This window comes from Barbatula barbatula (assembly GCF_947034865.1).
Source record: "Barbatula barbatula genome assembly, chromosome: 2".
In the NCBI taxonomy this organism is placed as follows: Eukaryota; Metazoa; Chordata; class Actinopteri; order Cypriniformes; family Nemacheilidae; genus Barbatula; species Barbatula barbatula.
Genome location: NC_136767.1, coordinates 29,851,072 through 29,923,160, shown reverse-complemented (window position 1 = coordinate 29,923,160; position 72,089 = coordinate 29,851,072). Strand labels below are relative to the sequence as shown.

Sequence of the window (72,089 nt, the reverse complement as noted above, 5' to 3'; positions counted from 1 at the left end):
ACATTCAGAGGATTCAGATGCATCTCTGTCTTCTCATCTGCTTTGGCTCTGAGATAAACAAATAGGCAGCGAGATGAAACTAAAGGGAGGTTTACACATTCAGTCTCCTGAGACAAAGCTGACATGCAAGCAAGAATAGAAAAGGTGGGGAAAGTTCACCTGTTAGTTTTCTCTTTGACGTAATCTCCTTCTTTCAGACTTTGAGGCCATTCCTCTGGGCATCTGTGTCCCTTGAGGGCTTTAGAGAGACGCAGGAGGAAAGAGCCAGCATCGCCTGAAACATTTGGAAAATAAATTGTCAGTGTAGAACCCCTTTTTTAGTAGTGTATATGTACTGTATGTATACACAGGTTATAACTTAAGTTATACAAATATGATGTAGCTGTAATCCGCTGAGCGGCTAAACTGGGAGTGCTGTATTTGTGACGCATCAAAAAGGACATCATACATACAAAAAACAGAAAGCTTTCCAATACTCCAATTATTACTCCACAAACATGTTGCAAAAATAAATTGCTGGTCAACAAAGAGTACACTTACTCCCCATTCACCCCCTCCTGACCCACAACAGGTGAGCAGGTGCCCGATAACCACTTCCTACATATCTCACGACCCCTCCCAAATCATGTGACGCATTTACCATTTCATGTCCACTACAGATGGATTTTGATTCTAGTTTATTTAGTGCAGAGCTTTTTAAACTTCAAAAGGTCCCAAAAGATATACATATTTTATATACATATAATATACACAATAAAGTACAGTCTCTTTACAAAACATTGATCACAAGATTGTAAGTGTGTAATGTAAATGATGTGCCCAAATGATAAAATACTGTAGTAGAGTATACTATAATATTTACTATAGTAAACTGTAGTAAAATGTCAAGATACTCCGGTATAGGGTGTTCAATTAAGTATAGGCCTATTACAGTTAATGAATTAAAACTAGTTAGATACTATAGTTAATACTATAGTACAGAGAATTTTATTTTCATTAATGTATTATACATTATGTATTCAGGAAAGAAATTAAACTGCACTTCTTCACCTTGAATGGCCACTGTTGGTTTCCAGAACATGTCCGAGTTCTTCAATAGCTGACTTCTGTCTCTGTTAACTGCAATGATTTTACTCCGTCGGTTCAGCACCCTTCCATAACCCAATCTGAAGTCACACACTGTGCCTACAAACCAAAACAAATCATGTATTGACATCTAGAAAAAGAATAGCTTAGTTTTCTAAGCATTCCGAACAGTATAAAACCATAGAAAATAAAAAGACACTAGATGGCGCTGTTACTCACCTGCCAGCAGCACAAGATCAGCATCTTTCAAGGCATCTCTCCTGTTCTGTCTGATGTGCAGTAGACTGTTCTTTCCCAGCATGCCCCGAGACATCCCACCCAGGAAGCAAGGAATGCCTAAAGACTCTAGGGCCTTTCTGTAAGACACACATCCAAAAAGAGAGTTCAAACTTCAACCATGAGTTACATGTCCGGGTGCTATAAATCAATAATTGTTGCCGTTTTTGGCTCATGCTTACACAACTAAAGCATTATTCTATATGATCAATTTATTCAATACATACAGTAACTGTGTTGGTTGCATATGGAGCATAAAAACCCTTTGGACCTAAAGCAGTGGTTCTCGAACTGGGGGCCCCAAGATTGATCCAGGGGGACACGGAATTTGTATCATACTTTTCACGCAATCAAACACTAGAAAAATAACCAAAATTATTTATGTTTCAGCATTGTATAACTGAATATGTTTTTGGTTTCTTAAAATTCTAGTTTAGGATTATGCGACTTTATTTTGGGGAGGGTCGAAAATGCACTGTACAACAAGGAAAACGTTCGAGAACTACGGACCTAAAGGGATAGTTCACACCAAGATTTAAACTCTTTTTTTGTAAGAAAAATAAATATTTGTTCTGCAGAATACAAAAGAAGATATTTGTTGGTAGCCAAACAACACCGCCCCATTGACTTGGCCCCAAAATGATTTCTCAACATATTTTCTTTTCCACATAAAAATGAACCAGAAGTTTTGAACCACATGAGAATATAATTTTTTGAGAGGATTTTTTTTGAGTGTTATTTTATACTTCTAATGCCCTTTATTGCAAAGAAAAATAAATAGTAAGCAGGTCTAAAGTAGCAGAACGGGTTTTTTCACGATATGATTTAAAAAAATGTAAAGGTGTCAACCAGTATATGTCAATATTAAATGTTTAATGTTTACTGTTTAATGAAGGAGGGGTGTCTTTAAATATCTAGACTGGCACCACAAAGACAATAGGTTTAATATCCAGAAGGGGATTGATGAACTACTCCATGAACGAGTATGACACAAACTGGGTAAAGACAGAATGGCTAAATGACCTGACATCATCTGCAGGTGTAGGCGGCAAGGTTGCTTGGCTGCCCAACAGTATGACGGGTTTCTTGGCTCGGCTCACCAGTTCCACACATCTTTGAATCTGGAAATGAATGAAACAACTTGAATACCGAGTCATGCAAATAAGATCTAATCTGCCGTGTCTGAAGTAAAAGTCACAGCTTTCTAGATCATTTCATTCTGCCCTGTTATGGTTCAATTCAAAGATGATGAGAATCAAATGAGATCTAATGTGACGCAACCATAAAAGCAATTAATAATACATCTCAAATGGCCATTAAATGATTGACAGGTCTCACCTCATCCTCTGTGGCCTGCGGGATGTGAACGGGAAGTGGGGAGGGATCACGGTTTTCCCAAGCTCCAGCAAATAAGTTAGATAAGTGATTTTTAAGATACCTGGCGGATAACAAACAAAAACACTTTCAACGTAAAAGTGATTGCCTTTCCTTTAATAATGAAATAAAGCGTAAGAAAATTGGAGGAAATAAAAAGTGAGAAATGTTTTACCGTGCAGTGATTTTGCCCATAAGACCTTTGGGAGTGTTTTTAGGGGCAAACTCTTTTTCCACCACATGGAAAGGGTACAGCGTGTCTATGGGAAGCTCGATAAACACTGGGCCTGTGAAATTGTTATACACATCAAACTGTACTTATGCACACAGAGTCAGGTCATGTATTCTCTAAAAAGTGTGATTCACTATATCTTAACTTGTCTGAAAAGTGACATGTTTCAATCACTCACAAAAATGATAAATGATTAAATGAAAAAATGGTAATTCGCAGCATAACCTGGTGTGCCAGACTGTGCCACGGCCAATGCTTTTCTCACAGTAGGAACGATTTCTCTCACTGTTCTCTCTGAAGCACAGAACTTACAGAGGGGTTTAAAGAGAGACATCTGGTCAATATCCTGCAGGGCTCCTCTACCCTAAAAAACACAAAAATCGAATGTCAAGAGGAAGAGTGGTGGGTTATTCTTGTACAAATTGTAGATTTTCATATTTATAACAGATCACAAAACCATCACATATGACACACACTTAAAATATTACTGTTCGCTGTATTAACATAAACAATTAATGTCTTAAGCTAGGATCTCTTCTACGTTACACACACGACTCAACAGAATGTTCATATCAAATGTATTTTACAGTAAGATATACTATGTCTGCAACTTTTCAGCACCAATGAGAATTTATGGGATCAGATTGACAACACATTCTTAGGAGGACAATACTCACATATTTATATCCACATCCTAATTTTATTTAAAAAAAGGAGTTTTATGTTCTTGCCATAAAGATCAACAGAAGTTAGAATAGCTTCACAGATGTTTTATACATGGGTCGACATAAATTGATAAAGTGATTTTGTGTCCATAGAAAGCACATTAAATGCAAGTAAAATGTCTTTTTACTTACAACGTAAAGTTTCTTGGACAATAAAGTCACAATTTGGTTGAAATACTGTTACATTGTCATTCAGCGTAACACAATATGTACAAATTCAGAATTTTACTTATTAAAATATATAAAATAATTAGGGGAGCATTTACATTTTATTGTGCTTTAAATATGTAAAAAAGATTATTGACCATTGGCCGAATTTTTTTTTTTACAAATCATTAGCATTTAGTGTGAAAGTAACTATTCTCTTTTTATATGTGATAAATAGATTTTTGTGATAAATAGACTTATTTATTTTATGCTTAAACCCTTTTTCGTCAAAAATAAAAATTATTTTAGCAGTGCGGAATTTCATTTGAATATAATGATGATGAAATAATGACATTCTTGTTCAGAGCAAGTCGAAACATTGAATGTCACAAGTATTCCGACAAATATAAAGTAACGACTTTATAATACAAGAATAAGTGTTCACAACATCATAATGCTAGCTAACAGTTTACTTTTAATAGCTTATTGTTTGGCATCATACGTCTTCCAGAAGGAAATATTATGCGCAAACAATGGTGTCAGAGACTCCTCTATATTAAATTATGAGCGAAAGAATCCCTCCACAATAATTGATCATTAATGTCACTCAACACATCGTGTTAATATATACATGAGAATGCGATGTGCTTGTTACACTGAAAGGTTTGATAGATAAGTATACTGTAAGCTCTTGACCGGGCAAGTAGAAACAAAGCATGTCATTTTATTCTTAAGAAAAAATGAAGCAAACATTGAAGTTTCTTCTTTAGCTCCGTTCCTGAAGCTTCATCCCTGTACACCTGTTCTTCTGTTCATACTGAAATGAGATCATTTGCTTTGTTATTTTCTTTCTAGTGCGTTTCTTCTCTTCAACATGCTTCGTAAGATCCCGGGTAGAGCGGTTCAATAATAATATAAAAGTAATTGCTGACTTATTTGCTCTCTGTGTGTACACTTGTACTGGGCGGGAGGAACCAGGAGAGTTAAGATAAGCCTTGAGGTGAGGTGATGAATACACATCCAGTTTACTGTGTCAGAGATACATGGAGATAAAACCCTGTAATTTCATCACTACCACAATCTCATGAGTGCAGAGAAAGCATGTTAAGCATTCTTATACACACAGTTGTTGACAGACTCAATATTAAACTCACAACTTGCGCATGAAATGTTATATTCAAGTTTTAGAATTAAATTCATAAAATGATTTCTACTTTCAGAGCCTCACTGTTGCGGTCAGGGGGTTACCTCTGTGACGGACAGTTACCTGATATAATCTCACACCAATAGCGATATGAGGAACAGATAAGGCAGAGGTGTTCCAGCACGCCAGGCTGAGCAGAGAGTATGTAAAGTGCACCTTGAAGTAACTTTCTGACCTGCAGTAGAGTAGCAGCTGCACCACCGATGAGAAGCAGAGGAGATTCGGCCATCTGAGCGTTCTTCACCGCAGTGACAGTGTTGGTCAGTCCAGGTCCGGCCGTGACTGCAGCCACACCCACTGTGCCTACAGGGGCAAAACACTAGATTATCACCATCTAACATCCTCATGCAACACGAAGGACTCTCTTGCTTTCTTAGATTTGTTCTTACCGGAAAGTCTCGCCACGGCATCGACGATGCGGATGCCCAGTTTCTCACAGGCCACCAGGATGGGCGAGATGTGTCCTCCCACCAACGTAAAGACGAATTTGACCCCGTGAGCCCGCAGGACCTCCGCCACGCTCTCTCCTCCATGCCGGGGACTCTTACTTTCTGTCTGGGTGTCACAGACGTTGACAGTTAGAATAACATTCCCTGGTGTATAATGCAACAATCTTTGTCACTGCGAGGGGAGGAGAATACGCCTCAAGAGAATAGAATAATAGACACATTGTCGGATTGTGGGAGTGGTGTTTCCCTGTCCTGATTTATGGATATCTGCCAAAACAGGTGTTCTGCACGAACGTGTTTACATGCAATGTTGCAGTAAAAACTTGCATTTTTGGCAATACAACAAGAATGCTTAAGTGTCAAATAGGCGCATGAGATCAAAGACAGCAAGGCTTGTGATGCAGTGAGCTGCGCGTGCACACCTGTCACCAGTGGCGGCTGGTGAAAAATATTTTAGGTGGGGCTGTTTGTGTGTGTGTGTGGGCATCTGGGGGGATCCTCCCCCAGAATTTTTTTTATTTCATAGATGTGATTTCCTGCATTCTGGTGCATTTTAGTCCATGTCCCTTGCCTATACCAATAAAAGAACTCAAACCAGTCAATACCAATGGTCTAAAAAGACAATATTAATTGAACTGCCATGTAGAAATCAAGTCTCACAGGTAATGATAATGAACAAGTTACATCGCTCAGTGTCCAGATAGGAAAAAGTGAACAAAAAAAAACAAAGCAAGCATAGTTACATTACTATTAAGATCAATATTTTAATGGCAAATGTGTGTGAAATGTGGTGTGGTGAGTGAGAGAGAGACTGAGTGAGTAAGAGAACGATAGCGTGTGTGTGTGTGTGTCTTTCAAAGTGAGTGAGTTGGAGAGATAGATGGAGGGTGAGTGTGTGTGTGTGTGTGTGTGTGTGTGTGTGAGAGAGAGAGAGAAAAAGAGAGAGTAAAGAGTAGAGAGAGACTAAGATATGGTGTCTGTGACAGATTTGTGTATGAGAGAGGTAGATGGAGTGAATGCGGGAGGATGTGTGTGTGTGTGTGTGAGAGAGAGAGGTAGATGGAGTGAATGCGGGAGGGTGTGTGTGTGTGTGTGTGAGAGAGAGAGAGAGAGAGAGAGAGGTAGATGGAGTGAATGCGGGAGGGTGTGTGTGTGTGTGTGAGAGAGAGAGAGGTAGATGGAGTGAATGCGGGAGGGTGTGTGTGTGTGTGTGAGAGAGAGAGAGAGAGAGAGAGAGAGAGAGAGAGGTAGATGGAGTGAATGCGGGAGGGTGTGTGTGTGTGTGTGAGAGAGAGAGGTAGATGGAGTGAATGCGGGAGGGTGTGTGTGTGTGTGTGTGTGAGAGAGAGAGAGAGAGAGAGAGAGAGAGAGGTAGATGGAGTGAATGCGGGAGGGTGTGTGTGTGTGTGTGAGAGAGAGAGAGGTAGATGGAGTGAATGCGGGAGGGTGTGTGTGTGTGTGAGAGAGAGAGAGGTAGATGGAGTGAATGCGGGAGGGTGTGTGTGTGTGTGTGTGTGAGAGAGAGAGAGAGAGAGAGAGAGAGAGAGGTAGATGGAGTGAATGCGGGAGGGTGTGTGTGTGTGTGTGAGAGAGAGAGAGGTAGATGGAGTGAATGCGGGAGGGTGTGTGTGTGTGTGAGAGAGAGAGAGGTAGATGGAGTGAATGCGGGAGGGTGTGTGTGTGTGTGTGTGTGAGAGAGAGAGAGAGAGAGAGAGAGAGAGAGGTAGATGGAGTGAATGCGGGAGGGTGTGTGTGTGTGTGTGTGTGAGAGAGAGAGAGGTAGATGGAGTGAATGCGGGAGGGTGTGTGTGTGTGTGTGTGAGAGAGAGAGAGGTAGATGGAGTGAATGCGGGGGGGTGTGTGTGTGTGTGTGAGAGAGAGAGAGGTAGATGGAGTGAATGCGGGAGGGTGTGTGTGTGTGTGTGTGTGAGAGAGAGAGAGGTAGATTGAGTGAATGCGGGGGGTGTGTGTGTGTGTGTGTGTGAGAGAGAGAGAGGTAGATGGAGTGAATGCGGGGGGGGTGTGTGTGTGTGTGTGAGAGAGAGAGAGGTAGATGGAGTGAATGCGGGAGGGTGTGTGTGTGTGTGTGTGTGAGAGAGAGAGAGGTAGATTGAGTGAATGCGGGGGGTGTGTGTGTGTGTGTGTGTGTGTGTGAGAGAGAGAGGTAGATGGAGTGAATGCGGGGGGTGTGTGTGTGTGTGTGTGTGTGTGAGAGAGAGGTAGATGGAGTGAATGCGGGGGGTGTGTGTGTGTGTGTGTGTGTGTGAGAGAGAGGTAGATGGAGTGAATGCGGGGGGGGGGTGAGTGAGTGAAGGGGATGGAGAACTCTTATTTGTACAGGAACTTTGCTCGTCTATCTTTCTGAGTGGCAAATCTCTCAATGACCCTTGTGTTGAAATCTGGAATGTCCCGTGTGAGTTTCTTCTCTATAGAGAGTATAGCCAGAGCGTTGAGGCGATCTTGTGCCATAGTGTTCCTAAGGAACGTTTTGATCCTCTTTAAAGTAGAGAAGCACCTCTCTGATTCTGCTGTTGTCATTGGTGTGGTGATGAGGATCTTGAGAAGACTTACAGTTTCAGTGAATGTGTCTTGAAGGTAATATTTTCCATTACAACCTGAAAGAGAGCCAGTGCACCACTGCAACCCTGGAAGTCCTCATTTTCATAGATAAGGGACAGTTCTGTTTTAAGTCTGGCTTTGTCCAACATGGGATAGGCTTCCACCGTGGTTCCTAGTGCTGAATCTGGGAACTTTCTGCTGTGTTGTGGGAACAAGTCTCCTTGCAACAGAGTGGCACTGATGAGATGATTGGTGAAAGAAAACCTCTCCTTGGCATGGCTCATAATGGTATCACACACCTATGAAATTAGACATAATTGTAGAAGAGTAAGCACAGAAAACATTAAGTTTTCACATTTCTCAGTTCAACAATACAATAAAATCAGCATATTCATAGCAGTTACAATTTTGTTATGAGCAAGTAAGTTTTATTAATTACAATACAGACACTAGCTCTCACTCACTCACTCGCTCGCTCTATTGGCGGTCTCTATCACTCTCTCTCTCGCTTACTCACACATACACACCATATAGCACTAATTAATAAAATCACAAATGTGAAAAAAAAGTAGATAAATATGTCTAATAATGACAATTCAGAATACAAAAATGTGCAAACAAACACAAATACATATAGGCTATAGAATACAGAAACAGAATTTCTGTTACTGCTTACCTCTATTGCCAGATGCTGTTGCGTTTCTTCTCCCATTGCCCTCCTTCTCTTCGGGGGTGGTTCCTGTACGGGTCCCCTATACTCCTCATCCTCAACTAGAGAAGGAACGGAGTCCCTGATCCAAAATAAGTTTCACAAGTCACTGTCCACCCTGAAATTACTGTATCAGAAACCAACTTGCTGGAGATATAAACATAATTTTAATAAAACTGTATTAAAATATGTGCTATTGCTGTGTTGGGCCTAGTCAATGTTATCTAGATTCATCACAAATAAATTCACTAGTCTAACATGGTGGCGAAATTGTAATATTTATGATAGGTTCTGTTGTGCTAAGCCATGTGGATTTATGTTTTTATTGTTTAGGCTGCATAAGCATGTTTTTAGCCAATATGCAAAATCATAGCCTACCTGATCACCTGTATGCTGTGAGTGAACCTCTGGGTGATCCCTGCGATGAAGACAGAGTCTATGTTCCTCTTCTGCAGATGGTTAAACAGCATGTCTACATGTGGCATGATTTTGTGGAATAACGCCAGGATGAAACAGAAAACCTCATCTTCCAACATTCTCATACAACCCCCGGCCTCTCTCTTCGATATGGCATCAAAGTCTCCTCTGTCTCGAATGGTTTGGAAGCACTTAACCAGTTTATCTTTGTGCTCGTAAACTGTGTTAACAGCACGACTGTGGAAGTTCCATCGCATTGTTGAAGCACCTGGAAGTCTGTGTGCCACCACTTCATCCAGCACTGCCGTTCGTTTGAATGACTTGGAAAAAAATGTAGAAAACCCCCCAATGTCTGAAAAAAACTGCCCGATCTTTGGGATGTTGCCTGCTGCATAATGAGGTTCAACTGATGCGCATAACAGTGAACGTAGTATGCACTCCCGTAGACGTCTTGCACTATACGCTGCACTCCACCTGTAGCACCCCTCATCACTGCGGCACCATCATAGGCCTGGGCAATTAATTTTCTCTCTTGTCCCGCAGGAAGGATGGTGCTCAGCCTTTCCAATAATGCAGTGGCAATCGTATCAGCGGTCGCATTTGGAAGCGCGATAAACTCAAAAAAACGTTGTTGAATGTTGTTGTGGCCATCTATGTACCGTAGCACAAGCACAAGCTGACAATGAGTGCAGATGTCGGTTGTCTCGTCTGCCTGAATGGCAATATAGTCCGACTGTTTCACCTCTTCCAGAATGCGGTCTCTGAGAACTGACAACACGCAGTCTAACAGTTCATTTTGCACGGTCTTCGAAGTGCCTTTAAAAACAGTGGCGTTCTCCAGGTGCACCTCCAACTCACGGTCGATTGAGGCCATAAGATCAATTAGACCCAGGAAAATGCCAGGGTTTTCTGATGCGTCACTCTCATCGTGACCACGCAAAGCAAGTTCAAAGGCACCACAAAATTTCACGGCATCAATGATCTTTGACAAAATATGCCGATTCCTGTCCACCTCCTCGTTGTGCCTTCTTATGGCAATGCGGTGTCCCTCATCTAGCTGTGTGGCTATACTAATTCGGCCTAGCATGGCTAGCTTCACAGAGTTGTCCATATGCACTCTTGCCCGTTCATGTTTCTTAATGCGTTCTGACATATGTTCAGGTCTGTCACCCCTGTCTGTGTCCACGAGCTATCACAAGCACTTGTTTTAAACAGTAAGCAAGGGAAGCAAAAGATTGCATTGGCGTAACCACAGCTAGTAAGCCAAACCTTTCGATCGAACCAACCTCGGGAAAAGGTTCTCTTGTAGGTTTTCTCCTTTTCTCGCGCCTTTTGCGTTATATTCACTTCTGGCTTGTCTGGTCCGAGTTCTTTTACAATTAGTTTTTCCGCTAATGTTCTTCTTTCGAATGGATACAGGTGTAGAGATTTTACTGAATTTGGGGCAAGATTAACTCCCACGACTACATTATTGATATTCAACGTCGCCGGCGCCGCCATACTGCACTCGCACTCCGCTCTGAGGTAAAAGGTAAAAAGTGGTGCACTGCTCTAATCTTGGTTAGGGATGTGCACATCGATGCTATAGTATCGATATATCGATACTCGAAAGCTACTGTTTAGGTATCGATATTTCATATAAAGTATCGATATCTTAATTAAGGCATGACTAAATGTTATCAAAGCTGTGCAGTGTTTATGTCAATCGGTGGCGGTGTTTATAATGTTAAAACTTTCCAGCCGGCTGTGCGTGCGTGCGTGCAGTCTGTAGCGCGATGACGTAGTACGCATTCATTTTAAACAGAGCGGCACGATGGCAGAGAGGAAAAGTAGCGTGGTGTGGTGCTATTTTTCTACAATATTGCACGATGCAATATATGTGATAAAAAAGTGGCACACAGCAATAATACTAGCAACCTTTTTAAACATTTACAAACGACACACCCTGAAACTTATAAAGAGGTTGAACGAAACCAAGCTGCCCGTGCCCAGTCTTCCTCTGCCCAGTCTTCATCTGTCCGACAAAAGACGTTACAGGAGACTTTCCAGGGAGGCAAAAAGTATCCAGGTACAAAGAGCTGGTCATTAGTTAACCTATTACGTGTAATCCCTTGTCACTTGGTACAAATAGGCAAATAAAAATAAGTGTGTTTGTGCGCGCACACAAATGAAAGTTTGCGATAGGAAACTTCAGTACAGTTCAGTAATAGTTCTGTACAGTAAGTGTAACAGTTTGTCATGAAACTGCTCCGAGACTTAGAGGTGAGATCCACTTGCAGCTTTATTAGGGGGTAATCCGAAGGCGTAATCCAAATAACGGGCAGGGGTCATACACAGGCAGGCAGTTCAAACAAAGCAACAAACCAAACAAAGAGACAAACCAAAACAAGCAGGGACCAGAGGCAAAAGGGTAATCAGGGAACAAGGCACAAATCCAGAAGACAGGGAATAGACACAGGTAACGCTCAGAAATGCAGACAGGCTAACAAGACTTCGCAGTGAGTGAATAAGTGCACATGGTATATATAGAGTGAATGTGAATGATATGCAGGTGTGTGTGAAATCAGTGCTGATGAGTCCGGGTAGTGCGTTATGGGAAATGTAGTCTGTGAGTGAATGATAAGTTTGATGTGGAGTGCCCTCTGGTGGTTTTCAAGGGCACTCCAGCTGGTGACCGTTACACAGTTCAAGAAAAATGGCCTGTTTAAAATGACAGTGAAAAAATGCACAGTTAATGTTTTTAGGATTTACGTTATTTCATCATAATTTTTGGAAGAATGTGGTTTAAACGTTTAAATTTTTTGTTAAATTAACCTTTTATAATAAATATGTTATTAATGGCCAGTACAAGTCGTAATTTGTCTTTAATTGTAATTATATTCTATTATAAAAATGAAAAATTCTCATACACTTTAAAAATGATAGCAGTATCGGTATCGGTATCAGTATCGCTTAAATTTAAAGAAAAAATATCGGTATCGTATCGCATCAAAAAAATGTGGTATCGCCCATCACTAATCTTGGTACTACAGGCGATATTTTCAGAGCCCCTAAACCTTAAAATTACACGACGATGATTGGCGAAATATAAACTTTTTTGCGTAGCAACCGGGGAACCATTGGCTTAAATTCCAGCACTGTAGGGCTGAGCGAACTGGAGCCCAGGGAAGACAGCCTATTGGCTACTACTACTACACCAACATCCAAATATCATTCTGGAGAGTTCTAAACACATTCTAGAGTAAAACCATTAATATCATGTAATTAACACAGATTATTTTTCAAAATGAGAGATTATTAAAAGATTTTTTTTTTTAAATACAAATAAAAAACTGTAAGGGAGGTCGGCACCCCAGCGCCCTCTATGGGCGAGCCGCTGCTGGTGGAGCGGCATGAATATGACGATGATCTGCATCATTCAAATTCACTCGATGCAATTTAAAAAACAACGGAAGTAACGGTCAACTGTACACTTCGCTTCACGACCAGCATCAGAAGAGATCGTCTTTCACCTTTCGCTGAAACTTGTTTACAGGAAGGATGCCATTGAAATGCAAAGAACCGTCTGACAAAGAGACTTGTATAATACATCCGCGGAGTCGGGCCAGGTAACCGGAAAAATCTCATTTTATTAATAATGCACCACCACATTTAACCAAAATCTTGTGTTTTTTGGGGTCGGGGTACAAATCATTTGTATTAATGCTTATTTGAGGAGGTTAAATCATGAAAGGCATTCATTCCTTCCACTGGAAAAGGGCCCTGGACTTTTTGTTACTAGAAATATCTTTGCATATGAAGGAAAATGTGAAAACAAAATCATAAAGGAATTTAATTTGAGTTAAACTCCCTCTTTTGAACAATCGATTAATTGATAATCGTGTTTTTATATACGCTTTAAGATAAACCGTGTGCAATTTCAATACTTGAATCCATTGTAGAGTATTTTCTCCATATATTTACCAAAGACGGTTTAAAAAAATGCTGTTTGAAACTACCTCTGTTTACAACTTCATGTGAGGCATAGATGTGGATGGTGCATATACTACATACAGTATATAACCATCACTGATGTTTCAGCTCTGCTTCTGCAACACCAGCACACGCTGCTCACAAGTCAAATGAAGCATCTATGTATACAGTACAAATGTTACATTTCAGCCTTTTTAAGGCATGAATAAATCATAATCACAGCAAAAAACCTTTTACAGATGCTATTTCAGTGCTAAAAGATGAGTGACACAACGACACATTATTGAATGCGGTGGGACTTTGAGTGAATTAGCTAACCAAGCAACATACAATAGATTTTGTGTTTCAAAGCCTTTTTTTTTTCCGCAGAAATGTATACCTGCTGTTCATGATCATCCTTACATCTTTCAACTTGTTTGCCATCCCTTTGGACATGGCCTTTTCTGAGGATATCCACAAAAGCTCACACAAGATTTGGTTATCTTTAAATGTCATCTCAGACATAGTGTTCTGTTTTGACATCTTGATAAACTTTCGAATGGGATTCTTCAAGGAACATGGTCAGGTAGGAAACCAGCCGTAACAGCGTTCTGGGTGAAAAACAAGAAACGAAATGAAAACTAAACCTTTGCATTAGCCAGATTACTGATGAACGCCTTAATAATGCCAATCACACATTTTTAGAAATAGTCCAGTTTAACTGATGACAACAACGTAAATATGATTATCTTACTTAGCTGCACCTGTCTATGTTTTTATATTCAAAACAGATTTTCAGTCCGCACTTTTTTGTTCCGTCTAGGTGCTCGTTCTTGATCCTCAGCTGATAAAGAAAGACTATCTAAGCTCGTGGTTTGTTCCAGACCTGCTGGCTGCGTTTCCGGCGGATGTCTTCATCATAATTTTGGTGAGTTTGCTTATTCTGCCTTATTAATATCAGTCACATTGATGATATCAGCTATTCGACGTCTTACTATAAAACCATATTTGATTTGTTTCAGGAAAACTATCACGTTGACACGAGCTCGCTGATGGCCTCAAAGATCATGAGGATCCTCATGTTTGTGAGGATTCTGAGCATGATACGTCTGCTCCGTGTCCCGAAACTCACCAGGTTTTTCTTGGAACTTGAAGAAGTAAGGAATAGCCAGTTTCTTGCATACAAAAGTAGACATTTTTGTTGTTGTATGGAGTGTGATTGTAATGGTTGCATGGTGTTTTCGTACGTGCTTGTAGGATTTACACATCCAGCTTGTAGCAGTGAGAAGACTCTTTAGAACCTTGTTTGTTGCAGTGGTGCTGTTTCTTATTATGCACTGGAACGCCTGCATCCAGTTTTTCCTCTCCGGGCTGGGTGAATTTCCACCTGATAGCTGGGTCACACAAGAACACCTCCTGGTAAATGGTACATGGTTTTTAATATGGTGAGAAGTCACGTGAATTGAATGCCTGTTTTATTCTTTTTTTGACACATTACGTAGAATGCCTCAATTGGAGAGAAGTACTCATCTTCTTTCTTTCGTGCATTCTGCCAAATGACCGGGACACTATGTGGAGCTTCTGACCCTCCGACACGTACGTCACACTTCCAACATGCATTCGAAATACTTAAATTCAGCGATGCTTGCATTTAGACGAACTCAGGGCTTTGACCAAATCCTTAACAATAAAACTTACCACAACCTAGTAAAAAGCAAGCAGCACTCAAAAAGGATGTAAAAAGATGCAATAATGGCGTTTGCATGGATGTGGTTCTCTGATTTGTAGGTATTGAAGAACAATGGGCCGCCATCATAAGTATTGTGATTGGCCGATCGATGTTTATTGCACTTGTTGCATGGCAGATAGCAACATTTGCAGCTAGCAATGCGAACGTAAAAGAGGTGCTCTTTTGTAACATTTGCTCATTTTTATTAAATGAACTGAAGGTACGTCAGATAATATAATGGCATATTTGATATGTTACATCTGTAGCTGAAAAACTTCGAACATCTGCCCAAGGCATTGCGCAAGCGTGCCATTGCAGGCTACAGATGGCAACAGAAAAGGAGCTGTCTTGGCCTCCTGCAAGAATCGCTAAAAAAGGTTTGTCAAATTGAGAAAGTTAGATTTTTTAAAATATGAACTGATGTGTGCAGTTATACCATTTTGTCAAATGTTGTCACTGACCGATCAAAAGAGTGTAAATGTGTATACCTTCTAAACGTTTATTTTGTTCATGTGTAGGAGCAAATTAGCATATTCATGAGCTCAAAGCTAAAAGACATTCATGTTTCGTACTGTAGGATGTTATGAAAGTCATGTGCCCAAACTTGATGAAGGGATGGCTGTTTGCTAGTGGCGATGTCACGCTGATCGAGGCCGTTCTGATGAAGCTGGAGTGCGAAATCTTCCAGACAGGCGACATCATCATCCAACGGAACGGTCCTGCTGACAGGATGTTCTTCATCGAGCGTGGACGGGTACACGAGGAGATCAAGTCTTTCCAGCAGGAGCTCTTGTCTGGAGAGTACTTTGGAGGTGGTGTATGAGAAACTTGCTTTAATTCAGTTTGAACTTTACAGAGACACACATCATATCATTTTTACCAAGAACTTCCTACTTTTGACAGGAAGCTGGTAGAATGTGTGAAAGAATTCAGACATAATTCGGACAACTTGGAAAACGACCGAAAAACCTTTAAGTGTGCCATTGGTATATTTAAAAGAAAATATACATACAGTATATACTGTACCGCCAGTCTACTTTTTATGTTGACTTACTGTAGATCTACTTGTTTTCATCATTTGATGGAGAAATGCCGTACTCTATAAAAGTGTTATGACGTATTTGGCTTGTAGTTAAGTTTCTTGCTTATATATTGAATGTTTTTTCTATTTGGATTTCTCTGTTATGTCTTTGCAGAGATCAGTTTGCTCTTGGGAGGACAGCAGCCTGCTCAACTTCGTGCCTTAAGTTCCTGCACACTTTTTTCCTTGTCTGTGGACAAGCTGCAGGAACTTGAGAGGAGCTTTCCTGATGTGATCGCTGATCTGCGGGAAGCGGCTCATCAGCACCTTTCAGATATCGAGCGTACGAAGCCTTTTCAAAGCAGTCAGACTGGGTGTAGTGGCTTTAAAAAAAGTCTTTATGTTGAAAAAACAATGCGAGTGACGTTACAGTCCATTTAGCAATGCTCAAAACAAAGCTCAGAAGTTCAGCTTATGTTGGTGTATTATGTGTGCATTAACTCTCTGCTAAAGTGTTTTGTTTGTGTGCTTTACAGAAGGTGCTGCGGAGGATGAAAATGAAGATCAAGTGTGAAGAAGACGGAGTGCTTATTAATTAAAACTAAGAAACGTTCACACACTTGTCTCTGATTTTTTGGGCTTCGTTGGTTCTTGTCAATACTAGTGTTAACATATGGAAACATTTAGTGGTTTGCCCTTTAGTGCTCAAGTCACAGTTTTGGCCATCTTATCTTTTAATTTGACATTATTTGAAGATGAAAATACCTTTGCAGTAGTGTAATGCTATGGAGGAAGGAGAAAGTAAGCGGGATTATAAATCCACATTTGGTGGTTATGACCTAAATCAGCTTTAAAGAGATCCTGGTTAAGGCCTTTGGTCCTAAAGCGGCTTCTTCAAATGCTCCAGAGACTCAGCTTGAGGCCGGACCAAGGAGACCAGGTTGTCCAGCAACCTTTACCAGAATCATCTTCTCCACTGGGAGCCCACTCACAAGCCCCAGAAGCTTCTGAATATCAGAAGGCGTGAAATAAGATGCTGTTCTCAATGATGTTTATGAGTCTTTCGTGATTTTATTGCAATCAAAACATCTTGATGAATTATATGACAATACCTAAATGATTCTGTGAATCACAAACCTGAGGAAAAGAACTGTGATATAGAAAGGTCTCAGATTGAAAAAATACAGACTACTTATTTCCAGAGGTTCTTATAAATATATTTGACGGTAATACTTAGATTAAAACTAACATGTTTCTAAACTTCAATTTGATGATCCACTGATTCCGTCATACAGTAAGCATGCACAATAACTGTAACTGCAAAGTCATGGTCTTCAGTTTCAGGCACACCGTTGAATGAAAAAGATTCAACACTATTGCATATATCACACAAGCAGCCACACTAACACACAGATCAGTCCTTCATTGTCATATATTAATGTGCTTGGAAAACATGAAATAAATATTGAAAGGACCACAACATTTCTGATCTTCCAAAGCGACACACTAAGGCACTGCTGCTCCTTAAGGAAATGGGTGAACTTCAAGAAAAAAAACATGTCCAGGCCACCGTATACAACTTATATTTTTCTTAAATAAATAATTTTTGCGATTGTGACATTGTGACCTACTTTAAGTACATTAATCAAAAAAACTCATTGTTATGGGTCCTGTATAGGAGGTTTCAATAATTCTCATTATTCTAAATGGTGATTCTCATACTGTAATACAGTACGTAATATAAATAAAATAAGCATAAATTAAAGCCAGTACAACAAATTCTACAACATGGTACTTGTCAAATTAAGTATTACAAGAAAAAAATAAGCCTTATTTCCCCAATACAACACTGAGACATTGGGTAAATGTATGTGCTTACTTATAAAATAATGTCACAATGTAAAAATGTATTAAACATCAGCTCTCTTTGAGCGAAATATTGTCTTATTTCTGGTAGAGAGAAAGATGACCACAACATGTCCTTTTTCTGAGTTTCACCCAATTTAACTTTAAAAACTGTCCTAGTTACAACACCGCTGCAATCTGGTATGTTGTTGCACACATTTGATACTCTGCTTCCATTCCAATAACTTAACTTCTTTTTGTTTTAACAAGTCAGTCTGTAAATGTACTGAAATGTGCACCGCATATAAATTAATTAGGCTTTAAAATTAAAACATAAAATTGAAATGTAAAACATAAAAGAGAACTTTGGGTTTCTAGGCAGGATCGTGCACAGTGTCGCTGTTTAGACGGAGATAGAGCCCTCCCTGAAGTTGGTTTTCCCAATCAGAACGTTTAACAGAATGGCTTTTCGCTCTCTTCTTTCCTTCTGTGCCTTTTTAATGATGTCATCAAGTTGTGACTCATCCTGTCGCCCAACCAGGTAACCCTTGCCCCCATAGCCATCAGCTACGATGTGATAATCTGCAAGCAGAAAACAAGAAAAAAACGAATTCATACTTTTGTATCCAAATACAGTATAGAAGAAAGTCAAATGTCAGTGCTGCTGTATTCCTTGAGTGTACAACTGCTGGACACTATGCAATCCTATAATGTCACAGGTGCTACGGAAGACTCAACAATAAATTACTAAATAACAAAAATGGTAAATAACTGTGACCTAGACTTCTCTTTTAAAGCGATTTTACACGTAGTTGAACTGTACGGTACAACAACATTCAAGTAAATAATTTCCCTGGTTAGTAATATGACATCACAGGTCAAAGAACATACATGCAACAATATCCTTTTTCTGAAAAACATCTTGATCCACATATTTTTTTGAAGACTCGGGAGGTGTACTGTAAACTTCAAACTCGTGCTAAATCCTACATTTATGACAACATTTTGAAAATATTATTAGAGTAAACCATCTCACCTGTGAAGGCGAGACCACAGGCTACATTGCTCCCGAGCAAAGGCACTTGTTCTCTGGAGATCTGACTCCAGCAGGCATCATTTCCGACCAGAGCGATCACTGGTGTCTGACATGACGTGAAAAAACAGCTCATTTACAATCGTTCTGGCTTATATACTGCATTTATGCATTATGCACTTACAATATAAGTCTATGGGGACAATCACATAACATGCTTCATCTGCTGTTGATCGCATATGGAAAGGGTTAAAAATGTTATGATTTTTTAATTCATTTGTAAATAAATCAAATGTAATCCAAAACCCTATTACGCCCTGTCCTGTCTTTTAAATAGATATGTAAACTATTTATATGTGAGGTTTGGCCGTGTTTTCCCCACCTTGTGGCGTGTAAAGGTATCAAATTCAGCTACACTGTATCCAAGGGAACCATCACCGTAAATGATCCAAACCTGTAACACACACATCGCACCACGTGGGAAAAGCTGTTTCAATAACTGGGGCAAATGTCACTACAGTCAGGTCAGCTAGGTCCTCTGGTCAAACAGAGATCAATATCAAAGCATTCAATACAATTTAACTTCTTTACAGTCTTACCTCAGAGTCAGGTCGACAGAGCTTGGCCCCCAGAGCAAAACCTCCTCCAACACCCAGAGTCCCAAAAGCTCCTGGAGTGAATAGCAGAAAACAGAATCATCAATTCCTTCAAAACGGTGCTTTAGATGTTCACAAACAGGTCAAAAAATATCGATAGTCCTGCTAATCTGGGTCTAGCCAGCGCAGCGGGCCCCGCGGCCTCATGATATAAGCAGCACTGCCGACAAAATCTCCCCCGGCGGCCACTATGATGCTGTCCTCATTCAAAAGCTCATCCACCCGGTGCAGAACATTCAGAGGATTCAGATGCATCTCTGTCTTCTCATCTGCTTTGGCTCTGAGATAAACAAATAGGCAGCGAGATGAAACTAAAGGGAGTTATAGGTCATAGGTTTACACATTCAGTCTCCTGAGACAAAGCTGACATGCAAGCAAGAATAGAAAAGGTGGGGAAAGTTCACCTGTTAGTTTTCTCTTTGACGTAATCTCCTTCTTTCAGACTTTGAGGCCATTCCTCTGGGCATCTGTGTCCCTTGAGGGCTTTAGAGAGACGCAGGAGGAAAGAGCCAGCATCGCCTGAAACATTTGGAAAATAAATTGTCAGTGTAGAACCCCTTTTTTAGTAGTGTATATGTACTGTATGTATACACAGGTTATAACTTAAGTTATACAAATATGATGTAGCTGTAATCCGCTGAGCGGCTAAACTGGGAGTGCTGTATTTGTGACGCATCAAAAAGGACATCATACATACAAAAAACAGAAAGCTTTCCAATACTCCAATTATTACTCCACAAACATGTTGCAAAAATAAATTGCTGGTCAACAAAGAGTACACTTACTCCCCATTCACCCCCTCCTGACCCACAACAGGTGAGCAGGTGCCCGATAACCACTTCCTACATATCTCACGACCCCTCCCAAATCATGTGACGCATTTACCATTTCATGTCCACTACAGATGGATTTTGATTCTAGTTTATTTAGTGCAGAGCTTTTTAAACTTCAAAAGGTCCCAAAAGATGTCCCATGTGCTTTAAGACCACACATTTTATATACATATAATATACACAATAAAGTACAGTCTCTTTACAAAACATTGATCACAAGATTGTAAGTGTGTAATGTAAATGATGTGCCCAAATGATAAAATACTGTAGTAGAGTATACTATAATATTTACTATAGTAAACTGTAGTAAAATGTCAAGATACTCCGGTATAGGGTGTTCAATTAAGTATAGGCCTATTACAGTTAATGAATTAAAACTAGTTAGATACTATAGTTAATACTATAGTACAGAGAATTTTATTTTCATTAATGTATTATACATTATGTATTCAGGAAAGAAATTAAACTGCACTTCTTCACCTTGAATGGCCACTGTTGGTTTCCAGAACATGTCCGAGTTCTTCAATAGCTGACTTCTGTCTCTGTTAACTGCAATGATTTTACTCCGTCGGTTCAGCACCCTTCCATAACCCAATCTGAAGTCACACACTGTGCCTACAAACCAAAACAAATCATGTATTGACATCTAGAAAAAGAATAGCTTAGTTTTCTAAGCATTCCGAACAGTATAAAACCATAGAAAATAAAAAGACACTAGATGGCGCTGTTACTCACCTGCCAGCAGCACAAGATCAGCATCTTTCAAGGCATCTCTCCTGTTCTGTCTGATGTGCAGTAGACTGTTCTTTCCCAGCATGCCCCGAGACATCCCACCCAGGAAGCAAGGAATGCCTAAAGACTCTAGGGCCTTTCTGTAAGACACACATCCAAAAAGAGAGTTCAAACTTCAACCATGAGTTAAATGTCCGGGTGCTATAAATCAATAATTGTTGCCGTTTTTGGCTCATGCTTACACAACTAAAGCATTATTCTATATGATCAATTTATTCAATACATACAGTAACTGTGTTGGTTGCATATGGAGCATAAAAACCCTTTGGACCTAAAGCAGTGGTTCTCGAACTGGGGGCCCCAAGATTGATCCAGGGGGACACGGAATTTGTATCATACTTTTCACGCAATCAAACACTAGAAAAATAACCAAAATTATTTATGTTTCAGCATTGTATAACTGAATATGTTTTTGGTTTCTTAAAATTCTAGTTTAGGATTATGCGACTTTATTTTGGGGAGGGTCGAAAATGCACTGTACAACAAGGAAAACGTTCGAGAACTACGGACCTAAAGGGATAGTTCACACCAAGATTTAAACTCTTTTTTTGTAAGAAAAATAAATATTTGTTCTGCAGAATACAAAAGAAGATATTTGTTGGTAGCCAAACAACACCGCCCCATTGACTTGGCCCCAAAATGATTTCTCAACATATTTTCTTTTCCACATAAAAATGAACCAGAAGTTTTGAACCACATGAGAATATAATTTTTTGAGAAATTTTTTTTTGAGTGTTATTTTATACTTCTAATGCCCTTTATTGCAAAGAAAAATAAATAGTAAGCAGGTCTAAAGTAGCAGAACGGGTTTTTTCACGATATGATTTAAAAAAATGTAAAGGTGTCAACCAGTATATGTCAATATTAAATGTTTAATGTTTACTGTTTAATGAAGGAGGGTTGTCTTTAAATATCTAGACTGGCACCACAAAGACAATAGGTTTAATATCCAGAAGGGGATTGATGAACTACTCCATGAACGAGTATGACACAAACTGGGTAAAGACAGAATGGCTAAATGACCTGACATCATCTGCAGGTGTAGGCGGCAAGGTTGCTTGGCTGCCCAACAGTATGACGGGTTTCTTGGCTCGGCTCACCAGTTCCACACATCTTTGAATCTGGAAATGAATGAAACAACTTGAATACCGAGTCATGTAAATAAGATCTAATCTGCCGTGTCTGAAGTAAAAGTCACAGCTTTCTAGATCATTTCATTCTGCCCTGTTATGGTTCATGTTAAAGATGATGAGAATCAAATGAGATCTAATGTGACGCAACCATAAAAGCAATTAATAATACATCTCAAATGGCCATTAAATGATTGACAGGTCTCACCTCATCCTCTGTGGCCTGCGGGATGTGAACGGGAAGTGGGGAGGGATCACGGTTTTCCCAAGCTCCAGCAAATAAGTTAGATAAGTGATTTTTAAGATACCTGGCGGATAACAAACAAAAACACTTTCAACGTAAAAGTGATTGCCTTTCCTTTAATAATGAAATAAAGCGTAAGAAAATTGGAGGAAATAAAAAGTGAGAAATGTTTTACCGTGCAGTGATTTTGCCCATAAGACCTTTGGGAGTGTTTTTAGGGGCAAACTCTTTTTCCACCACATGGAAAGGGTACAGCGTGTCTATGGGAAGCTCGATAAACACTGGGCCTGTGAAATTGTTATACACATCAAACTGTACTTATGCACACAGAGTCAGGTCATGTACTCTCTAAAAAGTGTGATTCACTATATCTTAACTTAAAAGTGACATGTTTCAATCACTCACAAAAATGATAAATGATTAAATGAAAAAATGGTCATTCGCAGCATTACCTGGTGTGCCAGACTGTGCCACGGCCAATGCTTTTCTCACAGTAGGAACGATTTCTCTCACTGTTCTCACTGAAGCACAGAACTTACAGAGGGGTTTAAAGAGAGACATCTGGTCAATATCCTTCAGGGCTCCTCTACCCTAAAAAACACAAAAATCGAATGTCAAGAGGAAGAGTGGTGGGTTATTCTTGTACAAATTGTAGATTTTCATATTTATAACAGATCACAAAACCATCACATATGACACACACTTAAAATATTACTGTTCGCTGTATTAACATAAACAATTAATGTCTTAAGCTAGGATCTCTTCTACGTTACACACACGACTCAACAGAATGTTCATATCAAATGTATTTTACAGTAAGATATACTATGTCTGCAACTTTTCAGCACCAATGAGAATTTATGGGATCAGATTGACAACACATTCTTAGGAGGACAATACTCACATATTTATATCCACATCCTAATTTTATTTAAAAAAAGGAGTTTTATGTTCTTGCCATAAAGATCATCAGAAGTTAGAATAGCTTCACAGATGTTTTATACATGGGTCTAAATAAATTGATAAAGTGATTTTGTGTCCATAGAAAGCACATTAAATATAAGTAAAATGTCTTTTTACTTACAACGTAAAGTTTCTTGGACAATAAAGTCACAATTTGGTTGAAATACTGTTACATTGTCATTCAGCGTAACACAATATGTACAAATTCAGAATTTTACTTATTAAAATATATAAAATAATTAGGGGAGCATTTACATTTTATTGTGCTTTAAATATGTAAAAAAGATTATTGACCATTGGCCGAATTTTTTTTTTTTACAAATCATTAGCATTTAGTGTGAAAGTAACTATTCTCTTTTCATATGTGATAAATAGATTTTTGTGATAAATAGACTTATTTATTTTATGCTTAAACCCTTTTTCGTCAAAAATATAAATTATTTTAGCAGTGCGGAATTTCATTTGAATATAATGATGATGATATAATGACATTCTTGTTCAGAGCAAGTCGAAACATTGAATGTCACAAGTATTCCGACAAATATAAAGTAACGACTTTATAATACAAGAATAAGTGTTCACAACATCATAATGCTAGCTAGCAGTTTACTTTTAATAGCTTATTGTTTGGCATCATACGTCTTCCAGAAGGAAATATTATGCGCAAACAATGGTGTCAGAGACTCCTCTATATTAAATTATGAGCGAAAGAATCCCTCCACAATAATTGATCATTAATGTCACTCAACACATCGTGTTAATATATACATGAGAATGCGATGTGCTTGTTACACTGAAAGGTTTGATAGATAAGTATACTGTAAGCTCTTGACCGGGCAAGTAGAAACAAAGCATGTCATTTTATTCTTAAGAAAAAATGAAGCAAACATTGAAGTTTCTTCTTTAGCTCCGTTCCTTAAGCTTCATCCCTGTACACCTGTTCTTCTGTTCATACTGAAATGAGATCATTTGCTTTGTTATTTTCTTTCTAGTGCGTTTCTTCTCTTCAACATGCTTCGTAAGATCCCGGGTAGAGCGGTTCAATAATAATATAAAAGTAATTGCTGACTTATTTGCTCTCTGTGTGTACACTTGTACTGGGCGGGAGGAACCAGGAGAGTTAAGATAAGCCTTGAGGTGAGGTGATGAATACACATCCAGTTTACTGTGTCAGAGATACATGGAGATAAAACCCTGTAATTTCATCACTACCACAATCTCATGAGTGCAGAGAAAGCATGTTAAGCATTCTTATACACACAGTTGTTGACAGACTCAATATTAAACTCACAACTTGCGCATGAAATGTTATATTCAAGTTTTAGAATTAAATTCATAAAATGATTTCTACTTTCAGAGCCTCACTGTTGCGGTCAGGGGGCTACCTCTGTGACGGACAGTTACCTGATATAATCTCACACCAATAGCGATATGAGGAACAGATAAGGCAGAGGTGTTCCAGCACGCCAGGCTGAGCAGAGAGTATGTAAAGTGCACCTTGAAGTAACTTTCTGACCTGCAGTAGAGTAGCAGCTGCACCACCGATAAGAAGCAGAGGAGATTCGGCCATCTGAGCGTTCTTCACCGCAGTGACAGTGTTGGTCAGTCCAGGTCCGGCCGTGACTGCAGCCACACCCACTGTGCCTACAGGGGCAAAACACTAGATTATCACCATCTAACATCCTCATGCAACACGAAGGACCCTCTTGCTTTCTTAGATTTGTTCTTACCGGAAAGTCTTGCCACGGCATCGGCTGCAAACACAGCCGTGGCCTCGTGCCGCGTGTCGACGATGCGGATGCCCAGTTTCTCACAGGCCACCAGGATGGGCGAGATGTGTCCTCCCACCAACGTAAAGACGAATTTGACCCCGTGAGCCCGCAGGACCTCCGCCACGCTCTCTCCTCCATGCCGGGGACTCTTACTTTCTGTCTGGGTGTCACAGACGTTGACAGTTAGAATAACATTCCCTGGTGTATAATGCAACAATCTTTGTCACTGCGAGGGGAGGAGAATACGCCTCAAGAGAATAGAATAATAGACACATTGTCGGATTGTGGGAGTGGTGTTTCCCTGTCCTGATTTATGGATATCTGCCAAAACAGGTGTTCTGCACGAACGTGTTTACATGCAATGTTGCAGTAAAAACTTGCAGTGTTGGCAATACAACAAGAATGCTTAAGTGTCAAATAGGCGCATGAGATCAAAGACAGCAAGGCTTGTGATGCAGTGAGCTGCGCGTGCACACCTGTCACCAGTGGCGGCTGGTGAAAAATATTTTAGGTGGGGCTGTTTGTGTGTGTGTGTGGGCATCTGGGGGGATCCTCCCCCAGAAATTTTTTAATTTCATAGATGTGATTTCCTGCATTCTGGTGCATTTTAGTCCATGTCCCTTGCCTATACCAATAAAAGAACTCAAACCAGTCAATACCAATGGTCTAAAAAGACAATATTAATTGAACTGCCATGTAGAAATCAAGTCTCACAGGTAATGATAATGAACAAGTTACATCGCTCAGTGTCCAGATAGGAAAAAGTGAACAAAAAAAAAACAAAGCAAGCATAGTTACATTACTATTAAGATCAATATTTTAATGGCAAATGTGTGTGAAATGTGGTGTGGTGAGTGAGTGAGAGAGAGACTGAGTGAGTAAGAGAATGATAGCGTGTGTGTGTGTCTTTCAAAGTGAGTGAGTTGGAGAGATAGATGGAGGATGAGTGTGTGTGTGTGTGTGTGTGTGTGTGTGTGTGAGAGAGAGAGAGAGAGAGAAAAAGAGAGAGTAAAGAGTAGAGAGAGACTAAGATATGGTGTCTGTGACAGACTTGTGTATGAGAGAGGTAGATGGAGTGAATGCGGGAGGGTGTGTGTGTGTGTGTGTGTGTGTGTGAGAGAGAGAGAGGTAGATGGAGTGAATGCGGGAGGGTGTGTGTGTGTGTGTGTGTGTGAGAGAGAGAGAGAGGTAGATGGAGTGAATGCGGGAGGGTGTGTGTGTGTGTGTGTGAGAGAGAGAGAGGTAGATGGAGTGAATGCGGGGGGGTGTGTGTGTGTGTGTGAGAGAGAGAGAGGTAGATGGAGTGAATGCGGGAGGGTGTGTGTGTGTGTGTGTGTGAGAGAGAGAGAGGTAGATTGAGTGAATGCGGGGGGTGTGTGTGTGTGTGTGTGTGAGAGAGAGAGAGGTAGATGGAGTGAATGCGGGGGGGGTGTGTGTGTGTGTGTGAGAGAGAGAGAGGTAGATGGAGTGAATGCGGGAGGGTGTGTGTGTGTGTGTGTGTGAGAGAGAGAGAGGTAGATTGAGTGAATGCGGGGGGTGTGTGTGTGTGTGTGTGTGTGTGTGAGAGAGAGAGGTAGATGGAGTGAATGCGGGGGGTGTGTGTGTGTGTGTGTGTGTGTGAGAGAGAGGTAGATGGAGTGAATGCGGGGGGGGGGTGAGTGAGTGAAGGGGATGGAGAACTCTTATTTGTACAGGAACTTTGCTCGTCTATCTTTCTGAGTGGCAAATCTCTCAATGACCCTTGTGTTGAAATCTGGAATGTCCCGTGTGAGTTTCTTCTCTATAGAGAGTATAGCCAGAGCGTTGAGGCGATCTTGTGCCATAGTGTTCCTAAGGAACGTTTTGATCCTCTTTAAAGTAGAGAAGCACCTCTCTGATTCTGCTGTTGTCATTGGTGTGGTGATGAGGATCTTGAGAAGACTTACAGTTTCAGTGAATGTGTCTTGAAGGTTATTTTCCATTACAACCTGAAAGAGAGCCAGTGCACCACTGCAACCCTGGAAGTCCTCATTTTCATAGATAAGGGACAGTTCTGTTTTAAGTCTGGCTTTGTCCAACATGGGATAGGCTTCCACCGTGGTTCCTAGTGCTGAATCTGGGAACTTTCTGCTGTGTTGTGGGAACAAGTCTCCTTGCAACAGAGTGGCACTGATGAGATGATTGGTGAAAGAAAACCTCTCCTTGGCATGGCTCATAATGGTATCACACACCTATGAAATTAGACATAATTGTAGAAGAGTAAGCACAGAAAACATTAAGTTTTCACATTTCTCAGTTCAACAATACAATAAAATCAGCATATTCATAGCAGTTACAATTTTGTTATGAGCAAGTAAGTTTTATTAATTACAATACAGACACTAGCTCTCACTCACTCACTCGCTCGCTCTATTGGCGGTCTCTATCACTCTCTCTCTCGCTTACTCACACATACACACCATATAGCACTAATTAATAAAATCACAAATGTGAAAAAAAAGTAGATAAATATGTCTAATAATGACAATTCAGAATACAAAAATGTGCAAACAAACACAAATACATATAGGCTATAGAATACAGAAACAGAATTTCTGTTACTGCTTACCTCTATTGCCAGATGCTGTTGCGTTTCTTCTCCCATTGCCCTCCTTCTCTTCGGGGGTGGTTCCTGTACGGGTCCCCTATACTCCTCATCCTCAACTAGAGAAGGAACGGAGTCCCTGATCCAAAATAAGTTTCACAAGTCACTGTCCACCCTGAAATTACTGTATCAGAAACCAACTTGCTGGAGATATAAACATAATTTTAATAAAACTGTATTAAAATATGTGCTATTGCTGTGTTGGGCCTAGTCAATGTTATCTAGATTCATCACAAATAAATTCACTAGTCTAACATGGTGGCGAAATTGTAATATTTATGATAGGTTCTGTTGTGCTAAGCCATGTGGATTTATGTTTTTATTGTTTAGGCTGCATAAGCATGTTTTTAGCCAATATGCAAAATCATAGCCTACCTGATCACCTGTATGCTGTGAGTGAACCTCTGGGTGATCCCTGCGATGAAGACAGAGTCTATGTTCCTCTTCTGCAGATGGTTAAACAGCATGTCTACATGTGGCATGATTTTGTGGAATAACGCCAGGATGAAACAGAAAACCTCATCTTCCAACATTCTCATACAACCCCCGGCCTCTCTCTTCGATATGGCATCAAAGTCTCCTCTGTCTCGAATGGTTTGGAAGCACTTAACCAGTTTATCTTTGTGCTCGTAAACTGTGTTAACAGCACGACTGTGGAAGTTCCATCGCGTTGTTGAAGCACCTGGAAGTCTGTGTGCCACCACTTCATCCAGCACTGCCGTTCGTTTGAATGACTTGGAAAAAAATGTAGAAAACCCCCCAATGTCTGAAAAAAACTGCCCGATCTTTGGGATGTTGCCTGCTGCATAATGAGGTTCAACTGATGCGCATAACAGTGAACGTAGTATGCACTCCCGTAGACGTCTTGCACTATACGCTGCACTCCACCTGTAGCACCCCTCATCACTGCGGCACCATCATAGGCCTGGGCAATTAATTTTCTCTCTTGTCCCGCAGGAAGGATGGTGCTCAGCCTTTCCAATAATGCAGTGGCAATCGTATCAGCGGTCGCATTTGGAAGCGCGATAAACTCAAAAAAACGTTGTTGAATGTTGTTGTGGCCATCTATGTACCGTAGCACAAGCACAAGCTGACAATGAGTGCAGATGTCGGTTGTCTCGTCTGCCTGAATGGCAATATAGTCCGACTGTTTCACCTCTTCCAGAATGCGGTCTCTGAGAACTGACAACACGCAGTCTAACAGTTCATTTTGCACGGTCTTCGAAGTGCCTTTAAAAACAGTGGCGTTCTCCAGGTGCACCTCCAACTCACAGTCGATTGAGGCCATAAGATCAATTAGACCCAGGAAAATGCCAGGGTTTTCTGATGCGTCACTCTCATCGTGACCACGCAAAGCAAGTTCAAAGGCACCACAACATTTCACGGCATCAATGATCTTTGACAAAATATGCCGATTCCTGTCCACCTCCTCGTTGTGCCTTCTTATGGCAATGCGGTGTCCCTCATCTAGCTGTGTGGCTATACTAATTCGGCCTAGCATGGCTAGCTTCACAGAGTTGTACATATGCACTCTTGCCCGTTCATGTTTCTTAATGCGTTCTGACATATGTTCAGGTCTGTCACCCCTGTCTGTGTCCACCAGCTATCACAAGCACTTGTTTTAAACAGTAAGCAAGGGAAGCAAAAGATTGCATTGGCGTAACCACAGCTAGTAAGCCAAACCTTTCGATCGAACCAACCTCGGGAAAAGGTTCTCTTGTAGGTTTTCTCCTTTTCTCGCGCCTTTTGCGTTATATTCACTTCTGGCTTGTCTGGTCCGAGTTCTTTTACAATTAGTTTTTCCGCTAATGTTCTTCTTTCGAATGGATACAGGTGTAGAGATTTTACTGAATTTGGGGCAAGATTAACTCCCACGACTACATTATTGATATTCAACGTCGCCGGCGCCGCCATACTGCACTCGCACTCCGCTCTGAGGTAAAAGGTAAAAAGTGGTGCACTGCTCTAATCTTGGTTAGGGATGTGCACATCGATGCTATAGTATCGATATATCGATACTCGAAAGCTACTGTTTAGGTATCGATATTTCATATAAAGTATCGATATCTTAATTAAGGCATGACTAAATGTTATCAAAGCTGTGCAGTGTTTATGTCAATCGGTGACGGTGTTTATAATGTTAAAACTTTCCAGCCGGCTGTGCGTGCGTGCGTGCAGTCTGTAGCGCGATGACGTAGTGGACTTTACCCATACGTAATTGATGTCATACCCGCATGCACTGCGGGTGTATTTTGATGGTGCAGCGCGAGTTGTGTGGTCACGTGGACGACGCATTCATTTTAAACAGAGCGGCACGATGGCAGAGAGGAAAAGTAGCGTGGTGTGGTGCTATTTTTCTACAATATTGCACGATGCAATATATGTGATAAAAAAGTGGCACACAGCAATAATACTAGCAACCTTTTTAAACATTTACAAACGACACACCCTGAAACTTATAAAGAGGTTGAACGAAACCAAGCTGCCCGTGCCCAGTCTTCCTCTGCCCAGTCTTCATCTGTCCGACAAAAGACGTTACAGGAGACTTTCCAGGGAGGCAAAAAGTATCCAGGTACAAAGAGCTGGTCATTAGTTAACCTATTACGTGTAATCCCTTGTCACTTGGTACAAATAGGCAAATAAAAATAAGTGTGTTTGTGCGCGCACACAAATGAAAGTTTGCGATAGGAAACTTCAGTACAGTTCAGTAATAGTTCTGTACAGTAAGTGTAACAGTTTGTCATGAAACTGCTCCGAGACTTAGAGGTGAGATCCACTTGCAGCTTTATTAGGGGGTAATCCGAAGGCGTAATCCAAATAACGGGCAGGGGTCATACACAGGCAGGCAGTTCAAACAAAGCAACAAACCAAACAAAGAGACAAACCAAAACAAGCAGGGACCAGAGGCAAAAGGGTAATCAGGGAACAAGGCACAAATCCAGAAGACAGGGAATAGACACAGGTAACGCTCAGAAATGCAGACAGGCTAACAAGACTTCGCAGTGAGTGAATAAGTGCACATGGTATATATAGAGTGAATGTGAATGATATGCAGGTGTGTGTGAAATCAGTGCTGATGAGTCCGGGTAGTGCGTTATGGGAAATGTAGTCTGTGAGTGAATGATAAGTTTGATGTGGAGTGCCCTCTGGTGGTTTTCAAGGGCACTCCAGCTGGTGACCGTTACACAGTTCAAGAAAAATGGCCTGTTTAAAATGACAGTGAAAAAATGCACAGTTAATGTTTTTAGGATTTACGTTATTTCATCATAATTTTTGGAAGAATGTGGTTTAAACATTTAAATTTTTTGTTAAATTAACCTTTTATAATAAATATGTTATTAATGGCCAGTACAAGTCGTAATTTGTCTTTAATTGTAATTATATTCTATTATAAAAATGAAAAATTCTCATACACTTTAAAAATGATAGCAGTATCGGTATCGGTATCAGTATCGCTTAAATTTAAAGAAAAAATATCGGTATCGTATCGCATCAAAAAAATGTGGTATCGCCCATCACTAATCTTGGTACTACAGGCGATATTTTCAGAGCCCCTAAACCTTAAAATTACACGACGATGATTGGCGAAATATAAACTTTTTTGCGTAGCAACCGGGGAACTATTGGCTTAAATTCCAGCACTGTAGGGCTGAGCGAACTGGAGCCCAGGGAAGACAGCCTATTGGCTACTACTACTACACCAACATCCAAATATCATTCTGGAGAGTTCTAAACACATTCTAGAGTAAAACCATTAATATCATGTAATTAACACAGATTATTTTTCAAAATGAGAGATTATTAAAAGATTTTTTTTTTTAAATACAAATAAAAAACTGGCAGGGAGGTCGGCACCCCAGCGCCCTCTATGGGCGAGTCGCTGCTGGTGGAGCGGCATGAATATGACGATGATCTGCATCATTCAAATTCACTCGATGCAATTTAAAAAACAACGGAAGCAACGGTCAACTGTACACTTCGCTTCACGACCAGCATCAGAAGAGATCGTCTTTCACCTTTCGCTGAAACTTGTTTACAGGAAGGATGCCATTGAAATGCAAAGAACCGTCTGACAAAGAGACTTGTATTATACATCCGCGGAGTCGGGCCAGGTAACCTGAAAAATCTCATTTTATTAATAATGCACCACCACATTTAACCAAAATCTTGTGTTTTTTGGGGTCGGGGTACAAATCATTTGTATTAATGCTTATTTGAGGAGGTTAAATCATGAAAGGCATTCATTCCTTCCACTGGAAAAGGGCCCTGGACTTTCTGTTACTAGAAATATCTTTGCATATGAAGGAAAATGTGAAAACAAAATCATAAAGGAATTTAATTTGAGTTAAACTCCCTCTTTTGAACAATCGATTAATTGATAATCGTGTTTTTATATACGCTTTAAGATAAACCGTGTGCAATTTCAATACTTGAATCCATTGTAGAGTATTTTCTCCATATATTTACCAAAGACGGTTTAAAAAATGCTGTTTGAAACTACCTCTGTTTACAACTTCATGTGAGGCATAGATGTGGATGGTGCATATACTACATACAGTATATAACCATCACTGATGTTTCAGCTCTGCTTCTGCAACACCAGCACACGCTGCTCACAAGTCAAATGAAGCATCTATGTATACAGTACAAATGTTACATTTCAGCCTTTTTAAGGCATGAATAAATCATAATCACAGGAAAAAACCTTTTACAGATGCTATTTCAGTGCTAAAAGATGAGTGACACAACGACACATTATTGAATGCGGTGGGACTTTGAGTGAATTAGCTAACCAAGCAACATACAATAGATTTTGTGTTTCAAAGCCTTTTTTTTTTCCGCAGAAATGTATACCTGCTGTTCATGATCATCCTTACATCTTTCAACTTGTTTGCCATCCCTTTGGACATGGCCTTTTCTGAGGATATCCACAAAAGCTCACACAAGATTTGGTTATCTTTAAATGTCATCTCAGACATAGTGTTCTGTTTTGACATCTTGATAAACTTTCGAATGGGATTCTTCAAGGAACATGGTCAGGTAGGAAACCAGCCGTAACAGCGTTCTGGGTGTAAAACAAGAAACGAAATGAAAACTAAACCTTTGCATTAGCCAGATTACTGATGAACGCCTTAATAATGCCAATCACACATTTTTAGAAATAGTCCAGTTTAACTGATGACAACAACGTAAATATGATTATCTTACTTAGCTGCACCTGTCTATGTTTTTATATTCAAAACAGATTTTCAGTCCGCACTTTTTTGTTCCGTCTAGGTGCTCGTTCTTGATCCTCAGCTGATAAAGAAAGACTATCTAAGCTCGTGGTTTGTTCCAGACCTGCTGGCTGCGTTTCCGGCTGATGTCTTCATCATAATTTTGGTGAGTTTGCTTATTCTGCCTTATTAATATCAGTCACATTGATGATATCAACTATTCGACGTCTTACTATAAAACCATATTTGATTTGTTTCAGGAAAACTATCACGTTGACACGAGCTCGCTGATGGCCTCAAAGATCATGAGGATCCTCATGTTTGTGAGGATTCTGAGCATGATACGTCTGCTCCGTGTCCCGAAACTCACCAGGTTTTTCTTGGAACTTGAAGAAGTAAGGAATAGCCAGTTTCTTGCATACAAAAGTAGACATTTTTGTTGTTGTATGGAGTGTGATTGTAATGGTTGCATGGTGTTTTCGTACGTGCTTGTAGGATTTACACATCCAGCTTGTAGCAGTGAGAAGACTCTTTAGAACCTTGTTTGTTGCAGTGGTGCTGTTTCTTATTATGCACTGGAACGCCTGCATCCAGTTTTTCCTCTCCGCGCTGGGTGAATTTCCACCTGATAGCTGGGTCACACAAGAACACCTCCTGGTACGTGGTACATGGTTTTTAATATGGTGAGAAGTCACGTGAATTGAATGCCTGTTTTATTCTTTTTTTGACACATTACGTAGAATGCCTCAATTGGAGAGAAGTACTCATCTTCTTTCTTTCGTGCATTCTGCCAAATGACCGGGACACTATGTGGAGCTTCTGACCCTCCGACACGTACGTCACACTTCCAACATGCATTCGAAATACTTAAATTCAGCGATGCTTGCATTTAGACGAACTCAGGGCTTTGACCAAATCCTTAACAATAAAACTTACCACAACCTAGTAAAAGCAAGCAGCACTCAAAAAGGATGTAAAAAGATGCAATAATGGCGTTTGCATGGATGTGGTTCTCTGATTTGTAGGTATTGAAGAACAATGGGCCGCCATCATAAGTATTGTGATTGGCCGATCGATGTTTATGGCACTTGTTGCATGGCAGATAGCAACATTTGCAGCTAGCAATGCGAACGTAAAAGAGGTGCTCTTTTGTAACATTTGCTCATTTTTATTAAATGAACTGAAGGTACGTCAGATAATATAATGGCATATTTGATATGTTACATCTGTAGCTGAAAAACTTCGAACATCTGCCCAAGGCATTGCGCAAGCGTGCCATTGCAGGCTACAGATGGCAACAGAAAAGGAGCTGTCTTGGCCTCCTGCAAGAATCGCTAAAAAAGGTTTGTCAAATTGAGAAAGTTAGATTTTTTAAAATATGAACTGATGTGTGCAGTTATACCATTTTGTCAAATGTTGTCACTGACCGATCAAAAGAGTGTAAATGTGTATACCTTCTAAACGTTTATTTTGTTCATGTGTAGGAGCAAATTAGCATATTCATGAGCTCAAAGCTAAAAGACATTCATGTTTCGTACTGTAGGATGTTATGAAAGTCATGTGCCCAAACTTGATGAAGGGATGGCTGTTTGCTAGTGGCGATGTCACGCTGATCGAGGCCGTTCTGATGAAGCTGGAGTGCGAAATCTTCCAGACAGGCGACATCATCATCCAACGGAACGGTCCTGCTGACAGGATGTTCTTCATCGAGCGTGGACGGGTACACGAGGAGATCAAGTCTTTCCAGCAGGAGCTCTTGTCTGGAGAGTACTTTGGAGGTGGTGTATGAGAAACTTGCTTTAATTCAGTTTGAACTTTACAGAGACACACATCATATCATTTTTACCAAGAACTTCCTACTTTTGACAGGAAGCTGGTAGAATGTGTGAAAGAATTCAGACATAATTCGGACAACTTGGAAAACGACCGAAAAACCTTTAAGTGTGCCATTGGTATATTTAAAAGAAAATATACATACAGTATATACTGTACCGCCAGTCTACTTTTTATGTTGACTTACTGTAGATCTACTTGTTTTCATCATTTGATGGAGAAATGCCGTACTCTATTAAAGTGTTATGACGTATTTGGCTTGTAGTTAAGTTTCTTGCTTATATATTGAATGTTTTTTCTATTTGGATTTCTCTGTTATGTCTTTGCAGAGATCAGTTTGCTCTTGGGAGGACAGCAGCCTGCTCAACTTCGTGCCTTAAGTTCCTGCACACTTTTTTCCTTGTCTGTGGACAAGCTGCAGGAACTTGAGAGGAGCTTTCCTGATGTGATCGCTGATCTGCGGGAAGCGGCTCATCAGCACCTTTCAGATATCGAGCGTACGAAGCCTTTTCAAAGCAGTCAGACTGGGTGTAGTGGCTTTAAAAAAAGTCTTTATGCTGAAAAAACAATGCGAGTGACGTTACAGTCCATTTAGCAATGCTCAAAACAAAGCTCAGAAGTTCAGCTTATGTTGGTGTATTATGTGTGCATTAACTCTCTGCTAAAGTGTTTTGTTTGTGTGCTTTACAGAAGGTGCTGCGGAGGATGAAAATGAAGATCAAGTGTGAAGAAGATGGAGTGCTTATTAATTAAAACTAAGAAACGTTCACACACTTGTCTCTGATTTTTTGGGCTTCGTTGGTTCTTGTCAATACTAGTGTTAACATATGGAAACATTTAGTGGTTTGCCCTTTAGTGCTCAAGTCACAGTTTTGGCCATCTTATCTTTTAATTTGACATTATTTGAAGATGAAAATACCTTTGCAGTAGTGTAATGCTATGGAGGAAGGAGAAAGTAAGCGGGATTATAAATCCACGTTTGGTGGTTATGACCTAAATCAGCTTTAAAGCGATCCTGGTTAAGGCCTTTGGTCCTAAAGCGGCTTCTTCAAATGCTCCAGAGACTCAGCTTGAGGCCGGACCAAGGAGACCAGGTTGTCCAGCAACCTTTACCAGAATCATCTTCTCCACTGGGAGCCCACTCACAAGCCCCAGAAGCTTCTGAATATCAGAAGGCGTGAAATAAGATGCTGTTCTCAATGATGTTTATGAGTCTTTCGTGATTTTATTGCAATCAAAACATCTTGATGAATTATATGACAATACCTAAATGATTCTGTGAATCACAAACCTGAGGAAAAGAACTGTGATATAGAAAGGTCTCAGATTGAAAAAATACAGACTACTTATTTCCAGAGGTTCTTATAAATATATTTTACGGTAATACTTAGATTAAAACTAACATGTTTCTAAACTTCAATTTGATGATCCACTGATTCCGTCATACAGTAAGCATGCACAATAACTGTAACTGCAAAGTCATGGTCTTCAGTTTCAGGCACACCGTTGAATGAAAAAGATTCAACACTATTGCATATATCACACAAGCAGCCACACTAACACACAGATCAGTCCTTCATTGTCATATATTAATGTGCTTGGAAAACATGAAATAAATATTGAAAGGACCACAACATTTCTGATCTTCCAAAGCGACACACTAAGGCACTGCTGCTCCTTAAGGAAATGGGTGAACTTCAAGAAAAAAAACATGTCCAGGCCACCGTATACAACTTATATTTTTCTTAAATAAAAATTTTTTGCGATTGTGACATTGTGACCTACTTTAAGTACATTAATCAAAAAAATTCATTGTTATGGGTCCTGTATAGGAGGTTTCAATAATTCTCATTATTCTAAATGGTGATTCTCATACTGTAATACAGTACGTAATATAAATAAAATAAGCATAAATTAAAGCCAGTACAACAAATTCTACAACATGGTACTTGTCAAATTAAGTATTACAAGAAAAAAATAAGCCTTATTTCCCCAATACAACACTGAGACATTGGGTAAATGTATGTGCTTACTTATAAAATAATGTCACAATGTAAAAATGTATTAAACATCAGCTCTCTTTGAGCGAAATATTGTCTTATTTCTGGTGGAGAGAAAGATGACCACAACATGTCCTTTTTCTGAGTTTCACCCAATTTAACTTTAAAAACTGTCCTAGTTACAACACCGCTGCAATCTGGTATGTTGTTGCACACATTTGATACTCTGCTTCCATTCCAATAACTTAACTTCTTTTTGTTTTAACAAGTCAGTCTGTAAATGTACTGAAATGTGCACCGCATATAAATTAATTAGGCTTTAAAATTAAAACATAAAATTGAAATGTAAAACATAAAAGAGAACTTTGGGTTTCTAGGCAGGATCGTGCACAGTGTCGCTGTTTAGACGGAGATAGAGCCCTCCCTGAAGTTGGTTTTCCCAATCAGAACGTTTAACAGAATGGCTTTTCGCTCTCTTCTTTCCTTCTGTGCCTTTTTAATGATGTCATCAAGTTGTGACTCATCCTGTCGCCCAACCAGGTAACCCTTGCCCCCATAGCCATCAGCTACGATGTGATAATCTGCAAGCAGAAAACAAGAAAAAAACGAATTCATACTTTTGTATCCAAATACATGTATAGAAGAAAGTCAAATGTCAGTGCTGCTGTATTCCTTGAGTGTACAACTGCTGGACACTATGCAATCCTATAATGTCACAGGTGCTACGGAAGACTCAACAATAAATTACTAAATAACAAAAATGGTAAATAACTGTGACCCAGACTTCTCTTTTAAAGCGATTTTACACGTAGTTGAACTGTACGGTACAACAACATTCAAGTAAATAATTTCCCTGGTTAGTAATATGACATCACAGGTCAAAGAACATACATGCAACAATATCCTTTTTCTGAAAAACATCTTGATCCACATATTTTTTTGAAGACTCGGGAGGTGTACTGTAAACTTCAAACTCGTGCTAAATCCTACATTTATGACAACATTTTGAAAATATTATTAGAGTAAACCATCTCACCTGTGAAGGCGAGACCACAGGCTACATTGCTCCCGAGCAAAGGCACTTGTTCTCTGGAGATCTGACTCCAGCAGGCATCATTTCCGACCAGAGCGATCACTGGTGTCTGACATGACGTGAAAAAACAGCTCATTTACAATCGTTCTGGCTTATATACTGCATTTATGCATTATGCACTTACAATATAAGTCTATGGGGACAATCACATAACATGCTTCATCTGCTGTTGATCGCATATGGAAAGGGTTAAAAATGTTATGATTTTTTAATTCATTTGTAAATAAATCAAATGTAATCCAAAACCCTATTACGCCCTGTCCTGTCTTTTAAATAGATATGTAAACTACTTTGTCCCCAGTACATAAAAGGGATTTATATGTGAGGTTTGGCCGTGTTTTCCCCACCTTGTGGCGTGTAAAGGTATCAAATTCAGCTACACTGTATCCAAGGGAACCATCACCGTAAATGATCCAAACCTGTAACACACACATCGCACCACGTGGGAAAAGCTGTTTCAATAACTGGGGCAAATGTCACTACAGTCAGGTCAGCTAGGTCCTCTGGTCAAACAGAGATCAATATCAAAGCATTCAATACAATTTAACTTCTTTACAGTCTTACCTCAGAGTCAGGTCGACAGAGCTTGGCCCCCAGAGCAAAACCTCCTCCAACACCCAGAGTCCCAAAAGCTCCTGGAGTGAATAGCAGAAAACAGAATCATCAATTCCTTCAAAACGGTGCTTTAGATGTTCACAAACAGGTCAAAAAATATCGATAGTCCTGCTAACCTGGGTCTAGCCAGCGCAGCGGGCCCCGCGGCCTCATGATATAAGCAGCACTGCCGACAAAATCTCCCCCGGCGGCCACTATGATGCTGTCCTCATTCAAAAGCTCATCCACCCGGTGCAGAACATTCAGAGGATTCAGATGCATCTCTGTCTTCTCATCTGCTTTGGCTCTGAGATAAACAAATAGGCAGCGAGATGAAACTGAAGGGAGTTATAGGTCATAGGTTTACACATTCAGTCTCCTGAGACAAAGCTGACATGCAAGCAAGAATAGAAAAGGTGGGGAAAGTTCACCTCTTAGTTTTCTCTTTGACGTAATCTCCTTCTTTCAGACTTTGAGGCCATTCCTCTGGGCATCTGTGTCCCTTGAGGGCTTTAGAGAGACGCAGGAGGAAAGAGCCAGCATCGCCTGAAACATTTGGAAAACAAATTGTCAGTGTAGAACCCCTTTTTTAGTAGTGTATATGTACTGTATGTATACACAGGTTATAACTTAAGTTATACAAATAGGATGTAGCTGTAATCCGCTGAGCGGCTAAACTGGGAGTGCTGTATTTGTGACGCATCAAAAAGGACATCATACATACAAAAAACAGAAAGCTTTCCAATACTCCAATTATTACTCCACAAACATGTTGCAAAAATAAATTGCTGGTCAACAAAGAGTACACTTACTCCCCATTCACCCCCTCCTGACCCACAACAGGTGAGCAGGTGCCCGATAACCACTTCCTACATATCTCACGACCCCTCCCAAATCATGTGACGCATTTACCATTTCATGTCCACTACAGATGGATTTTGATTCTAGTTTATTTAGTGCAGAGCTTTTTAAACTTCAAAAGGTCCCAAAAGATGTCCCATGTGCTTTAAGACCACACATTTTATATACATATAATATACACAATAAAGTACAGTCTCTTTACAAAACATTGATCACAAGATTGTAAGTGTGTAATGTAAATGATGTGCCCAAATGATAAAATACTGTAGTAGAGTATACTATAATATTTACTATAGTAAACTGTAGTAAAATGTCAAGATACTCCGGTATAGGGTGTTCAATTAAGTATAGGCCTATTACAGTTAATGAATTAAAACTAGTTAGATACTATAGTTAATACTATAGTACAGAGAATTTTATTTTCATTAATGTATTATACATTATGTATTCAGGAAAGAAATTAAACTGCACTTCTTCACCTTGAATGGCCACTGTTGGTTTCCAGAACATGTCCGAGTTCTTCAATAGCTGACTTCTGTCTCTGTTAACTGCAATGATTTTACTCCGTCGGTTCAGCACCCTTCCATAACCCAATCTGAAGTCACACACTGTGCCTACAAACCAAAACAAATCATGTATTGACATCTAGAAAAAGAATAGCTTAGTTTTCTAAGCATTCCGAACAGTATAAAACCATAGAAAATAAAAAGACACAAGATGGCGCTGTTACTCACCTGCCAGCAGCACAAGATCAGCATCTTTCAAGGCATCTCTCCTGTTCTGTCTGATGTGCAGTAGACTGTTCTTTCCCAGCATGCCCCGAGACATCCCACCCAGGAAGCAAGGAATGCCTAAAGACTCTAGGGCCTTTCTGTAAGACACACATCCAAAAAGAGAGTTCAAACTTCAACCATGAGTTACATGTCCGGGTGCTATAAATCAATAATTGTTGCCGTTTTTGGCTCATGCTTACACAACTAAAGCATTATTCTATATGATCAATTTATTCAATACATACAGTAACTGTGTTGGTTGCATATGGAGCATAAAAACCCTTTGGACCTAAAGCAGTGGTTCTCGAACTGGGGGCCCCAAGATTGATCCAGGGGGACACGGAATTTGTATCATACTTTTCACGCAATCAAACACTAGAAAAATAACCAAAATTATTTATGTTTCAGCATTGTATAACTGAATATGTTTTTGGTTTCTTAAAATTCTAGTTTAGGATTATGCGACTTTATTTTGGGGAGGGTCGAAAATGCACTGTACAACAAGGAAAACGTTTGAGAACTACGGACCTAAAGGGATAGTTCACACCAAGATTTAAACTCTTTTTTTGTAAGAAAAATAAATATTTGTTCTGCAGAATACAAAAGAAGATATTTGTTGGTAGCCAAACAACACCGCCCCATTGACTTGGCCCCAAAATGATTTCTCAACATATTTTCTTTTCCACATAAAAATGAACCAGAAGTTTTGAACCACATGAGAATATAATTTTTTGAGAAATTTTTTTTTGAGTGTTATTTTATACTTCTAATGCCCTTTATTGCAAAGAAAAATAAATAGTAAGCAGGTCTAAAGTAGCAGAACGGGTTTTTTCACGATATGATTTAAAAAAATGTAAAGGTGTCAACCAGTATATGTCAATATTAAATGTTTAATGTTTACTGTTTAATGAAGGAGGGGTGTCTTTAAATATCTAGACTGGCACCACAAAGACAATAGGTTTAATATCCAGAAGGGGATTGATGAACTACTCCATGAACGAGTATGACACAAACTGGGTAAAGACAGAATGGCTAAATGACCTGACATCATCTGCAGGTGTAGGCGGCAAGGTTGCTTGGCTGCCCAACAGTATGACGGGTTTCTTGGCTCGGCTCACCAGTTCCACACATCTTTGAATCTGGAAATGAATGAAACAACTTGAATACCGAGTCATGTAAATAAGATCTAATCTGCCGTGTCTGAAGTAAAAGTCACAGCTTTCTAGATCATTTCATTCTGCCCTGTTATGGTTCATGTTAAAGATGATGAGAATCAAATGAGATCTAATGTGACGCAACCATAAAAGCAATTAATAATACATCTCAAATGGCCATTAAATGATTGACAGGTCTCACCTCATCCTCTGTGGCCTGCGGGATGTGAACGGGAAGTGGGGAGGGATCACGGTTTTCCCAAGCTCCAGCAAATAAGTTAGATAAGTGATTTTTAAGATACCTGGCGGATAACAAACAAAAACACTTTCAACGTAAAAGTGATTGCCTTTCCTTTAATAATGAAATAAAGCGTAAGAAAATTGGAGGAAATAAAAAGTGAGAAATGTTTGACCATGCAGTGATTTTGCCCATAAGACCTTTGGGAGTGTTTTTAGGGGCAAACTCTTTTTCCACCACATGGAAAGGGTACAGCGTGTCTATGGGAAGCTCGATAAACACTGGGCCTGTGAAATTGTTATACACATCAAACTGTACTTATGCACACAGAGTCAGGTCATGTACTCTCTAAAAAGTGTGATTCACTATATCTTAACTTAAAAGTGACATGTTTCAATCACTCACAAAAATGATAAATGATTAAATGAAAAAATGGTCATTCGCAGCATTACCTGGTGTGCCAGACTGTGCCACGGCCAATGCTTTTCTCACAGTAGGAACGATTTCTCTCACTGTTCTCACTGAAGCACAGAACTTACAGAGGGGTTTAAAGAGAGACATCTGGTCAATATCCTTCAGGGCTCCTCTACCCTAAAAAACACAAAAATCGAATGTCAAGAGGAAGAGTGGTGGGTTATTCTTGTACAAATTTAGATTTTCATATTTATAACAGATCACAAAACCATCACATATGACACACACTTAAAATATTACTGTTCGCTGTATTAACATAAACAATTAATGTCTTAAGCTAGGATCTCTTCTACGTTACACACACGACTCAACAGAATGTTCATATCAAATGTATTTTACAGTAAGATATACTATGTCTGCAACTTTTCAGCACCAATGAGAATTTATGGGATCAGATTGACAACACATTCTTAGGAGGACAATACTCACATATTTATATCCACATCCTAATTTTATTTAAAAAAAGGAGTTTTATGTTCTTGCCATAAAGATCATCAGAAGTTAGAATAGCTTCACAGATGTTTTATACATGGGTCGAAATAAATTGATAAAGTGATTTTGTGTCCATAGAAAGCACATTAAATGCAAGTAAAATGTCTTTTTACTTACAACGTAAAGTTTCTTGGACAATAAAGTCACAATTTGGTTGAAATACTGTTACATTGTCATTCAGCGTAACACAATATGTACAAATTCAGAATTTTACTTATTAAAATATATAAAATAATTAGGGGAGCATTTACATTTTATTGTGCTTTAAATATGTAAAAAAGATTATTGACCATTGGCCGAATTTTTTTTTTTTACAAATCATTAGCATTTAGTGTGAAAGTAACTATTCTCTTTTTATATGTGATAAATAGATTTTCGTGATAAATAGACTTATTTATTTTATGCTTAAACCCTTTTTCGTCAAAAATATAAATTATTTTAGCAGTGCGGAATTTCATTTGAATATAATGATGATGATATAATGACATTCTTGTTCAGAGCAAGTCGAAACATTGAATGTCACAAGTATTCCGACAAATATAAAGTAACGACTTTATAATACAAGAATAAGTGTTCACAACATCATAATGCTAGCTAACAGTTTACTTTTAATAGCTTATTGTTTGGCATCATACGTCTTCCAGAAGGAAATATTATGCGCAAACAATGGTGTCAGAGACTCCTCTATATTAAATTATGAGCGAAAGAATCCCTCCACAATAATTGATCATTAATGTCACTCAACACATCGTGTTAATATATACATGAGAATGCGATGTGCTTGTTACACTGAAAGGTTTGATAGATAAGTATACTGTAAGCTCTTGACCGGGCAAGTAGAAACAAAGCATGTCATTTTATTCTTAAGAAAAAATGAAGCAAACATTGAAGTTTCTTCTTTAGCTCCGTTCCTTAAGCTTCATCCCTGTACACCTGTTCTTCTGTTCATACTGAAATGAGATCATTTGCTTTGTTATTTTCTTTCTAGTGCGTTTCTTCTCTTCAACATGCTTCGTAAGATCCCGGGTAGAGCGGTTCAATAATAATATAAAAGTAATTGCTGACTTATTTGCTCTCTGTGTGTACACTTGTACTGGGCGGGAGGAACCAGGAGAGTTAAGATAAGCCTTGAGGTGAGGTGATGAATACACATCCAGTTTACTGTGTCAGAGATACATGGAGATAAAACCCTGTAATTTCATCACTACCACAATCTCATGAGTGCAGAGAAAGCATGTTAAGCATTCTTATACACACAGTTGTTGACAGACTCAATATTAAACTCACAACTTGCGCATGAAATGTTATATTCAAGTTTTAGAATTAAATTCATAAAATGATTTCTACTTTCAGAGCCTCACTGTTGCGGTCAGGGGGTTACCTCTGTGACGGACAGTTACCTGATATAATCTCACACCAATAGCGATATGAGGAACAGATAAGGCAGAGGTGTTCCAGCACGCCAGGCTGAGCAGAGAGTATGTAAAGTGAACCTTGAAGTAACTTTCTGACCTGCAGTAGAGTAGCAGCTGCACCACCGATGAGAAGCAGAGGAGATTCGGCCATCTGAGCGTTCTTCACCGCAGTGACAGTGTTGGTCAGTCCAGGTCCGGCCGTGACTGCAGCCACACCCACTGTGCCTACAGGGGCAAAACACTAGATTATCACCATCTAACATCCTCATGCAACACGAAGGACCCTCTTGCTTTCTTAGATTTGTTCTTACCGGAAAGTCTTGCCACGGCATCGGCTGCAAACACAGCCGTGGCCTCGTGCCGCGTGTCTACGATGCGGATGCCCAGTTTCTCACAGGCCACCAGGATGGGCGAGATGTGTCCTCCCACCAACGTAAAGACGAATTTGACCCCGTGAGCCCGCAGGACCTCCGCCACGCTCTCTCCTCCATGCCGGGGACTCTTACTTTCTGTCTGGGTGTCACAGACGTTGACAGTTAGAATAACATTCCCTGGTGTATAATGCAACAATCTTTGTCACTGCGAGGGGAGGAGAATACGCCTCAAGAGAATAGAATAATAGACACATTGTCGGATTGTGGGAGTGGTGTTTCCCTGTCCTGATTTATGGATATCTGCCAAAACAGGTGTTCTGCACGAACGTGTTTACATGCAATGTTGCAGTAAAAACTTGCAGTGTTGGCAATACAACAAGAATGCTTAAGTGTCAAATAGGCGCATGAGATCAAAGACAGCAAGGCTTGTGATGCAGTGAGCTGCGCGTGCACACCTGTCTGCCATCCCCTGGGATCCAACCCACAACCTTGCGATGTTAACACAATATCTTCCTCTTACCACTGAGATACAGGAAAGCTAGATGCAGCGAAACCAGTTTACCGGTTTAGTCACGTGACATTGGACATATACCCTAACATTAGAAAACCAAATGCCAAGTGCTGCTGTGAATAGAGATTTCCCTCTTCTCCCTAACTTTTGTCTGTCTATCACCATCTATGTTAGAAACTAAATGTTTAACCGGCTGACACGAGAGAGCGTGAATGGCTGAGGTACAGACTCAGGTTTACCGGGAATGTCTTGGCTTCTCTCATGATAGATCCGACTATATGCTTGCAGATCTTATAGATCCAAACTCCAGTTTGGCTAGTTCTCTCTTCGTCAGGAAATGACTAAATCAGAAAATATGAATACTGTGAACGAACCACCAGGTAGATACAGAGATGAAGGGAAGAACAGCAGGCAGGAGATGATGTGATGTTGAATAAAATGAAAATGATTTATTTAATAATCTCAGTTGTGCTCAGTCTCTGACTGCACAAAGATTCAATAGGTATTATTATATGAACCTAATGTATGTATGTTTCTACTCAGACCTGTCACTCACCTGAGCCAGAAGAGGAACTTCACACCATGGAAGCACATTCAGTTCCTAGCATTGTAGAGTCTGTCGGTCATCAGGGGCCTGAAGTGATCCTGGACAGTATGGCTTTGACGGAGGAGGAACGGAAGGCCATTCAGGAGGCAACAATCGGTCAGCGCGACAATCCAAAATGGCTTTTATTTAGGAGAGGGAGGCTGACTGCCAGCAACTTTGGAGACGTCCTTATGTCAAGTGATGTGACTGGTTCACTTCTTGACAAGGTGTTGGGAAAGCATCAAGCCCTGGAGGGTAATCCAGCTGTACAGTGGGGTATTGAGAACGAGCGTAATGCCATCCAGACATTCACCACTTCAACTCAGAAGCAAGTCCAGGAGTCCGGCTTGTGGCTTTCTCCGTCAGGAGTGTTGGGAGCGTCTCCAGATGGTCTGGTGGGGTCATCTGAAATATTGGAGGTCAAGTGTCCCTACAATCCAAGAGACATGACAATAAATGATTCAGTGAAAATGAAGGGCTTCTGTCTTAGTAAGAAAGGAGATACTAACAGCTTGCGCAAAGACCATCACTACTGGCACCAAGTACAGGGGCAGCTACACCTCACTGAAAGACAAACCTGCTACTTCGTTGTGTGGACCACAAAAGACCACGTCATTATACCCGTAGCCCGAGATGACGCTTGGATGTCAAACCTGCAGGTCCTGGAAAACTTCTTTAAAACCAAGATGCTTCCAAAGATGATGTGAGAAAAGTCATTTTATAATAAATATATAGTTTAGAAAGAGTCCCCGTTATTAGAGAGTTGACTCAAATATGATTATCATAAAAATGTATGTAAGGTAATGTTATTTGGGATATAAGATGGTTATTGTTAATAGTTGGTGGGTGGAGTCTCCTGTTTGTGTTGTCGTGTAATCCATTTTGTTAAGATTAAAAAAAACATTTAAAAAAATCTGAATAAAAAAGCTGTTGAATGATAAATACACAATGTTTACTCCCCTGTTGAAAAATGGTGAAAAATAAAAGATGTGAAATCAGAATTCAGCTGTCAATCTCAATATTATAGTGGTTCAGTTGTGCAGTAATATGCTGTAAAGCATTTTCTTATATATTATCATGCAGTTTGATGACCAGTCACAAACCAAATCATAGTTTTTCTCTAAAATATTCATAATAACTTTTAACCTTAAACCTTGATGGAAAATACACATAGTGTTATGCTTTAGCTGGCCACGTGACATGCGTGTGAATTTCAGCGCTCAAGTGTGAACGGATCACATGTGTTTGGTGTTTGTCTTTAGTTCTGTTGTGTTTTAAGAGTTGACTGAGGTTCTGTAAGACTGAACCTCTCTTCACATGTTCTACAACATGACCTTTGACCTCACACACATACACCGGTTTCATGGTGTCTTTACGTAACCTTAGTTTTTATCATCATTAATAATCTTCAGAGAAAGTAAAATAAAGGTCCCCATCACATGCTTTTAACCATGATTTTTCCAATAGTACACAATGCACCAAAAAACATGGTTCATTTCCGTAAGGTTTTAAAACATTTAGTCATTCTCTTTCATAAAAACAGACCAAAAGGCTTCAATGCATCATCGCGCACAACACACATTTCTGCACCACAGAATGAAAATGTCCCTTATGAACGTCACGTACCTCTGAACAACCTCAACAGAGACATACGGACACAACAGAGCATTAAGGTTCTGAGCTTCCGCTGCTGTAGTAAAACTACATTTATCACAGATGTTTCACAATCTCTGTATCCGTTGCCACTTGGTTGGAGATGCATTTGTGCTTGTGTTCTGTATTTTTATTGTTATGTGATTCACTACTATGGTCCGTCATGACTCTTATATCGTCCGTGTGATGGTTTCCAGCGCTATCTAGTGGTGTAGCTCATGATGGGCTGCGGTAACGTGTCTGAATCTGAACGTTTCTAAAAACAAACACAACATATGTGCTCGCTGTAGTGAAATATTCCCTAAAGTGGTACAAATGTTAAACCAATGTGTCATCTACAATACTGTATATTGACTGCGCACGTACGAGGTGTTTATCACTGTAAACACTTAGCAACTCAAACATGCACTGAATTTTTACAGATACTGAAACTATGTCAGAGATGTATAAACATGTAAATAGAGTCTTGACGATATTTCCAAATATATGAATGATCAATATACACTACCCGTCCAAAAAAAGTCTTACCCCTATTATGAAGACCCTTCACTGGCTGCCCATCCAACACCGAAGAGTTTTTTAAATCCCTTTATATGTCTATAAGCCCCTAGTTATTTGTCAGAGCCGCTGCATTCCTACATGCCTCAGGAACTTGAATCTCCTTACGGTCCCCCAGTCCAGACTTAAATGCAGAGGAGACCGAGCATCTTCTGTAGCTGGCCCTATGCTTTGGAACACTAGAGGTCAGAGTGACCCCCTCTTTTTTCATTTTCATATCACGTCTAAAAACATATTTATTCGATCTGGCCCACCATTAAGGATGTTGATTTTCAGTTTTTTTATTGTATTTGCTTTTATTGCTGTTTTTAGTCTGAGGTCTAGACTGACTTTGGTCAGTCGTGTGCTCTATAAATAAATGAACTGATAGAAATATATGAGTATACTCTTTATGCACATTGAGAATGTTTAAAAACACGTTTAGAAAAACAAAGATAACGTTATTGTTAGATTGAAGATTTCATAAAGCTTTGCAGAATGAATGGAGTATATGAGGCACCTCACAGAAACATGCAGCGCAGTGGCAGATATCACGAGGATCAAACTGAACATCTGATGGCATTACACATGTGCTGGACTGCTTTACATGTTAAACTAGTGCTGTTAATTCAATCTGTTTATGTAGTTTAGTATATTGATATATTTGTTCAAAACTACCACCTATAATGTCATAAAAATACTTTAAGTAAACAAACAATAAATTCTTCTTCTAAAGCAAATGTTATAATGCGATTATTTCATTGCCTCAGATTGAACTTTATGAAAGGTTTGTACAGCTCTGGTTGAAGTGATCACATTATAAATGTTTCAGAATGCTTCAGATGTGACGTAATCACTTATAAACACAGAGTTCTTGGCCTCCTGCACTTTTTCATCCGTCTCAAACATCTTATCAGATAAATCCTGCTGTTCAGAAGACACATAAGTGAAGTTTGTGAGATCTGTGTTCTGACTGTCCCATGTTCCTGTAGTGAGCTGGTGGGAGGACGTTACTGTGACTTTATGAGAAATGAACAGATGATTCAGATCCTCAGTGTCGGTCAGCCGTGTGTTCTGTATCATGGTGCTGTGATGGGCGTCTAAAACCTCAACATCACACCAATGACACTCCTCTATACTGAATGTACGGATCTTTTCACTCGCCTTGAAAAAAACAACAACATGGCAACAGTGACATTGAAGCTTAGAAATAACAAGCATGAGTTACATTAAAATATGTTTATAGTTATGAATTACGTCATAAAGATCTTCATCCAGGTCCAGCGCTTTTATGTGCAGAAATCTGAATTCTTCATGAATTTCTCTCAGTCTGGAAAAGATGAAACATTGAAACGTCAACATGATGAAGAGAAGAAAACAATAGTAAGTGCTGCATTCAATCGCAGGACATGTGATGATATTCAAATGATGTTCTTTAAATATATTAGAAGACTCACTTTTTCTGGCAATAACGCAGACAAATGCAACAGCCGACCAACACCAGGAGCGAAACTAAAATCTTAGCTGACAGCAGATAATCTGTTGACAGAAGAATTATCACACAAATATAGACATATTTACACTAAACCAGGAGTCTCATTTATCAACAGTGAGTAGAAAAGGTTTTATATTTTGTCCTACGAATGAAAATTACAATGTGCCTACGTACAAAAAAAACTGTATTTATCAAATTTGCTTGCGTGGTTCTTACGCACACCCGTAATGAATCATTGATGATAAATCCCACATGTTCTTAAAGTCCCAGTGAAATAAAAAATGACAATTTCAATTTTCCACAAAATATTGCAGCTTTTATAGTAAAAGGTTTATCAATGTGGGTCATTCTCTTTTAAAATTCATCATCTTTCATCATCATCGTTCAATATCAAAATGCACTTCCGTCCTGTAGTGACTATTCATCTTAAATGACGTATGTTAGACTGCTTGGGTGGAGCATCCGTTAACTCCTCCCCTTTCACTGTCAATCTGCTGCCATTTCCAAATGCAAAGGCGGTTTTTAAACATCCAATGAAATCGCAGAGAAAGATAAAAGACGCAGACACTATTTTTCTTGTTTCTTGTGACAAAAATGTCAACATACGGAAGTAAAAGGATCTCAACTTCTGGTTCACGGGGACTTTAAGCACCGTGCTCGTTCACGTTCATTTGCATTAGGAAACGGCTCCAATAAAGCTTATATGGTGATGACACCTCCCTTTATAAATCTCCATAACATGTTCTGTGCTCTCACCAAACAGATCAACTCGCTCTTTGAAAACTTTTTTGGCGCAATGCATGGTTTGCTCAGTTTGGTTTTTATTGTTTATTTCATAATATTTCATAATAATTCTCCAAAAAATAAAATGGTCGGAAAAGAAATCAAATAAGCAGTTATTTTGGTGGAATTGCAATGTTAATATGATTTTGGGCTTTATATCTGCGGAATGATGCAGGTGATAATTGTTAATGTAGTTTGTCTCGTGTCACACGAGACTTGAGATGAACGGTGTAGTTTAAAACTCAATATAGTCTGTCACCATTATAAACATTTTAAACCCAGACAGAATCTTTAAGTGTTCATCCGAAACCAGTTCATCAGATTGAATGCGATTTTTCTACAGGGGTTAAGCTCACAGTTTGTTCTGGTTGTGATGGTGGTGGAGGTCTCTGGTCCACAGCCCGCCGATGAACACGCAGACAGATGAAACGTGTACGACCGGTCTTCCTTAAGATCACTGAATGTAAAAGATTTACTGTGGGGTTTATTTATCATCTGTCTGTGAGAACCTGCGATAACACAAAACAGTAATATAACAACTTTGACAGCACAGTTGCATCAATCTTACCTATAAAGTTTCTATATATAATAGATCAGTTTATAAAGCTAAGAACATAACAGAAACTGGTTGAGTCATTTTGAACACTTACTCCGGGAAATATCACCATCTAACTCATCATGTACTGTAATCTCATATCCTGTGATGAATGCGGTGTGAGTCGGGTCGTCCTCATTGAAACTCCATCTTAGAGTCACAGAAGACCACGTTACGCTTGGATGAGGGTACAGTGGGAGGCTCTGCGTGGGCTCTTCACCCGTAAGAAAGACAAATCACAGATTAATCTCTCGTTTATTTCTGTCATTAGAGTTTGAGAAGAGATGTCAACAAGGATTTGTCAAGTCTGTAACCCAAAGTCATTATTATTGAATATCTCAATATGAACTCAAACATTTCTCATCAGATTTACCCAAATCCAGATTTCATTCATTTTACACCTCTGAACTTTCTCTGGCCACCAAATAAAAAGCTTCTCTGAGGTCGCACATGTTGAGCAATGTTTCAGTGACATTTCTTAACACAATGTGCTGAACAGGAAAAGGAGGATGTGTGTGTTTCTTACTTTGTTCTTCCAAGTATCCGATGAGTTTCTCGTGAGGTCTGTGTCCTTCTGCGTTACACCAGTAGACAGTAAAAGCGTATCAAACACCGGGTTTGAAAGACCCTAGAAAAACAATCTTATTGTACAGTCATCTTGAACAATAATGGAATTAATAAACATTTAACATGTGATTTCAATGACTTGTAGTTGTGATGCCAAACTTTTATTTTGTCTTTCTTGCGTGAAGTTTAAATAAGGAGAATTTAGATTTGATGGCGGCAGAGGAAAGACAAAAATCTTAAAGGATTTCAAATGTATATTGAAGTCTAAAAACAAGCCTCAGGTAGAAAACAAAAGTTAGAAAGGGCAGATGGATGGTGTCAAGTTTGGTGGAGACAGTTTGAAGAATCAAAAGATTTACGGTCATTTTACGGTACAAAAATGTCTGTAGACGTTGACAGAATGTTGAGATTGTGTTGTGACTTGTGTCGTGATGGTGTTCGTACGGATGTGTACTATGAGACATCACATGAAAACACATCTAACCTGCTTCGAGTGATAAGTAAGTCTGGTTAACCGGGACTTTTCTCCACTGTAAGGAGCAAGCGACTCCCAGCATGCACCACTCTACGGTGTAGTCACAGGTGGAGGCCGAGCTCCTCGTCCAGTAGAGCTGAAATCCCTCTGCGTTACCCACAATCCTCTTCTCATTCATCACAGCCTCTGCAGGAACAGCATGTTTGGGATGCACAAAATGAACTACAGATTGTACCTGAAACGCTGTATGATAACGTAAAGAAAGAAACGTATGTTTACCTGTATACGATGAAGGAATAGTTATCTGTGATGGTACAGATAAACCCGTCTGAGAGACCGCCCTCACCGTGAGGTCACACACGTGGACGTCAACGGGTAAATCCACACGTGTCTGTGTGACATTGATGCACTTATCGCTCTGTGGATCTGTGTGGTTTTCACAAACCTCATAGGCCTCAATGGACACATCTGGATGGCTTTGGACCTGAGAAACATGAAGTTGAGTGCGTGATACTGTCAGTGTATGTTGGGTTCAAAAGGGGAAGAAACAGAAACATACAGTGCGCCAGAGAAGTGTGACGGTGCGAACCGGACCGTTTCTGATTTTCCTCCACACGTCCACCGTCACCAAAGGCCCTGTCCAGAAACTAGATTTACATGCTTGTGTAAAACATACAGCGCTGGTTCTTGAAGCGATGAGGTCAACATGTCGGAGGTCAGGTCAAGGTTTCACATTCTGGGATATTGTTTGGGTCGTTCGGTGTAAGTTAACACATCAGTGGTTTTTATCCGTTTATGAACAGTAATAAAAGTAATGCCGAGTCAATATTATAAATGATAGAGACTCAGTGTTAATAATGTTTTTATTTCTGCTTTTTCAAAAGTGTTTATAATGTTTTGGTCGTTTGAATGTCAATTCCATTCATATTTGTCTCTACAGGGCATCTTACAATTCTTATAAGTGGTGTGTTTCTATCATATTGTGACTCTAGGATTATATATTGTATTGAATTGTGACCGCAGTGTATTTTTACAGACCTCAGTAACAGTGCTTCATGACTTCTACCTGTAAGAAAGGCTCTGGAAGGTGTCCATCGGCCCCAGTCATTGTCCTGTGTGGCGCAGCGACCCCTAGCGTTGTATCTCACGCAGGGCCGCAGTTTCTGTATCTCGATTGTGAAATGCTGAAGCGAATCTGAACCTTTCATCTGTAACTCCTGTTGGTACAGAACAAAAAAAACCATCATTGGACCGCTGACACTGGACGTTACTAGAGACGTACAAAACAAACGGGGGGAAAAAGGTTCATTTTTGCTCTGAGGTTTGGTTTTCACAAGAGGTTTCACACGCTCAGCCGAACAGGAAACTGCTTCCTGTCGTAATTTTGATGAGAATGATATGACGGTCAACACACGATGAGATGTTTTACCTGTGTCATCCCTCCTGGCTCCACTTCAATCTGACAAGTAATGGAGAGACCTTTAAAGCTTCCGTTCAACTGTAAGTCCATCACAGCATCCAACACACCGGCCGTCACTTCAGAACGCTCAGGGAATGGAAAAACTGGAACACGTTTATATTTATAAATTATATTTTTGATACCTTTGATCCTTCCGTTATGATAAGAAACCTGCGTTCTTTCAAACTCTCAAGCTAAATATGTTCCTGGAGATTCATTCAACTGAGAAAAGCTGTGCAAACATCATTCTTTTACATTTTACATACACTGTGACTGTGACTAGTATTATATTGTGTATGTAGGGGAGACTTTCCTGTATCTCAGTGGTCAGAGGAGCATGGTGCTAAAGGTCATGGGTTCATCCCAGGGATTGCACGTCCTCAGAAACACATGTATAGTATCGTGCAATGTAAGTGGCTTTGGATAAAAGCGTCTGCCAAATGCATAAATGTAAATGTGATGTAAAAGACAAGGGACGGTTGCTGCACGGTTTATTCCTCCGGTCAGGAATGAGCTGGTGTATGATGCTCATGGTTTGTTACTCTTTACTTTATAGAGTCAATTGAACTTTTCACACATGAACAAACAACAGAGTTCACAAGTATTTCAGTATCTTGTTCTTTTATTTAAAATATTTTGCCAGTTTCACTTTTTAAAGACCCTGTTTGTTCACAAATAATATAAAGAAATATCAAAATGATGTAATACAATAGTTTTATTACATATTAATGAATGTTGCAACCGTCCCCTGTTATGGGTCAGTTGACTTTGTATAAAGTGTATAAAGTGTCCGTATATTATCCTACATACACATGTTACAGAAGTGTAGGCGGGTAGCTGACAGATGTGGATTTAACAAATGATCGGCTTTCTACTAAAAACAGTCTCATAGAAACTGAAGGAAATACAAACACGTCCCCGGTCAGATGTGTTTCACAATATCCACATTTCATGAATTTATAACAATATCAGTGCCGGATCATGAACAGTTTGGATGAAGTTAAAATCATATTCACCTGTGTCTGTGATGTTGAATATGTAGTGTTCACTCTCTCGCCCCAAACTGTTTGTGACACATAAAGTGATGCTGTAAGTGACCTGCTGTTGGATGACTGGAAAACTGCAGGAGACCAGAAGATGACTGTTCTCCAGACTACACGTGACAACCTCAGAGACCCTGTTCACAAAAACAAAGTCATAGAAAATAACCATTATTGCGTTGGACTGAAGCTCAAGCAGCATTAAGGTTGTGGGGTTGATTCACACACGTACTGATGAATATATAACTTACTCAGTCGTCACTTTAGGTAAAAGCGTTTGCCAAGTGCATACACGTAAAAGACTAACTCGAAATGATTCATTTTACAGCCTTGCACGCTCTTTAAATGATTCATATCTATCATGATGAAAAACAACAGATAACTGGATCAGGGTGCGTTTCGTCTTTGCTAGAATGTGTTTTTGTGAACCGTGATGAAATCTGAGTCACCTGATAAGTAATCTGTACTTCCTTTTGTGGCTTCCGCCGAGGTTTGAAGCTCTGCGTACTTTCCATGTGCAGGTGATGTTTCTCATGTCTGTGGTCTCACATCGAATACGATGAGGTTTCTCAGGAGGGACTAAAGAAGGAAATAAAAATCAAGTGAAGTGCTTCGTAAATGCAGTGAGCACAAAAGTTACTGCACATTCAGTGACACTTCAAAACGCATGAATGCTGTTGCATTAGATAAGAAAATATTAAACCAGTTATTTAAAAAAGGACCTGCACACGTTAATACATTTCATGAGAGTAATAAAACAAGAGACAAACTTTTCTAAATGAAGACAAAACCTTTCTTACTGTAAAGGTAATGGTTAGATGTTAAAGTGTCTACATATATTTAGGCGTTTACGAGGAATAATATCATTTTTATACGATTTATTTAAAAAGGGACTTACAGGTGACAAAGTTCAAAGCGACCCCAGAACTCTCTTTACTGCAGTTAAAACTGACACCGTACAGGTTTGTGGCGTTGATGTTTTCCACTCGAATGGCTTTGACCCGTGAGCTTATGTTGATGACTTTGTATTGGGTTTTGTTGAACAAGATATCCGTGATGTGAGCATCTTCTGAATAAACACAGCAGAACAGCAAAGTGGATCCTTCTTTCAGCACCTGGTGCTTTGGATACATCTTGACATCTCGAGACAAGTTCTCATCCCCTACAACACAAGCCAATAGAAAAGAACTACTGTAGAATAAACCACAGACATGAACTCATCACATCTTTTTAATATCTCAATTCTTTCTCATAGACGTGAATGGGATTTAATGGAAAGCAAATGGAAAATGTTGCTTAAAACTCATCTGTGTCTCATTTATTTCTCCTGAGAAAATCTCACAAATGTCTCCATCAGAAGAGATCTCAATAATGTCTCAAACTGAGCTCAATAGTAACTATTTACTATTGAAGTTTTACTAAACTGACTCTCAATAGGCCTGTTAGGAGCTCAAGGTGTATCTGATAGCTCACGGGATCATTGTGTGATTCTAACAATCTAAAAAGACAACCAGCTTAGTTTTGTGTGAGGCGGGTCGACAAAAAAAGCTTATTCATCCCTGACAGTTGAGAGGCTCACAACAGACATGAACCATGTTAATGACAAAAAGAAGAAGTTCATATCCTGCAACGTTACATCAGAAGTCAAATATGGTTTAGTGCTAAAAAAGTCTGGTTTGTTTGAACCCTTTGGGTAAAATATGGTTTATGGACATTTACATTTAGCCGACGCTTTTATCCAAAGCGACTTACAGACAGGTAAACAACGGAAGCAATTGGAACAAAATAAGGAAAACAAAAAGCACAAGTGCAATATAAAAGCTGGTCTCGCCTACCACAGTATACAGAGAAAAGACAGAAGTATTATTGTTTTTGTTTTAAAGAGTAAAAAAGAGATTGAAGTCAGAACTGATCGGTCAGGTGTTGGTGGAAGAGAATCTACAGATCTTGTAGCAGCGGGCAGATCCGATCCAGAGAAGGTACGTGAGAGAGATTAGAAAATGAACATTGAAAATGTCTGTATTTGACCCAAACTCGGTTTGAAACAACCCAACCTTTTTTTAAGCGTATTAATAATACTAAAAATATATTATTTATATACAATATATACAAAAACATATCAAATGTAGTTAACACGGATTCCATTTCAAACACCATTATGAACCATCAGTTGTTTACCATTAAAACCAGAACAACATTTCTTAATGTAATATGTGTTTTATTCCTGTAGGATTCAATGGTGTTCAATAGGTTCTCATCCACCCAATAAAATCCCACCAATAGAACACAACACACTACCAGTAGAGACCCCCAGATACCATTAAAGCTTCCTTTAAAACCAATACAGCTCTCACTGTGAACCTTTTTTTCAGCTGGGATGTGACGCACATTATTATCAGCACAGAAAACTGATTTTAAATTCCCCACCATAGTGAGTTTTCCATGCGCTCCAGGATCCAAGTGTTGAGTTATCAGAGATGCGTCTTATTCTCACAGAATGATCTGTGCAGTTCAGCGGTATCTGTGACGTCCAGATCACTGTGTCAGCAACAGCATTCAATGACATGTGTCAATGCACAGAAAATCATTACTGTCCATACGAATAAAAACACAAAACTCTGTGTCAGGAGGCAGTGGGACGGTTAAACTCACTCTGTCGATAGTTTCCATGTTTTTTGTGCGACCAACTTGTATTTCATACGTCTGATTTCTATGTTCTTCACTCGTCTTCATCTCCAGTCTCCACATGTCCAAAGCCCGAAGTTTGATGATGTTCGGCACAGTGATGTCATCTACAAGAATATCATCGAAATATGTAACATAAATAATGCTTTACATCGCTAGTCCTGGTGCTTTACATATTTAGTGTGAATGTAAACATTAATACAAACAATGTTTGAAGAAAAGCAACTTGACAAAAGAACTAAAATGAGTATTTTTTAAGCAGAATGGACATAAGAAAAACAAATGATATAAAACAGCAATAAATTCATCTGACCTGAAGAATCACATCTCTTAACATGTTGAAAGATGATGATGAACATAAGTATGTTTGTCCAAGAGTAAATCATCTCGGTGGATGTACAAGACCTCATGTTGGATTCATCTCTGCTCTTCTGTTCCATGTGTCACTTTCTCCGCCTCCTGCTGTCTGCTCTTTACATTAAAGCCATAATGCCTGTGGAATCACATTGATATCACTTTGTATGAGTCAGAAAAGTGTTTCAATGATGTTTATTGTTTGGTGTTGAATGTTATTATATTCTGGTGTCGATCATTGATATGCTTTTAAACTCAACGCTATTATATGGATCCTTTATATAAACGAAGAGCTCCATCCACCGGTCATTAATGGAAATGCGTTTGAAGAATATTAATACATCATCCATTAAACTCATGAAAATACCAACAAACAACCCACAGATCTCACGAATGAACAATGTTGATCTTTAAGACGTTGTAAAAGCGCAGACTTTGGGGTTTGGACGACATGACGGTGAGTAAATAATGACTTCGAGGGGAACAAGGACGATCAGTGGAACCAAAACACTCGTGTGATTCCGTGAAAACTCACTAGATGTCAGCAAATGAACCGAATCACGAGGCTTGTTTTGGAGGAGAGAGGTTTGTGAAGCCTTCGGTTGTTTGGACAGATCATCGACGCGGTCTTTGCTTTGTACCGGCCGATGATCACGTGATAAATAGGTCAGGATAACCAAAGTGGTGTGAATGGAGCAAGGTGGGCTTTACGAGCCTTTGCGCATGCCCAGTAGCTACAGCGAGCTGAAAGTGTGTTTAGTGTCTGGTTAAACTGAAAGTGGCCATTATAAGAGACATTACAGATACTTAGCCGATTGCAGAGACTTTAGTATGACCCGGGTCAGATAACATCCTCCCAGAACACCTTAGCAACGCCTTAGCAACACTCTGCAGGTGCGGGCGGTTATTGTAGGGGTTTCTATTAATAACACAATAAATGATGATCATATTTATTAATAAACTTTTTTAGTACCAAACCAGCGATTCTCTCCAGTTAACTAAAGCCTCACATCTTCCACCTGTTTTTTTAACAGGGCCTAAAACACTCTTAGCTGTTATAAATACACTTGTAGCCCACTGCTTCTTAGGGCTTATTGCAAAGAAGCGGTTATTCCATATGCTTAGCAAGGTTTCATGAAATAAAGTAAATAAGTGATATTTAGGCTATGTAATGCAGCCAGCACTTATTAATCTGGATATTTTATAACAGCTCATAACACTCTGCTCAGCCAATCAGAATAAAGGACCAGAACTGACCGTTTTATCATTTTGTTTTAGAAGCCCCTAATGGACAAAACACTGGACACAGTTCCCCCCAAAATTTATCTCATATTGGGAATAGCCTTCGTTCAATGTAGACTGTTTTACAAAAACTTTTCAAGTGTGCATCTTGTAACAAATCAATGGCTCTGGTATATTTTAAGATATATTATTTTAAGGTAAGGTTTGTCATGTGTATCTATATGATTGTGTGTGTTAGACTTTGGTTCTCTTGTTCTTTGTGTCAGAACACATTACATGTTTCCTAACCATGTGTTCACATCTATCACCATCTATAACCAAGTCAACACTCACACACACACACACACACACACACACACACACACACACACACGACACAGGACAATTCTGAAAATAGACTCAATGTCATGAAACCTGAGGAAAAACACCCCAAAAGAAATTATGTAAATATGTTTTTGTTTTACAGAAAGCTGAATCAAATTGTATACAGTATACGACTTAATGATCTGTATGTGAAATAAAACATCTAAACAACGGAAACAGGAAGTGCTTTGGTACTAGTGTTGTTTACGTCTTGTGAAATGCTCTATAGGAATGAAGAAGCTGTTTTTTGGTTGGAGGGGGCTTTGCGTTTTTAATAATAAAGTATATTTCAAAACGGTAAAGAAAAACTTGTTCTATTAAAAGCAACTTCATCTCTTTAAGTGGAATGACCTTTGATCAGAAGTATTGTGGATGATGCACGATTGTAAATTAAATGCGTTTCTTTGACTGTAAACAACACTATTATCATGACCATCAGAGAGCATTTCAGGATTTATTGCTGTGAGACTGTCAGATTGTAAGTCAGCGTAGTATGACGTATCCAACACGAGGAAAGTGAATATGCCTTTATGGGAAAAGGACTCAAGTAACAGTTTAAAAGTTGCTGATGTACTTCATGTACAGTGTTATTTGAAGCACGGTGAAGTGAACAGTATAAATGATTATAGTGATGGTAATGGCAGGGTGCAGGTCTTTTAGCGTGCCGATATGACTACAGGTAGGAATTCTGGTCCATAGCCCTTGACTTCAATAATCAAAAGTAATCTTTTAGCCTTTATCTTGTTCAGATGTCCTGTGTGGGATGGGTTCTCCTCCGCAGTAGATATTTCTCATTTGATAGGAAACATCTACTGGTTTAAACTTTTGCTTTACCTTTTCAGGAGTGACATGCCAAGTCTGTTCGCCGTTGAACATGGTGAACCTCAGGACTTCTCGCCCGAGGCTTTATAATATCTGCTGTGAGAGTTTGAGACAGGAATGAGTTTGTCTAGTGTTGAATGAGATAAGAGACGGACAGAGATAACACTTTCATCAGGAGACAAGATGACTTTGAAGAAAAGAGTCTAATGTGGGCCAATCTGAATCTAGGAGTTGCTCTCAGTTCATGCACATCTCAGCTTCCATCGGAGTTATTTCTTTGTGATTTGATGACAGAACAGTGATATTGAGTATAGATTGTGAAAATCAGTGATGAATCAGATTCTGTGTGTTTTGATTGTCATGTCATGAGTGTTTGTAGGTAAAGCTGGTACAGAACACGCACTTGTGTCTCTTTTGCACTCTTCTGTGAAATAACCTCAAAAACTAGCGAGACGTTTGTAATGTTTCTAAACTCACACGCTATGTCTGGTCTCTTCTGTGCACCGGAAACAACAACTTTTTCTGCCACGATATGGCACGACACGGATAATTCACAACACGGCAACAATGAGAACACTGCTTTTCTGTCTGATGTAATCCACAGATATCTGTGTAATGATGTTTTATTGGATTCTTGGACTTGTGGTTTTTGGAACAGCATTAAATGGTCAGAATGAATAAGTGCCATCATTTTCCTTTTTTACAGAATACACGGTTTCACTTTTTTGTAACTACGTCACATGTTCGATGGTACAATAGCTTGATCCTGAACAATGAGAAAGGGATTTGTTGAGATACAACATGGCTTTTGAAACACTTTAAACTTGAGAACCGCTTTGCATTGCCTGATGGGTCATTTTTGTTATTTCCATGGTGTTGATGGAGAACTTTTATTAAAAGCCCATAAATGTGTTCTATAGTTATTTGTTCTGTAACAAAGGGGCTAAATTTAGCCATTTAGTGAATAACTGTTGTAAAGAAATCACACTGTACAAGTTCAATCCAATGAGTTAAATTAAAACAAATATGTGTTTAACAGCCATCTGTGTCCGGGAGTGATAACATACATCCAAACTGTGTTTAAAGACATTTTCAATTTGTTATATTTATTTATTATATTGTTGAGAAGCAGATTTACAGGAAACATATATGAGAGAACCGTATGCATAAAATTAAAAATACAAAAATGTAACTAAATATGTTTAATATATTAAGAGTTTCATTCATAACTTTCATTCACAAATTTCAAACATGTATTTTTTTATTATTGTGCATTCCAATGAATATCAATCAAACTGCAGTTGGTTTGTTAAGCCATAATAACTAAAGAAATTCAGCCAACTACACAATAAAACAATAAAAACACAACAATAATGAAAAACAATGAGTTTTCTCATTATGAAACCAAACTCATCGTAGATACATATATTGTACATAAAACACATTTTTGCTCTCTAAGGATTTACCATAAACTAGTATATTATTAGCCGACCAACGTTACCAGCTGTCACCCGTTTGTCGCTTCATAAGCCTTCGTGCGGGTAAAGTAATTCCACATCATAATAGCAAACGTGAACTAAAACATCATAACTCGAAAACCATAAAAATAAACACTTAGTTTTACAGCGTCTATGAAAAAAACAACCCCTGTTTCTTTAAGAGCTCGTGACTCGCGCTTGTTACATTTCGTTATGACGTCATCAGAGGCATTTATATAGACGCGCTGAGCTTCGACTCTTCAGTTCTTAGCAGCGCTCGAGACGAGATCTCTACTGGTGACAAATGGTGTGTGACAGCACGTTCAACCGTTGCATCGCTGGTTCGAGGAGAAAAGGAAAATCATCCTGGTGTATGAAAATCCATCCACGAGCTTGAAGAAACACCTAAAGAACAGCGGGGGATTTCTGCATGAAGCGGAAGCACGTCTCTTATTAAAGCAGGCAGCTGAAGGTGTAAAACACACCCTGGACCACAGCGTTTTTCACCAGCAGATCTGGTCCAGAAAATTCTATATAGACAAGAGGACAAAGCTGCTCAAATTAAACCTCTTTGGCCGTAAGGAATTCCTCCCCTCCCTCGAAGAAATCCGCGCATTCAAGGGTAAGTGTGAAACAACGTTTTGAACATCATGTACATCACATCCAAGCTTAGTGCTGCAACAATAACACTGTTGGAATTGACTGTGGGTTGGGTGCCATGACATATCCAATAGATATTCTCTAATCCAACAAGAGACTGATATCTCACTGTTGGCTGTCGGGCTAAACTGTGAAAATCTCTTAACTATGTTAACAGGTCGAGACATCGAGCTCGGCCACATGGAGGCCGAGAGACTCGATGCAGAAACATTAACAGTTTGGTGTCTTGGCAAACTGGCCTATGAAATGATGCATGGGCACGAGCCCTATAAAACCAAGAAGGGGAAAAAGACCAAGACACTAGACCTGGACTCCAGTTTATCCAGAGGTGAGAAACATACATGACAACATTAATGTGCCACATGAAGAGAACATGAGACGCATAACTAATGATCTTTTGTAAATTCTTTCACAGAGTGCCGTGATTTCCTCACCAAGTGCCTGAAGAAAAATCCAGTGTGCAGAATGGATCTGCAGGAGATGATGGCACACGAGTGGATGAATGAAGTACAGGAAGGTAAAGAAATATTGGCAGTGTAATATACAGTTTAACATTCAACCAGTGGCGGCTGGTGAAAAATATTTTAGGTGGGGCTGTTTGTGTGTGTGTGTGGGCATCTGGGGGGATCCTCCCCCAGAAATTTTTTAATTTCAAAGATGTGATTTCCTGCATTCTGGTGCATTTTAGTCCATGTCCCTTGCCTATACCAATAAAAGAACTCAAACCAGTCAATACCAATGGTCTAAAAAGACAATATTAATTGAACTGCCATGTAGAAATCAAGTCTCACAGGTAATGATAATGAACAAGTTACATCGCTCAGTGTCCAGATAGGAAAAAGTGAACAAAAAAAAACAAAGCAAGCATAGTTACATTACTATTAAGATCAATATTTTAATGGCAAATGTGTGTGAAATGTGGTGTGGTGAGTGAGAGACTGAGTGAGTAAGAGAATGACAGCGTGTGTGTGTGTGTGTGTCTTTCAAAGTGAGTGAGTTGGAGAGATAGATGGAGGGTGAGTGTGTGTGTGTGAGTGTGTGTGTGTGTGTGAGTGTGTGAGAGAGTGTGTGTGTGTGTGTGTGTGAGTGTGAGTGAGAGAGAGAGAGAGAGAGAGAGAGTAAAGAGTAGAGAGAGAGAGTAAAGAGTAGAGAGAGACTAAGATATGGTGTCTGTGACAGATTTGTGTATGAGAGAGGTAGATGGAGTGAATGCGGGGGGTGTGTGTGTGTGTGTGTGTGAGAGAGAGAGGTAGATGGAGTGAATGCGGGGGGGGGGGTGAGTGAGTGAAGGGGATGGAGAACTCTTATTTGTACAGGAACTTTGCTCGTCTATCTTTCTGAGTGGCAAATCTCTCAATGACCCTTGTGTTGAAATCTGGAATGTCCCGTGTGAGTTTCTTCTCTATAGAGAGCATAGCCAGAGCGTTGAGGCGATCTTGTGCCATAGTGTTCCTAAGGAACGTTTTGATCCTCTTTAAAGTAGAGAAGCACCTCTCTGATTCTGCTGTTGTCATTGGTGTGGTGATGAGGATCTTGAGAAGACTTACAGTTTCAGTGAATGTGTCTTGAAGGTTATTTTCCATTACAACCTGAAAGAGAGCCAGTGCACCACTGCAACCCTGGAAGTCCTCATTTTCATAGATAAGGGACAGTTCTGTTTTAAGTCTGGCTTTGTCCAACATGGGATAGGCTTCCACCGTGGTTCCTAGTGCTGAATCTGGGAACTTTCTGCTGTGTTGTGGGAACAAGTCTCCTTGCAACAGAGTGGCACTGATGAGATGATTGGTGAAAGAAAACCTCTCCTTGGCATGGCTCATAATGGTATCACACACCTATGAAATTAGACATAATTGTAGAAGAGTAAGCACAGAAAACATTAAGTTTTCACATTTCTCAGTTCAACAATACAATAAAATCAGCATATTCATAGCAGTTACAATTTTGTTATGAGCAAGTAAGTTTTATTAATTACAATACAGACACTAGCTCTCACTCACTCACTCGCTCGCTCTATTGGCGGTCTCTATCACTCTCTCACTCACTCGCTCTATTGGCGGTCTCTATCACTCTCTCACTCACTCGCTCTATTGGCGGTCTCTATCACTCTCTCACTCACTCGCTCTATTGGCGGTCTCTATCACTCACTCACTCACTCGCTCTATTGGCGGTCTCTATCACTCACTCACTCACTCGCTCTATTGGCGGTCTCTATCACTCTCTCTCTCACTCGCTCTATTGGCGGTCTCTATCACTCACTCACTCACTCGCTCTATTGGCGGTCTCTATCACTCACTCACTCACTCGCTCTATTGGCGGTCTCTATCACTCTCTCACTCACTCGCTCTATTGGCGGTCTCTATCACTCACTCACTCACTCGCTCTATTGGCGGTCTCTATCACTCACTCACTCGCTCGCTCTATTGGCGGTCTCTATCACTCTCTCACTCACTCGCTCTATTGGCGGTCTCTATCACTCTCTCACTCACTCGCTCTATTGGCGGTCTCTATCACTCACTCACTCACTCGCTCTATTGGCGGTCTCTATCACTCACTCACTCACTCGCTCTATTGGCGGTCTCTATCACTCACTCACTCACTCGCTCTATTGGCGGTCTCTATCACTCTCTCACTCACTCGCTCTATTGGCGGTCTCTATCACTCACTCACTCACTCGCTCTATTGGCGGTCTCTATCACTCACTCACTCGCTCGCTCTATTGGCGGTCTCTATCACTCTCTCACTCACTCGCTCTATTGGCGGTCTCTATCACTCTCTCACTCACTCGCTCTATTGGCGGTCTCTATCACTCACTCACTCACTCGCTCTATTGGCGGTCTCTATCACTCACTCACTCACTCGCTCTATTGGCGGTCTCTATCACTCACTCACTCACTCGCTTTATTGGCGGTCTCTATCACTCTCTCTCTCTCGCTCACTCACACATACAAACCATATAGCACTAATTAATAAAATCACAAATGTGAAAAAAAAAGTAGATAGATTTGACAATTCAGAATACAAAAATGTGCAAACAAACACAAATACATATAGGCTATAGAATACAGAAACAGAATTTCTGTTACTGCTTACCTCTATTGCCAGATGCTGTTGCGTTTCTTCTCCCATTGCCCTCCGTCTCTTCGGGGGTGGTTCCTGTACGGGTCCCCTATACTCCTCATCCTCAACTAGAGAAGGAACGGAGTCCCTGATCCAAAATAAGTTTCACAAGTCACTGTCCACCCTGAAATTACTGTATCAGAAACCAACTTGCTAGAGATATAAACATAATTTTAATAAAACTGTATTAAAATATGTGCTATTGTTGTGTTGGGCCTAGTCAATGTTATCTAGATTCATCACAAATAAATTCACTAGTCTAACATGGTGGCGAAATTGTAATATTTATGATAGGTTCTGTTGTGCTAAGCCATGTGGATTTATGTTTTTATTCTTTAGGGTGCATAAGCATGTTTTTAGCCAATATGCAAAATCGTAGCCTACCTGATCACCTGTATGCTGTGAGTGAACCTCTGGGTGATCCCTGCGATGAAGACAGAGTCTATGTTCCTCTTCTGCAGATGGTTAAACAGCATGTCTACATGTGGCATGATTTTGTGGAATAACGCCAGGATGAAACAGAAAACCTCATCTTCCAACATTCTCATACAACCCCCGGCCTCTCTCTTCGATATGGCATCAAAGTCTCCTCTGTCTCGAATGGTTTGGAAGCACTTAACCAGTTCATCTTTGTGCTCGTAAACTGTGTTAACAGCACGACTGTGGAAGTTCCATCGCGTTGTTGAAGCACCTGGAAGTCTGTGTGCCACCACTTCATCCAGCACTGCCGTTCGTTTGAATGACTTGGAAAAAAATGTAGAAAACCCCCCAATGTCTGAAAAAAACTGCCCGATCTTTGTGATGTTGCCTGCTGCATAATGAGGTTCAACTGATGCGCATAACAGTGAACGTAGTATGCACTCCCGTAGACGTCTTGCACTATACGCTGCACTCCACCTGTAGCACCCCTCATCACTGCGGCACCATCATAGGCCTGGGCAATTAATTTTCTCTCTTGTCCCGCAGGAAGGATGGTGCTCAGCCTTTCCAATAATGCAGTGGCAATCGTATCAGCGGTCGCATTTGGAAGCGCGATAAACTCAAAAAAACGTTGTTGAATGTTGTTGTGGCCATCTATGTACCGTAGCACAAGCACAAGCTGACAATGAGTGCAGATGTCGGTTGTCTCGTCTGCCTGAATGGCAATATAGTCCGACTGTTTCACCTCTTCCAGAATGCGGTCTCTGAGAACTGACAACATGCGCAGTCTAACAGTTCATTTTGCACGGTCTTCGAAGTGCCTTTAAAAACAGTGGCGTTCTCCAGGTGCACCTCCAACTCACGGTCGATTGAGGCCATAAGATCAATTAGACCCAGGAAAATGCCAGGGTTTTCTGATGCGTCACTCTCATCGTGACCACGCAAAGCAAGTTCGAAGGCACCACAACATTTCACGGCATCAATGATCTTTGACAAAATATGCCGATTCCTGTCCACCTCCTCGTTGTGCCTTCTTATGGCAATGCGGTGTCCCTCATCTAGCTGTGTGGCTATACTAATTCGGCCTAGCATGGCTAGCTTCACAGAGTTGTCCATATGCACTCTTGCCCGTTCATGTTTCTTAATGCGTTCTGACATATGTTCAGGTCTGTCACCCCTGTCTGTGTCCACCAGCTATCACAAGCACTTGTTTTAAACAGTAAGCAAGGGAAGCAAAAGATTGCATTGGTGTAACCACAGCTAGTAAGCCAAACCTTTCGATCGAACCAACCTCGGGAAAAGGTTCTCTTGTAGGTTTTCTCCTTTTCTCGCGCCTTTTGCGTTATATTCACTTCTGGCTTGTCTGGTCCGAGTTCTTTTACAATTAGTTTTTCCGCTAATGTTCTTCTTTCGAATGGATACAGGTGTAGAGATTTTACTGAATTTCGCACTCCGCTCTGAGGTAAAAGGTAAAAAGTGGTGCACTGCTCTAATCTTGGTACTACGGGCGATATTTTCAGAGCCCCTGTATCCATTGTAGAGTATTTTCTCCATATATTTACCAAAGACGGTTTAAAAAATGCTGTTTGAAACTGCCTCTGTTTACAACTTCATGTGAGGCATAGATGTGGATGGTGCATATACTACATACAGTATATAACCATCACTGATGTTTCAGCTCTGCTTCTGCAACACCAGCACACGCTGCTCACACGTCAAATGAAGCATCTATGTATACAGTACAAATGTTACATTTCAGCCTTTTTAAGGCATGAATAAATCATAATCACAGGAAAAAACCTTTTACAGATGCTATTTCAGTGCTAAAAGATGAGTGACACAACGACACATTATTGAATGCGGTGGGACTTTGAGTGAATTAGCTAACCAAGCAACATACAATAGATTTTGTGTTTCAAAGCCTTTTTTTTCGCAGAAATGTATGGCAGCTGTTCATGGTGATCCTTACATGTTTCAACTTGTTTGACATCCCTTTGGACATGGCCTTTGAGGATATCCACGAAAGGTCAAACAAGATTTGGATGTCTGTTAATGTCATCTCAGACGTAGTGTGTTGTTTTGACATCTTGATAAACTTTCGAACGGGATTCTTCAATGAACATACTCGGGTAGGAAACCAGCCGTAACAGCGTTCTGGGTGAAAAACAAGAAACGAAATGAAAACTAAACCTTTGCATTAGCCAGATTACTGATGAACGCCTTAATAATGCCAATCACACATTTTTAGAAATAGTCCAGTTTAACTGATGACAACAACTTAAATATGATTATCTTACTTAGCTGCACCTGTCTATGTTTTTATATTCAAAACAGATTTTCAGTCCGCACTTTTTTGTTCCGTCTAGGTGCCCGTTCTTGATCCTCAGCTGATAAAGAAAAACTATCTAAGATCGTGGTTTGTTCCAGACCTGCTGGCTGCGTTTCCGGCTGATGTCTTCATCATAATTTTGGTGAGTTTGCTTATTCGGCCTTATTAATATCAGTCACATTGATGATATCAACTATTCGACGTCTTACTATAAAACCATATTTGATTTGTTTCAGGAAAACTATCACGTTGACACGAGCTCGCTGACGGCCTCAAAGATCATGAGGATCCTCATGTTTGTGAGGATTCTGAGCATGATACGTCTGCTCCGTGTCCCGAAACTCACCAGGTGTTTCTTGAAACTTGAAGAAGTAAGGAATAGCCAGTTTCTTGCATACAAAAGTAGACATTTTTGTTGTTGTATGGAGAGTGATTGTAATGGTTGCATGGTGTTTTCGTACGTGCTTGTGTGGTTTTACACATCCAGCTTGTAGCAGTGAGAAGACTCTTTAGAACCTTGTTTGGTGCAGTGGCGCTGTTTCTTATTATGCACTGGAACGCCTGCATCCAGTTTTTCCTCTCCGCGCTGGGTGATTTTCCACCTGATAGCTGGGTCACACAAGAACACCTCCTGGTACGTGGTACATGGTTTTTAATATGGTGAGAAGTCACGTGAATTGAATGCCTGTTTTATTCTTTTTTTTGACACATTACGTAGAATGCCTCAATTGGAGAGAAGTACTCATCTTCTTTCTTTCGTGCATTCTGCCAAATGACCGGGACACTGTATGGAGCTTCTGACCCTCCGACACGTACGTCACACTTCCAACATGCATTCGAAATACTTAAATTCAGCGATGCTTGTGTTACACTTTTAAGAATGAAGCGATGTCATTTCCTTGGGCAACACGTTTATTTCTGTAGAAAACAGATAGAAAATACAGGTGAAATAAAGAGCAATTTCTCCGCACGTTCACCGCAATACATCTGGTGCTGAATACTACGTTCACTCTACTATCAGCGACTGATGCATGGTGTAAAAACAGGGTACATAACACTAGACACGTTACTCTCAAGAAATACATGCTCTAATTATATAAACAACACAACATAGGTCTGAACATGTACTGTGCCCTCTCTCACATGATAACGTGACAAATAATGCAATTAACGTACCACAGACTCTCTTAGCATGCATACGAGCGAGTTATAGGTTTAAACTCAAATATAACCCTGTCAATAGCACTTAGAATGAGTAAAATACAGACATTTACAATATTTTAGTCTAAATGCACATAACTAGTATTGATAATAACTGTACATATCTCTTAATACTCCTTCCAATCACTGTTTTAATTGTCTTCAATTCCGTTTTTTTATCTTCCAAGGAATATGCTAATGAACTAGATTTTAACAGATTAACGTTTACCGTGTTCTCACTATTAACGTACAAAATGATTAAATAAAAGCATTTTACCACTGTATCTGACTGGAGTTCTTGTTAACCGTATTGAATGCGCTTTTACATGTAATGGCTGACAAAGTTACGCTAAATGAGGGTTCACAGGTTATTTGTGGACTAAAAATAGACACGTGCGCCTGCTGAACTCAAACTGCCCAGACTTGCGCCTACACACGACTTAATCAATGTTCGTCCACATCTATTTGGTTGATTATCCCTCTTCTCACACTCCTCTCGAGTATGTATCATTTTAGGCTTTTATTCCTCCGTTTTGCTCACGTTAAAAGTTACTAGTTCTTCTCGTGAGTTATGAACACTCTCGTCCGCCATTTCACGCACGACACTCTTAATTACAGCTAACATTAAACTTTTCTCAACGTACCAGACACGAAATACAGCTCCATAAAAATATAACATTATTAGGCATCAATAATATAAAGATTATTGTCAGCTTACCTGTAGAAAACAGATAGAAAATACAGGTGAAATAAAGAGCAATTTCTCCGCACGTTCACCGCAATACATCTCGTGCTGAATACTACGTTCACTCTACTATCAGCGACTGATGCGCGGTGTAACTCTCGGGTGCCCTCTGCTGACGACTCTAAGGTTTGCCAAATTGAACAAAGTGTAATCAAGAAATGCAAGTAACTACCTAACAAGAATGATCACATTTGAGATTTAAAGGGGGTGCAATGTTATTTGTCCATTTTTACGTTCTTAGGGCTACACTCTCCCCCACAAAATTAAATGTCTCTTGACATTTCCGGGAACAAATCAACCGGTTCTTTAGAACACCTCAGCCATCCAAGGCCTCCAATAACCCCTAGTCTGTGTTACCTGACTCTCTGTTACCTTACAGTCTCTCTTTACCAAGGACGGTTGACCCAATGTATCATAACTCAGTACAACAGGCTGCTGTCTCAGTCTCTGTGGACGCTGTCTTTCTCCTTGCATCAGAACCAGCGGGTTGGCCTCTGATTCACTATTCTCAGGCCTGTCAGAACTCAAATCAGGTCTCTGAGATTGTAGTGGCACATCCTTTTCGCTATGTAGTGGCACATCCTCTTCGCTATGTAGTGGCACATCCTCTTCGCTATGTAGTGGCACATCCTCTTCGCTATGTAGTGGCACATCCTCTTCGCTATGTAGTGGCACATCCTCTTCGCTATGTAGTGGCACATCCTCTTCGCTATGTAGTGGCACATCCTCTTCGCTCTGCTGAGGGTGGAAGGGCTCTGCCAGGGGATTCAGTGAAGGATGTCTCTGTTGTCTCCCCCTACCGGGTCTCAGATTCCACTGGTAGGTACCCCTGCATTCATCCTCAGAGGTTTCACTTGGCTCTGGCTGCTGCCGGTGCTGTCGTCGTGACTTGGTTCTTTCCTTTGGGGAGCTCAGGCAGTCTTTGCATGGCTGACGCAGCCCTGTCGGTGTCTGATCAACGGGTAGGAAATCACAGGGCAGCAGCAGGTTTCTATGAACCACTCTGTCCCTTCCTTTGCCATTCTCTGGCACGATCTCATAAACAGGACTACCATCACCTTTCCTCTCTTTCACCTTGTACACTTGACTTTCCCAATAGGACTGAATCTTTCCAGGCCCCCCTCTGGGAGTTAGGTTTCTGAGTAGAACTCTATCACCTGGGTGAAGGTCTCTTCCCTGTACTTTCTTGTCGTAGAGGGCTTTTCCACGACTTGCACCTTTGACAGCTGCTTTAGCCGCAATCTCGTATGCCTCTTGCATTCTTTTCTTCCAATGACTCACATAGTCATCATAGGTGTCATGGGCCTCATCTTTTTCAAGTTTGAAAAACAGATCTATGGGCAGGCGAGGAGAACGTCCAAAGGTAAGGTAATAAGGCGCGTAACCCGTTGCCTCATTCTTTGTGCAGTTGTACGCGTGGACAACTTTAGCGAGGGACTCCTTCCAATCCTCCTTCTCCTCGTCCTCCAAGGTACGCAGCATGGATAACAGGGTACGGTTAAACCTTTCCACCTGCCCGTTACCCTGGGGGTGGTATGGTGTAGTGTGCGAGCCCTGGATGCCAGAGAGTTTCTTCAAGTTAGCCATCAGTTTGTTTTCAAACTCTTTGCCCATGTCGTGATGTAGTCTGCTTGGGAACCCGAACTTAAGTGCAAAGTCGTTGAAAGTCTTGTCAGCTACCGTTTTGGATGATTTATTCCTTGTCGCATAGGCCTGCGCAAACCTGGTAAAGTGGTCCATGACCACTAATATGTACTCGAAGCCATGCTTGCATTTCTCCAAATGCAGGAAGTCTATGGAGACAAGCTGGAAGGGATAAGTGGTCTGGATGGACACCATAGGTGCACGGCTCTGCTTACTCGGCTTCTTCTTCTTGAGACATTCGCACACCTTACTGACAAAATGTTCAACATCCCTGCTCATCTGGGGCCAGTAGAACCGTTCTCGAATCAGGTCGAGTGTCCTCTCGACCCCCAGGTGACCCATGTCCTGGTGCAGTTCTTTAAAGACCAGCGGATGGTAAGCTTTGGGGAGCAGCAGTTGTTCTCGATGAGATGTTTTGCGGTGCAGGACACCATCTGGACCAACTTGAACCTTGAGCCACTGTTTCAGCAGTATGGCCACTGCAGGGCTCTCTGCTTTCACTTCAGTTCTACTTGGCCTCCTGTTTTGTAACTTGTACCAGAGGACTCTTGACAGGACTTCATCCTCCTCCTGAGCTTTGCGGATCTGATCTGGGGTGAGAGGTGTGCTGGTTTCACTGTCTTTCACCAGGCTCAAAGCACTAATCTGGATCAACCCAACACCCCGGCAAGGGTTTATCCTTTCCACCGCAACTCTCTCCATCGATGCACTTATGACCTCTTGACTGGCCTCAGCTGTGCAGCTACACATGTAGTCCTCAATTTCCAATGGCATCCGTGACAAACCATCTGCATCAGAGTTGTTTTTGCCTGGGCGGTATCTGATCGTGAAGTTATAATCGGCCAACTCTGCCACCCATCTGTGTCCTGTAGCATTTAGTTTTGCGGTGGTGAGTACATATGTTAGTGGGTTGTTATCAGTATATACCACAAATGACGGGGCATGGTAAAGATAATCCCGGAACCGCTCACATATGGCCCACTTCAACGCCAAAAACTCCAGTTTTCCAGAGTGCAGATGGTACCTTTTCTCCGCTGGGCTC

At 40.1% G+C, this 72,089-nt stretch overlaps 3 protein-coding genes across 3 annotated transcripts; all 3 read right to left on the bottom strand.

The window, feature by feature from the left end:
- Nucleotides 1-18,127: 18,127 nt before the first annotated feature.
- On the bottom strand, nt 18,128-25,331 carry LOC306903063 (2-hydroxyacyl-CoA lyase 2-like; the record flags this gene model as incomplete). The annotated part of the gene is made up of 14 exons (XM_079472003.1): nt 18,128-18,306; nt 18,761-18,866; nt 19,140-19,211; nt 19,357-19,427; nt 19,524-19,693; nt 19,818-19,932; nt 20,727-20,861; nt 20,982-21,118; nt 22,062-22,159; nt 22,377-22,476; nt 22,588-22,699; nt 22,865-23,003; nt 24,892-25,019; nt 25,106-25,331. Coding segments are annotated over 14 exons (1,788 nt in total), but the record flags the coding sequence as incomplete, so codon positions are not given.
- An 11,890-nt stretch (nt 25,332-37,221) lies between these two features.
- On the bottom strand, nt 37,222-45,061 carry LOC306903059 (2-hydroxyacyl-CoA lyase 2-like; the record flags this gene model as incomplete). The annotated part of the gene is made up of 15 exons (XM_079471987.1): nt 37,222-37,400; nt 37,856-37,961; nt 38,260-38,331; nt 38,477-38,547; nt 38,644-38,813; nt 38,938-39,052; nt 39,847-39,981; nt 40,102-40,238; nt 41,182-41,279; nt 41,497-41,596; nt 41,708-41,819; nt 41,985-42,123; nt 44,011-44,138; nt 44,225-44,426; nt 45,038-45,061. 15 exons carry the CDS (start codon nt 45,059-45,061, stop codon nt 37,222-37,224), a joined length of 1,788 nt encoding a protein of 595 aa, XP_079328113.1.
- A 2,175-nt stretch (nt 45,062-47,236) lies between these two features.
- On the bottom strand, nt 47,237-55,121 carry LOC306903051 (leukemia inhibitory factor receptor-like; the record flags this gene model as incomplete). Its single annotated transcript, XM_079471977.1, has 15 exons — nt 47,237-47,293; nt 48,442-48,738; nt 48,832-48,904; nt 49,032-49,113; nt 50,209-50,361; nt 50,503-50,661; nt 50,974-51,021; nt 51,499-51,675; nt 51,769-51,973; nt 52,049-52,125; nt 52,556-52,706; nt 52,919-53,052; nt 53,965-54,125; nt 54,438-54,567; nt 54,887-55,121. The coding sequence occupies 15 exons, from the start codon at nt 55,119-55,121 to the stop codon at nt 47,237-47,239; spliced, it is 2,139 nt and encodes a 712-aa protein (XP_079328103.1).
- Between the last annotated feature and the right edge of the window lie 16,968 nt (nt 55,122-72,089).